Source organism: Mauremys reevesii, linkage group 23, assembly GCF_016161935.1.
Source record: "Mauremys reevesii isolate NIE-2019 linkage group 23, ASM1616193v1, whole genome shotgun sequence".
Taxonomy (NCBI): domain Eukaryota; kingdom Metazoa; phylum Chordata; order Testudines; family Geoemydidae; genus Mauremys; species Mauremys reevesii.
Window position 1 is genome coordinate 20,843,859 of NC_052645.1, and position 66,920 is coordinate 20,910,778.

At 61.4% G+C, this 66,920-nt stretch overlaps 2 protein-coding genes across 3 annotated transcripts; both read left to right on the top strand.

The window, feature by feature from the left end:
• Positions 1 to 1,709: 1,709 nt before the first annotated feature.
• LOC120389021 (angiopoietin-2-like) lies at positions 1,710 to 21,296 on the top strand. Its single transcript, XM_039511152.1, has 9 exons — positions 1,710 to 2,270; positions 8,406 to 8,561; positions 10,207 to 10,328; positions 12,257 to 12,489; positions 13,085 to 13,209; positions 13,892 to 13,993; positions 15,509 to 15,675; positions 20,088 to 20,218; positions 20,761 to 21,296. Exons 1-9 carry the CDS (start codon positions 1,974 to 1,976, stop codon positions 20,919 to 20,921), a joined length of 1,494 nt encoding a protein of 497 aa, XP_039367086.1. The 5' UTR covers positions 1,710 to 1,973; the 3' UTR covers positions 20,922 to 21,296.
• Positions 21,297 to 24,457: 3,161 nt separating this feature from the next.
• On the top strand, positions 24,458 to 35,524 carry LOC120389032 (probable beta-D-xylosidase 2). 2 transcript variants are annotated; one of them, XM_039511170.1, is made up of 15 exons: positions 24,458 to 24,740; positions 25,498 to 25,673; positions 26,147 to 26,307; positions 26,520 to 26,679; positions 27,486 to 27,656; positions 29,233 to 29,324; positions 29,926 to 30,083; positions 30,569 to 30,672; positions 30,990 to 31,214; positions 32,191 to 32,276; positions 32,620 to 32,756; positions 33,254 to 33,343; positions 33,722 to 33,930; positions 34,312 to 34,518; positions 34,827 to 35,523. In XM_039511170.1, exons 2-15 carry the CDS (start codon positions 25,527 to 25,529, stop codon positions 35,112 to 35,114), a joined length of 2,235 nt encoding a protein of 744 aa, XP_039367104.1. In that variant the 5' UTR covers positions 24,458 to 24,740; positions 25,498 to 25,526; the 3' UTR covers positions 35,115 to 35,523. The 2 variants fall into 2 exon arrangements, with proteins under 2 accessions (XP_039367104.1, XP_039367105.1); XM_039511171.1 differs by lacking the exon at positions 24,458 to 24,740 and adding an exon at positions 24,926 to 24,941 and having other exon boundaries at positions 34,827 to 35,524.
• The last annotated feature ends 31,396 nt before the right edge of the window (positions 35,525 to 66,920 follow it).

The window sequence follows — 66,920 nt, forward strand, 5'->3', positions numbered from 1 at the left end:
GGACAAAGAGATTCTTACACCTGGAAAAGTCTATATAAGGCTAATGCCTCATCTCCCTTTGGTCTTCAATCCTGCTTCATACCTCTGGAGGGACTTTGCCACAAACTGAAGCTCTGCACAAAGGGACTGACCGACCCATCCCAGCGGGGGATGTTCTCCAGAGACTTAATTTGAACCTGCAGTTTACTCCAGCACTGCTGCAAGCCTGAACTAAGAACTTTGCCATTACTGTATGTAATTGATTCCATTTAACCAATTCTACCTCTCATTTCCACCTTTTTCCCTTTGTAAATAAACCTTTAAATTTTAGATTCTAAAGGATTGGCAACAGCGTGATTTGTGGGTAAGATCCGATGTGTATATTGACCTGGGTCTGGGGCTTGGTCCTTTGCGATCGAGGGAACCTTTTTCTTTTATTGGGGTGTTGGTTTTCATAACCATTCATCCCCAGGACGAGTGCACTGGTGGTGATGCTGGGAGACTGGAGTGTCTAAGGAAATTGCTTGTGTGACTTGTGGTTAGCCAGTGGGGTGAGACCAAAGTCCTCTTTGTCTGGCTGGTTTGGTTTGCCTTAGAGGTGGAAAAACCCCAGCCTAGGGCTGTGACTGCCCTGTTTGAGCAATTGGTCCTGATTTGGCACTCTCAGTTGGGTCCCGCCAGAACCGCACCGTCACAGGGGTAAAGGCACCCGGGATAATCGCCACAAGAAACACGATTCTTTTCCAAACAATAGAATGTTATTGAGTAACAAAAACACTGCAAAACAACTCTGTGCAAGTTAAAAACAAATACATTAAACCCTTAAACGTGTGGCCCCGAGCTTAGCAGGGCAAAGAACATTCACGTCCATTTTAGCTCCACGTACAGCACCCGGGACTCTCCCAGCCGGTGTATGTGACGCTGTGGCTGTCCTGGATGTCCCCCAGTGTGGCGTGGCAGGGGGAGGGATGCGGCCCCTTGACTTGACCCTCGTTCGTTCTCAAGCCATGACATCCCCCTCGAGCCAGCTCAGCTCCTAGCCCTGGGAGCTGCATCTGGACGGAGCAGCTCCCCTCTGAACCCACCAGGCAAAGTAGTCAGACCCTGACCCTCGCTAGTCTCTCCCTGCGGGGCAGGTTTTCCAGACCTTCCTGGCACATGTGACCCCCCTGTGACAGACCTGCCACTGACAAGCTGTCTGTGCAGGAGGGGGGTTGCCAGGATTAGAAAGCGGGGTGCTGGGAAGCTCTCTTGAGGCCCAGCTAGGGTGACCAGATGTCCCGATTTTATAGGGACAGTCCCGATTTTGGGGTCTTTTTCTTATACAGGCTCCTATTACCCCCACCCCCGTCCCGATTTTTCACATTTGCCATCTGGTCACCCTAGGCCCAGCTCCCTCTGGGGGGTGAGGCCGACCATTCTCCAAGCTCTGCCAAGCAAAGTGAATCTGCAGAGAACGGCAGGAAGGAGGCGAGGCCAAGCGGCCGCCTAAGATAAACGGAAAGCCCCAGCGGCCCTGGCCTGGGCTGGGGGCTGACACATTCTTGTGGCCTAATTATCTCCTCTGAGGGAGCTGGATTCCAAGGGACAAAGCATCCTCAAAGAGGGCTGGGACTGGGACCCGTTCCAGAGCCCCGCAGGGGGCGGGAGAGGAGCTGGGGGGTGAGGGAGGGGAAAGAGGAGGGCTGAAAATAATAATAATAATAATAAAACTTCCTGCAGTTGTCAGGAGAACATGGGCCAGAGATATAGGAAGCAATCGAGGGCCTTTATCGTGGAAACACAGGCTCAGGGAGCAGGATTCCTGGCCAGCTGCGCGCCCAGCCTCGGAGCTGTCAGACGCCACATGTCAGCAGCAGCAGCAGCAGCAGCCGAGCAGGGGGAGGACTGAGTGTCCCACACCAGGCAGCACAGAAGCAGGGAAACGTGCATGCGTGCGAAGTTCAAACCGGACCCTTTCAGCTGGGTAGGAATAAGCCCCCTGGAAGGCGAGCATGGGAGCCGGGGGAGCCCTGCTGTGGTTAGCGGGGGCTGCATGGGCTGCGATGGCTCTGGGACTCGGTTCCCACCTGAAAGGGAAGGACAGACCTCAGCACCAGGTGCAGCATGGGCCCTGCAGCTACACCTTCCTGCTCCCAGAGCTTGGGGGCTGTTACCCCTCCACCGCCGAATACCAGGCCTCGAACTCGCTGCAGAGAGATGCGCCGTCCGTGCCTGAGCCCAAGTGGCCAGCCAAGCGGCTCCAACAGCTGGAGAACATCATGGAAAACAACACACAGTGGCTTCAGAAGGTAAGATCCAGTCAGGGCCCGCTTGGATCACAGTGGTTCTTGGATAGATTGCAGCAGTGCCCACAGCATGCCAGTCCCTTTCCACACACAGGGCTTGGCCTGCGGACGTGCAGCGTTGCCAACCTCCCTCTGGGATCGGAGAGTCAAACGGGGCACCTCTTGCAGCTTGCTACCTTTCTGCTGCCGATGCACGAGCCAGGCTAGGACCCAGCTCGCTCTCCCCTAGCTGTGCTGCCTCTGCAGCAGCAAAAGCTTCTTTGCGCAGTAATGTGGGTGGATGTGACTTAAGGCTGCACTGTCACTTTTCTGGCCATAACCATGTGGCGCTGGCTTCCTCGAGAGGACTTGGTCAAAGTCTGTGCCTGGGAACTGCTGTATAATTACTTTGTGAAAGGGACCAAACAGGCTTCTCGCCTTGATCCAGACAGTCGCAGCATTACTGCAGGTAAGTTACCCCTATAGATGAGGAAAACAGTACAAGGGCTTGGATCATTTAAATGGGCAACTTCTTTATTGATCCTGGGAATCTATCATCTCGCCTAATATTAAAGACCCCTTTAAAACTGTTTAAAAGGTTAGATCTCTACTAGCCCCCTCCTGAGTGTGACATGCTTTCTGTCTCTGTTATCAGACCCATGTTCTGCTCCTTGGCTGTGCCTGATGTTCTTTTACCGGCAGAGCCGGAGCGGAAAAATTCTTTTTCTGTTTTTCTTTCCAGTTATTTTAAAACCCAGGAAATCACAGTCACTTGGGTTCATGGGTCTCTCCTTCGCGAGCTGAGAGTTTGAGAGTGACTCTGGTACCGGTTACACTAGTGTAAATTGGGAATAACTCCATTTACACCAGTGAACTGACATCAAAGTAAAACGAGTTTAGAAGCAATTTCAGAATTGAGCAGCATGGGTGAAATTCTGATCCTGTTGTCACTAAGTTCTGCCACTGACTTCTCTACTGCCAGAATTTCACCCTGTGCCTGCAGGATATATCGGGCTCCTTCCTAAACCATAAATACCAATTGCTTAGCATGCAGATACCAGTCGGGCAGTAAAGGGGTTATTTCCTTCCTCTTTGTTCCCAGGCTGCTATGAGGGGCATGTGTCTAATTCAGACTATGTTACATCTCTTTCCAAAGATGACCTACGCAGGGCAGAACAAACTTCTTTACACTCTACCAAAGCAATAAGCAAATATTTGCACTAGGGGAGAATGTAATTAAAAATAAATCCCCCCAAATAAAAACCCCATTGGATCAAACTGTGCAGTGCAGGGGAAAGTGTCTGAAAGTTATTAATACCGAGCATTACAATGCCCTTGTGTTAATATATATTCCTGTCCACTCACTGGGATTGCATGTGGTGCAGCATTGAGAGCAATGCTATTTGCTGTGTAGGGATCTCTGGATGAGACTTTAGCTCCCACGGTCCTGCCAGCTCAGCATGGACTCTAAGGATTCCACGGGACGAGATTTGCCCCAGAATCCTTAGATGTGTCACTTCTGTCCTTTCCGGGGTCAGTTGTGGCTTCCTCTGGAGTTGTGGCTGAATTTTCATGGTGCTGTGTGCAGAATATACTGTGTGTCATTTGAGGACCCGTTGAAAGACAAGGGGCTGCAACAACATAACCTGTAGGATTTTTGTGATTGTGCCATATAGAGGCACAGTCTGGGAAGCCGCAGCAGCTGACCCAGACTCCAGGCAGGCAGAAAACATGTGTCTGGGATGAGGCAGCAGGGTTTTGTCTCTAGGAACTGTGGCGATTTAGTCGTCAGTGCCGCTGAACCTGCTCTGCATGGAAAAGTCCCCTTCTGTCTGCCAGCATGTTACAGGTTCCTGAGACTGCTGCCCTCCCAGAGGCTCAGGTCCTGATACTGCTTTTACAAACATGCCACACCCTGAATGCGCAGGGAGGGCAGGGTGAACAGAGCCCGGTCTGGCTGGGAGAGGGTGCTGGCCCTCCGGCACTGCAGGGGTTAAATGGAGATGCACAGATTGTTAGGAAGTGGACTGGAAAACATTCTCCTCAGCTGTTTCCTTTCCCTGGACACCCAGATGTGTGTTTATTGCCCAAGAAGCCATGAATCATGTTGTCTAGGGCGGAAGGTAAACAGTGCTGATCTGGTTCCCTGCTGAGCGGGACCCAGCGCCGCGAGCGGAGCTGGGGTGCTGCTCCGAGGCACTCGTGTTTTCAGCACTGCTGGGATCCAGCCACAGTTTCTCATGCAAACCCATCGGGGAAGCAGGATTCCTCCATGGCCACCTGGGAGCAGGGGGAGCCCAGCCAGAGGCTCTGCCACAGGTGGCTGGGAAAGGAGACACGGTGGCTGAGCGAGGGGCAATGGGAGGGAACAGCAAAGAGGGATGCCAGGGGCTAGCCGGCTGCTCCGTACCAGCCTCTCTCTGGTCGCTCGGACTCCGATCGTGCAGCTGTGGCGGTCACCTGGAGCAAGATGCCCTGGGCTGGTGGCTTCATCGCCTGCTAAAGATCCACCCTGGGGCCTCTCCTTGAGCAGGCAGGTGCTGACCTTAGGGCCTGTCTCTCCCCCGGGCGCTGAGCTGGACCAGCCAGGTCAGCTGGACACCAGAGGGAAGGCAGCAGCAAAAGCCCAGGTGTCTTGTGTGGCCCACTCAGAAGTTCCTGGGCACTGAACTGCCAGCTCTTCTGCCCTCACTCTCCCCTCCAAACGTTTGGTGCCAGGCTCATGCCCCTGGTGGTGCCACATGGGAACCGAAGCCTAGTTCTGTCAGGTGAGGTAGGACAAAGGGACGGGGGATTTTACAGCTCACGCTGACGCTGCCGGCACTGCTGTATTGTGAATGACTCCGCTTGGCCATCGCTCACTCACAAGAACGAAGGTTTTCTGGCTGACCTGGGGCCTGGTCTTAGCTCTGCCACTGACTCAGCACGTGACCTTGGCCAAGTCACTCAGCTTGTCTGTGCTGTGAAAGACGACCCTGCTGAGTTACAGTATCAAGCAGGCCTGGACAAGCCAGGTTTAACATCCTGTCGCCTGGTCCTGGCCAGCTGACCCCATCTTAACCATGACAATCTGTACCTCAGGCGTCTCCTCCATTGACGGGGATCATGACCCTGACTCAATTCATTAACATCTGCAAAGTGCTTTCAGATCCTCCAATGGACAGAGCCTGGTATTCCTGCCAGACACCCCACTTCCTGTTTATAATCTTCCTTTTGCTGAGACCCCCCGGGGCGACTCTCCCCAAACAACCCCCACCCTGTAACTCCTTCCCGCTGCGACTCAGCCACCAGCACGTCAGGAATGGAATGCGAGAGGCCGCCTTGGGCCTGCTGTTATGGGATATGGCAGGGGAAGCCCGCCAGACGCTTTCCAGCCATTGTGGCTTGGAAGTGGCCAAATCAGGGTGGTCCCCACTGGAGTTAACTCCATGCGTTGTACTGACCGGTGCCCATTTCGGGGGTCGTTATAAACCCCACCCCCTTGCCGACAATCAGCTGGAATCTAGCAGGAGGTTTTCTGATTTACGTTGCAATTTTGCAGGAAAAACCTGATCCCAATCAGCAGTTGCTGGCTGCTCAGGACCAAAGCCCAGTGAGCGTTTTGCCCTTTCAGGGTCGTCTTGGCGGGTTTGCGTAACATCAGAGAGACCCAGATTTTAAAATGAAAGGGCATTTGCTGAGTATAAGGTGACCAGACAGCAAGTGTGAAAAATCAGGACGGGGTGGGGGGTAATAGGAGCCTATATAAGAAAAAGACCGAAAAATCAGGACTGTCTCTATACAATCGGGACATCTGGTCAGCCTAGCTGAGTAATCGGCCTTGTGCCAACCCGCTGGGGGAGGGAAATGATAGTGGAGCCTCCTGGCCCATTGGCAGCTCAAGGAGCCTGGCGTTGCCTGAGCAGGCAGCCCTGCGGCGGAGCAGTCTGGGAAAGACGGGGCACGGTTAAGACACTGGCCTGGGCTTCAGGGGCTCTAGGCTCAGTTCTTGGCTCTGCCAGATGGGGGGCGTGAGCCTGGTCAGGTCAGTTCTGTGGCCTTTTCCTCCCCTTTGTCTTGTCTAGTGAGACCGTGAGCCACGCGGAGCCAGCCAGGGCCTGTCCCTTGCTACGGGCACGTGCAGTGCGCACCGCCGAGGGGGGACTTCTGGGCACAAGTAAGAGGACTGAGGATTCAGTGGGCCAAGCAGTCCCTGCAATCAGCCCCGGCGTCCTGCCTGCCCGAGGCAGATTTAATTCCCCTAGGAATTCGACTGGCTCCTACGGTCAGTATCATCCCAGTTTCCGATGGGTGTTTCTGGCCTGGTTCCTAGCCCTAGTTCTCAAGGGCTTCTAGTTCCCTAATGAAAGAGAGCACAACACTAAATACCAGCAGATGCTCTTTAAACAGCAGCAAGGGGCCGGGTCCTGCAGACATGTCCTGCTGGGAGGTGGTGGTTTACTACCATGAGCCTCGGGGCTTTGGCTATAGAGAGACCTTGCTGTTCTCTTCCGAGACATCATTAAACTGAGCTGCCCATCTCTGATAACTGCCCTGGAAGGAGGCAAGGATCTGGGGGTCTGGGCCAGCAGCCTCTCTCCAGGACGTGTGAGCCGTCGGGAGGTGCAGTGTGGCTGGTGCAATGGGTGTGCCTGTCACAGCCGCTGCATACCCAGGATCAGTCTCTTTCGGGGGTAGGAAAAGTTCCTTGAAAACTTGCTCCCATCCTGCTTTACGAAAGAGAGAGGTTGGTGTGAGGGAGGGAATCACATTCATTCCCGACCTGAGAGTGTTGGAGGCGCTCCCAGAGTCACCGGGAATCCATCAATGTTTATTAATTTACCCCCCACCTTTTTTTTAAACTTGCTTTTTAAAAATCTCTCTCCAAGTTAAAGAAGTCACTGCAAAGCTGGGCCCGTCTGCATCACTTCAGGATGGGCTCCATGACACAGTGGAGGGGTTAAATGAGTCCTGGTTTACATCTGTGTGTGTAACAGACGAAAGCAAAGCGATGCAGTGAAACGGGCCACTGGTACAGACACACCACAGCTAGATGGTCCTTTCCCCGGGGAGCTCCGAGTCCAGGGAGGAAGTCTGCGTAGTGCCGTGAAAGCAGACTGTGACCGGGTTTGAGCCCCTGCTCCGGAGCAGCGTGCCCCGTGCGCTCTCGGCTCGGGCACGCAGAGGAGCCAAGCGCAGGCGGGTGTGATGAGCTGAATTCCCTTCCTCGCTCCCCTGTTACAATGGGAGGAAGTTTGGCAAATGCCCGTGGGGACGACCATGTTTGTACATGGGCAGGGCAGGGCACGTCATCTGCATACACAGTGCGGAGAGCAATATTTATGCAGTGAGGAGGCCCTGAGAGCGAAAAGCACACGGCCCCCTTGCCACAGCCTTCAGGGGCAGGGGGTCAGTTACAAAACAATAGGCAGAAAGAAGCAAGCGGGGCTCAGTTCGCCCATTCCCAGACTCTCGTTTGTTTACCACTCGTCCCCTCCAGCACAAGGAGCACAGGGAGAGAGAACTGTCTAGTGGTTAGAGCACAACCCATTCCCAGCTCTGCCAGGCCCGGGGGGAGCATGACTGCATTCAGCCCCACTGCACGTCTCTGTACCTGTCTCCTTGGGGGGGATCAGTAACACTGCCTTGCCTTTCCGGGGTGGGGGTGGGGCAGGTGAGGTTTAACCAAAGCGTGTGAAGCAGCTCAGACATGGGAGGCTATATATGTGCTGCTGGCTGATATTATTAACGTGAGAACCTGACTATGAGGCATGTTTCCTAGAGTTCATATTGCATGTTTCACCGAAGGCAGGTGCCTAAATATCATGGATGGATGGATGGATGGACGGATGGATGGAGGTGTGTGCCGGGGGTCGGATGGATGGACGGATAGATACAGAAGTGTGATTGGGGACATGTAGAGGGGAGTGCAGGGGTGGGCTGGCTGGCTGGCTGGCTAGAGGGACATGTAGGGGGATGGAGAGATAGATGGGTAGGTAGGTAAGTAGGCAGGCAACCAAGTCAGCACATCAAGCTACAGCTACAGCATGGCCTGTATGTACCAGTGTAACATCGTCAGCTATTGTCAGCGCGCTGTGTAACCCCCCAGTTCCACGCCCACTGCTGAGGGAAGTCGTCATTTCCCACACAACCCCTTCTCTGCCTGTGTTTTGTTCCCAGCTGGAGAGCTACATCCAGGAGAATGTGAAAATGGAGCTTGCCGAGATCCAGTTCCACACGGTGCAGAACCACACAGCTGCCATACTGGAGATCGGGAGCAGCCTCCTGAGCCAGACGGCTGAGCAGACCCGCAAGCTCACCGACGTGGAGACGCAGGTAACTGCTGGCTGGGCTGTCTCCCGAGCTCTCCCCCAGGCGCTGAGCGCTGGAGTCGTTGTGTGTGACTCCACGGACTGGAACAAGATTGCATTCATATACACCAGGGCTGGATTGGGTTCCCCACTCACGGCAGAGAATGTTCCGCTGCATCTCGCTGTCTCCGTGCATTGGGATTTGTATTTTTTGCTGGAGAACTTTATAAGAAACAGAGGGGAATTCGATGCCACCTCCGGTGAAGACACCTAAATGACAAGTGCACCACTGAAGCTGCTGTGATTTCAAACAGCTTCTCCCTGATCCCCAAAGGTTTAGAAGGTTCACTCCAGCTTTCAGAGGGCTGGGGCTGGACACTTCAGAATTGCTCAGCACCTTGCATGCATGTTGCATCCTGGGCTCTTGTGAAAATCTGGCCTTTTGTTTTGGTGCCTACATGGGAGCTGAGCCCATGCAAGTCTGTGGATATCCGCATGTGGATATCCGTGGACCATATTTGCGGATTAGATGCAAATGCAAATTTTGTATCTGTGCAGGGGTCTAGAAATCCAGCCCCGACATTGTGACGCAGTAGGGAGTGGATTGACCTGGGAATGTCGTCTAGTTTTACTGGGGCTGTCTGCATGGGGGATGGGAGAGCAGGGGATGACTTTAGGTGAGGGACGGTACCTGAGCCAGGAAGGGGGGTGGGGAGAGTCAACACCTTTGCCTGGAAGCTGGATAAAGGAAGAGAGCCAGCTGGAGGGGTTTTTAGTTTCAGTTTGGGGCTGGCTGGGAAGAGGCAGGGAACCCCAAGTCTGGGGTCTAAGCTTCTTGCCCCCCAGAGGGACCTGGTTGAGGGGTCCTGGCTGTACCTACAAGCCCTGTTTGGGACTGTGTTCCTGTTGTCTAATAAACCTTCTGTGTTACTGGCTGGCTGAGAGTCCCGGTGAATCACAGGAAGTGGGGGTGCAGGCAGAGGCGGCTCTACATATTCCGCCGCCCCAAGCAGTCATGCGCGGGAGGCGCCCCGGGAGCAGTGGACCTCCCGCGGGCTTGACTGGTGAGGGTCCGCTAGTCGCGCGGCTTGGCTGGACCTCCCGCGGCTGCGGGCGGTTCGCTGGTCCGGCGGCTGCGGTTGAGCTGCCACAGGCATGCCTGCGGGAGGTCCAGCCGACCCGCGCAACCAGCGAACCGTCCGCAGTCACGCCTGCGGGAGGTCCACTGGAGCCGCGGGAGGAGCACCCCCTCCGCAGTCACGCCTGCGGCAGGTCCGGTCGTCCCGGGGCTCCGGTGGACCTCCCGCAGGCGTCACTGCAGCAGGTCCGCTGGCCCAATCTGCCGCCCCTGCCGGCAAGTGCCGCCCCACGTGCGTGCTTGTCGCGCTGGGGTCTGGAGCCGGCCCTGGGTGCAGGGCCCGGACTCCCCCACACTCCGTGACAGACGGTGGGTGCTGAGCCCTTGCAAATCTGCACCGAGGGCTCTACTGGGACAGGAAACCTAATCTCCAGAGTCTTCCTCCCCACCCAAACTTAGGCCAAAATCCATTTCCCCATGCAGGCTGCTCCTCCTGCTGCTGGGCTTCAGAGCGTGTTTCCCAAACTCACATCCCCTCAGATCCCGTCCCTTCCTGACCATCCCAGTCTGGTTTCTTTTTTTCCACCCTCAGGTTCTCAATCAGACCTCAAGGCTGGAGATCCAGCTGCTGGAGAACTCTCTGTCCACTAACAAGCTGGAGAAACAGCTGCTGCTGCAGACCCAGGAAATAAACAAGCTCCAGGAGAAGAACAGGTAAAAATCCCTTCTCTGGGTAGGGCTGTGACCATGTGGGGATCTGGCTGTCTCTACCACACAAAATAGAAACAGGAGAACCCAGCGTGGTCTGGGATTTAGCAGCGTTTCTAGGGCCAGATCTCCAGCTGGCGTAAAGCCACACCACTCCAATGACTTCACCTTCCAGGTGAGGATCTGGCCCATAGGATTGACAAAAATTGTGGGTTTCAGGGACTCTTTGGCATTTCATGGAACATTTCCCCCTTTCATTTCAAATATTTTTTATGGCAAATTCAGTAAAATCTCATTTTACGCTCCTATATGGCTAATTAACTGGCAGCCTGTGTTGTGATCATAATAAAGACCCCTGTTTGGATGAAATTCTTGCTCTGGCTTGCAGAACAACCAATAAAAATACAATCAAATACAAAAGTCAGCGCAGCTCACGGGAACTTCTGTTTTGCAAAATGGATCCCAAACTCCAGAGCTTTGGAGTTCTCTTCTTGCCCAGACCCTACATTTCCAGCAGTGGTTCTAAGCGTCTCCAGGCAAGCGCCCTGCTCCCTTTCCTGGAGTGCGGCGTAGGGAGGTGGGTGACTGTGTCTGAAACTCAGGCAGCTGCTGCCTGCGCTGACTGGAAATACACACGCAGTGCAGTTGTAGCCCTGTTGCTCCCAGGAGATTGGAGAGACTAGGTGGGCGAGGGAATGTCGTTTATTGGGCCAACTTCTGTTGGTGAAAGAGACGAGCTAATTACAACAATCTGTAACCCCCACCCCCACCCCGCCTTTGTGTCCTATGACTGCAGAGGTGTTAATGGGCACTCCACCCTGAACGCTCCCTTAGAGTACGTGCTAACAATCTGTTCCACCTGCATCTCTCCCAGTCCTCCAGAAGAGCTCGGCGTGGCTCCAAAGCTTGGCCCTCTCCCCAGTAGGAGTTGGTCCAATGAAAGATATTCCCTCCCCCATCTTGTCTTGTAAATAAATAGGTTGTTGCCCCCACGATTAGGGTGACTAACAGACGCAGAGGGGCCCGGCCGGCTTAGGGCGCCTGCTTGGAGAGGGGCAGCTCCGCACTGCACACCCCAGAACTGCGAAGGGCTTGTGTCAAAGGCCCCCAGTGCGGGTGCCGTGAATAGACTGAGCTCTGGTGAGATCCCCACTGACTGGAGGTGACCACCCGGCTTATGCTTCTGGGAATATTCTCTGTGGTAAATCCTCCCTGTAGCCGGAAGAGCCTGCCTGGGAGCCAGCCAACCAGCTCTGGCTGGGAGAGGAGCCTCTGCTAGAGCAGGGACTTGTCATTAAAGGGTTTATGGCTCTTCCTCGCCCCGGCGGCAGGCGGCCTGTGCCCAGCTCATTGCATTTGGGAAGGACGCTGGCGGGAGACGGCGCAAGCCCTGCCGGTACTGCTGAGCACTGTGCTAGGGCCGACGGCTTCAGAGAGGCACAGCTTGAAAACGCGTCCCCTAAAAGCTCAAAACACAGGAGGCCGATTAAAAAAGAGCTGGGGTGTGGAGTTTGAAAAAGACACCCTGCCTTTGGAAAGCGTGGGGCTGGCAGCACTGTGCTAGTGGGGGCCGAAAGCCAGAGCCCCAGAGCCGTGCCTCCCTGGGGACTGTAGCAGGCAGTGGGCAGAGTGTGCACGATCTGCCTGTCTGGTCCTCATCTGCCCTGTCCCGTGGTATCTGGGCTCCTTCTGGTCTCTAGTGTGTTTCTCCTCACAGCACCCCTCTGAGTAAGGCTGGGCAATTATCCCCTTGTGTAGATGAGAACAGAGGCACAGAAACTAAGTGACCCAACCAAGGTCACGCCGGGAGGCTGGCAAAGCCAGGAGGGGAAGCCAGGGCTCCCAGCCCCCAGCCCAGCACTGGCCCACCCCTCCTTGGCTCCCTCTCTGTGAGGCTCCTCTTAATCCCCCCCTTCTCGGCCCCCTGCCCCCAGCTTTCTGGAGAAGAAAGTCCTGGACGTGGAAGGCAAACACGAGGAGGAGCTGCAAGGGATCAAAGCCGAGAAGCTGGAGATGCAGAGCCTGCTGTCCAAGCAAACCCAGCTCATCCGGGAACTGGAGCAGCACCTCGCCATAGCCTCAGCCAACAACACAGTGCTGCAGAGACAGCAGGCGTCTCTCATGGACACAGTGCACCAGCTCCTGAGCCTGGTCTCTCAGTGCAACCGTCAGTACCGCGGGGCGAGGGGGGGAGGACTGGGAGTGGCTGCTCGGGAGTCGGGCCCAAGCAATGGCCCAGCTCACTTGGTGCAAGGCTGGGGAAGTGTTGGGGGAGCTGCTGCCCGACTCTCAAGCTGCCCCACCCCACTTTAATTTGAGCAGCCTAGGGGCTGCTCTAATTTGGAGGGTTGGCTCTGCTCCCTGTGGGACCCTGGGCATTGCCTTATCGCCACCAGGCCCCATCCCTTCCCAGCATGCTCCTATGCTGGGGTCGAGGGCTGGCGTAGGAGCCGCTGGGATGGGTTTACACCTGGTGAGAATTCCCTCCTCCCGTGGGTTCCCGGCAGATTCTGGGCCATTGGCTCCACTCAGGCGGCTGGAGCAGGGTCTGGTGTCAGTGTGGTTGGGACAGTGCGGCATGAGCTGCTAATCAGAGGTGCACAAGGAGCAAGGTCCCATGGCACGGCAGCAGAGCCACAGGCGGTGCAGGGCTGGGGGGGAGTCTCCGGGAGGGGGGACGGTGGGGTAAGTCCCCCCAGGCAGCGTCTGGAATTGAAGCAGCTGGGGGAAGAGCTGAGTGTCCCCTTTTCTGCTCCACCCAGAAATCTCCCCGGCCCCGCAGGAGGCGCAGAAGGTGTTCCGGGACTGCGGGGCCGCGTACAGATCGGGCCTCACTGCCAGCGGGGTCTACACGCTGCGCTTCCCCAACTCTACAGCCACCACCAGGGTAAGTCTGCAAGCCTGGCAGCCTGGCAGCTGAGCCCCACTCCCCAGCCCCCGGCAGACTGGGCCCAGGGTCCGGGATATGCGAGCACATGGCAGAGGGCGGGGAGTGGGGTAAAGCAGAGAGGGGCTGGGAGTCAGGACTCCTGGTTTCTGGTCCCATCTCTGGGGGATGGGGGGCGGCTAGTGTCTGGAGCAGGGCAATGGGATTCTGGGTCTTTCCTCAGCTCTGCCACTGCTTCGCTGTCTGGCCTTGGGCAAATCGCTTCAGCTCTGCCCTGCCGCGTATCCGTCTGCAAATGGGGTCTGCTAGTTGGCTGGCGGGGAGCGGTTAACAAGTGCAGGCAAAGCACGCCGAGCACCTGGGGGCGATGTATTGGAGATGGGCTGAGCATTAGCATTCCTGAGATGCAGACAAGTATCCCCGGCCCTGAAAGATGGCGCTTGTAAAACCAAAACAACCCCCGCCCATCACAACCACCCACCCCACTGACCCCCTCGGCCTCTCACGGATGCCACAGTGGGGATGGTTACTAGTGTGCTTAGCCACAAGGCCGCGGCCAGGCCTGGGGATCAGAGCCGAGCCCCTGCTTTGGACATGGGGCCTTCGCGCTCTGGCGTGAGCCACGCCGGCTCGTGGGCTGCGCTGTATGTGTCCAGCCATGGCCACGCTGTCCCGTTCACAGGCGTTCTGCGACATGGAGACCAGCGGGGGAGGCTGGACTGTCATCCAGCACCGGAAGGACGGCTCCGTGGACTTCCACCGCACCTGGAAGGAATACAAACACGTAAGGCTTCCCTGTCCTGTCGGCAGCCAGCACCGCCCCGGCGAGGCCGTGGTGTGGGACCCCCGGCATTTCCTCACACTGGGGCAGGAAGAGCTTCCCGTGGAGGCTAGGAATAGCCAGCCACTCCCAGGGGCGAAGGGCCCTCGCTTCCCCACCCGCAGCCCCCGGCCGCCCTACACACGTGGGAAGGAAGAAGAGGAGCAGAGGTTACTGCCCTATTGTTCAGGGCATGTGGTGAAGGGTACACGGGAGGCTGCAAACAGGAACCCAGCGATGGGGGAAGGGATGGAGAGCGGGGCCGCCCCTGCACTGCAAGCAGGGAGCTGAGGTTGCCCCCCTGCTGCAGGGTCAGGGCTCTTTTCACCGGGGTGTTCTGATGTAAAGACGGGGAGGCGCTCAGACACTGTGGTAACAGGGCACAGAAGTCCCATAGACAGAGAGAGGCCATGACCTGGAGATTCTGCGCCACCAGCGTTCCTGAATCAAAGCAGGCCAGGCCCTGCTTTCCACGGACGGCCCAGGGTCCAGGGGTGTCAAACGTAGATGCCCAAATTGCTAACTGGGCAAGGGAGGGAGGGTTTCCTCCGGATACCAGGGGGTGGCCCCTCTGCTGGGAGTTGGAACATCAGGATCCATATCCTTGGTGTTTGGAAAGACCCCAGCTGTTCCAAGGGAGCCCCGGATTGCAGGGCTTCTTCCATGTGGCGGGACAGTTTTAGAAGGTGATGTCTCAGCCAGTCCCACCAAATCCATCCCCAGGGCCTGCCCACTGAAGTCCACAGAGATGCACCATGCCTGGATTTGGCTCTGTGAGCCCCATGGGCAAGCGGCAACATGGTGAAGTGTCTGGTGCACACACACACACGCACACACACTCTCCACCATTTGCAGCGCTCCCGTGGAAAAGCTGTCTGTGCACATGCTGGCAAAAGATCTCAGATCCTGGCTGTGGTTTCAGCTCATTCACATGTGAGTCGTGTGGCTGGCCCTGGAAAGCGGTTTTGTAGCCACAGCGCTGAGAGGGGGTGTGGGTGTGGATCTGGTGTAGGGGAAATTCTGTGTCTCTTCCAAGAAATGGCCTGGTTCCATACATGGCAGGAGCAGGGGGCTCTGAAACTCCTTCCCCTCATACACTGGCTCAGCCTGTGCTTCCCTGGTTGGCCTTTTGTAGCCTGAGTCTCAGCTGTAATGTGATGCAGGGGAGCTCTCTGGGCACAGCAGGGGTAACCAAGCCCATTGACTTGTGGGCTCTCCAGAGAAGTTACTGGTCAAGGAACCATTGTCTGGATTCATTCAGAATTCCAAAGCCCAGCACAGAGCTCCCTGGACCGCGCCTGTATCAGCCACACACACTGTTGTGGGGCTGGGAGAGCGAATGACGTGCTGCAAAACCTGCTTCCTTCCGGGTTCTCTCTGGTAGCAGCCACTAAGCACAAACCCAGCTGAGCCCCAGTGCCGCCGGCTGGTTCTTGGCAGCCTCCTCCTGCTTCACTGGGTTTCTGGTCTTTCATGCAGGGCTTTGGGTCCCCATCTGGAGAATACTGGCTGGGAAATGACTTCATCCACCGGCTCACCGCTCAGGGCTCCTATTCCCTCCGAATCCAGCTCTGGGACTGGGACAGCAACGAGGCCTACTCCCTGTACGGGCATTTCCAGCTGGGCAGCGAGGAGCAGCTCTATCGGTGAGTCTCGCTCCATCCCGCCTGCTGCGTCACGATTTGGGCACGAAGGATGACCCCGCCCGGCCCACGATGGCAATCAAGCCCTTGCCAAATCCACTAGACCAACCAGCCTCTGGGTCTCCTGAAGGGGGGGTTAATCCCTGCTCACTCTTATCCCACACAGCAGAGTCCAGAGAGATTTCATGGGCACAGCACGTGGCATGGAGAATCCCCTGCCTTTCCCATGCTGCAGCAGAAGCTCCTCTGCATTGTGCATGAGCTAGCCACTGCCTCTGCACCCCCTTGTGGCCTGAGGTTGCTCTGCAGGTGCCCTGCCTCAGTTTCCCCACGTCTCAGGACTCTGTCAATCAAGCTCTTCTGTCATTCGGCACCCCTTCCCCCTGGGGGCTAGACTGATTAACATCAAATCATTCCCAGAATATAGTTCTTGAATCTGCAGCAACTCCAGACATGTAGGCTTTCCTGCTGGGGTCTCTCAGGCCTTCCCTGCCCAGAGCCTTTCCCTGAAGACGCAGCGTTCCCTGCTGGAGCCTACTCCCTCCCGCCAGCCATTCCCTGCTGTGGCAGGCCTCTGCTGAAGTCTCACTCCAGCTTCACTCTTGTTGTCTGTCCCTGAACATCCCCCTTCCTCTGCAGCTTCCTGCTGCTCTTTGGAGGAGAATCCGCTCTTCCGTGCCAGCTGGTTCTACCAATTAAACCGCACCCCGATCCCAGGTGACGTGGGGGGTGGAACAGGAGACCTCATCCCAGGTGTGGCAGGCAAGGCTAACTCTATGGGGCTGGCCAGCTCCAGGTCTCTGGACCTCAAAGGGGCAGCTCCTCCCAACCCCCCACCCCGCCCCTGGTACAGGCACTTTCTGTCCCAAGGCGCTTCCACTACACGCATTGCACCATGCGCCGGAGCCCACCAGTGATGTTTCGGCTCCGTCCCGATGCTCCTGTTCCTGGAGAAGCCAGCCCGGAGCACCCCCGGCTTGGAGCTCATTCTGCAAAGTCTTGTTGGGATTTTGTCCACACTCCCGCCCATTTTCACCCCCTTTATCTGTCAGAGCCTCTGATCAGACACTGACTCAGGAACTGGGCGGAGCAGTCGCTAGGGAGGAACGTGATCCTGCTCTCTGCTGGGCACGTTGCTGTGCTCATGAGGAGAGCCGGAATTGAGCCTAGGTTCCCCACACGGCAGAGCACACCGCGCCCTACAGGCTGTCCACACTGTCCGTCTAGCGCGGCTTTTGGGGAACAGCCTAGGACCACTCTCGAAGAGAGAACAGGCTCCTTCCATGCCAAGTGGTGCCAACAACCCCACCCATACCCACCGTCCAAGCCAGCTCAGAATCGGCTCCTTTACCAGGCAGCTGAGGCACGGCTCCTCCTAGCTGGGCTGCAGAAACCCCCGGGGTCTGCTTTGCACATGGCAGCAGCTTGGTGACATGGGAATCGGGATGCCGTGCCATACACCACCAGCGTGACCTCACAGAGAGCTACTGGCATGGCAGCTGTGCTGGCTCAGTCCTGGCCGTGATCAGCGGAAACGCGTGATTCTCTGTGCTCCATAGACTCCAGGCAGCTCCAGCATCAAAAGCACTTGCTCCGATGGCCCCACGTTAGCAATGCTGGTGGAGTCAAACACGTACAGACAGGGCCTATTGCTGGGAAGAGCTTTCCCAATGAGGTGAGTCAACACAGGACGGGCAGCCCTGGCCTGGAGTTTGGCAAAAACTCCCCCAGCTATTTCTCGTGTGAGGACACCATTCCATGAAACCTTTTCAAGAGTCTTGCGCGCCTCCTCCCAGCTCACTGAAATCATCTTAATGCAAATGTCTTTTACAGTGAGAGTCCTGCTGCCTCCAGGGTGGCCTGCACTCTGCAAACGAAAGAGGCCAAAGGAATTAAACAGCTTTTTATAGCATCCAAGCACATGCCCGTTGCTAAAACCCAGTGGAACCTTGGCCTCTGAGCTTTGAGAGCTGCTTTAAATCCCGAAGCCGGGTTTTTCCGGTGGGTTGTGTGCTTGGCAGGCTAATCCTGCTCTCCGGAGCGTCAGGTCTCCACAATGAAGGGCAGAAATCTTAGTCTGTGCCTGATCTACAGCCAGTGGAAATCAGGGGGAGTCTCTCCAGAGGCTGCACTGGGCCTGGTTCTAATTGATCCCTCCGATAAATAGAAATCATGGTTACTGGAATGGCCGTCGCAGCGCCACACCCCATTCACGAATGGGGCTCGGGGTTCCTGGCAGGAGACCGGGCTCGCTCTCCATTTGTTTGATCTAACAGCTTTCCCCCAAGTGCTGAGAATTTGGCTCTGAGTCCCCAGACCCAGTGAGACACACATGCAGCCTTTTCAGGAATTTTAGAGGCGTTTTTATCCTGGATGCCTGGGCAGCTTTGGGCTCTGCTGTGAAATTCCATCTGCAGACACCTAAGAGTCCTCACCAGCCAGTTTGTGTTTCATCGCACTGGCCTCGCAGCTTGTGTATGTGGTTTGCCCTGATGCTGCCTTTGTTTTGTGCCATGAGAAGCAGGGCTCTCGCCGAGTCCTTCTTGGCAATCGGCCCCAGCAAAACACAAGGTCATGGGTAACAACCCACATCCAACAGCTGCCCTTGCTCCATGGCAGGTCCTTCACTCGACTCCTCGCATTCCATCCAGCTCCAGACAGGCTGGCCAATGACAGCATCAAAAGCAAGGCCAGCGGGTCCCTTTCCAAGCCCAGCAGCCCAGAGTAGCCCGTTACCACCCACGCAGCTCGGCACACGCAGAGGCAGCACTGCACCGTGTGGGCTGTGGGTTCTTACCCTGTTATTCCATGAGCAAAAAGGGGTCATTGTCCATCTGAGTGCCCCATCCGTGGTCTCCAGGGCTAGACACAGCCGCACCAGCTCCTTGGCTGCAGCAGCTGGAAGTGCAGGGAGGCCTCTTTTGAAAACCCCGACCCACTGTTGCATCTTGCTTTCAGAGCCCCCAGGTGGCTGGAGCTGTGAGGTGGGGCCCTGGGTTTCTGCCTGACCTGGCCGTTGGGCCAAACACAGTTGCACCAGCAGGGGGCGCTCAGCTTCACAGCTGCAGCAAGTGACAACACCTTGATGCCTGCCGGCAATAATATCTGTGTCTGTGCATATACAGGGTGGGAAGCTGGTTCTCTTACCTATAAAACCACCAGCTCCCTCAGCTAGTCAGGACACCACGAGAACAATAGACCCTGCGGGTCCTAGTGCCAAGCTAAATAACCCCTGTCTCAGGCAGTGTGTTTTTGTGTGAGACAGAAGCAAAACAAACATTGTCTCTGTAGAGTAGGCAGGAACGGGCAGGGACTGCCCACGGCAAATTGCTGAGGGGACAATACTGGCTTTGGAAACTGCTTTGGAAACTGCAGCTCCTATTCTCACCCAGCCACACGGCTCCAGGGCCCTGGGGACATCTGGCATGACTCCAACCTCCCCTTCCCCCCACCCAGTCAGTGCCCTCCAGCAGATCCTCCACACCATCCCACTCTGGAGAGCCAGCAAAGGAGGCCAGGCACAGCTGGTGCGACAGGTACAGCCTGGGACCTGTCACACAACGTCTGTCCCTTTGCGGATTCTCCTGGGTTGGGAGGGAATGGGACCATTGCCAGCTCTGGTGCTGCTCACAAAGTCCCAACTCCTTTGGCCTGTCGCTCTCTGTGTTCAGGCAGCACCCAGCACAAGGCAGGCATAGAAAATGGGCAGTGCCATGGGGCACTCTGCCCCTTGGGGCTGTACTGTCTGGTGATGTGGCCTTTAAGGTTTCAGGTGGTTGGACACACAAGGCCTGAGGAGATATAGGGAGAGAGGAAAAGGGTCCAGGGAAGAAGTAGCAGTTAAAAGGGATCCTGTTACTGAATCTTTAAGGGCCTGGGACCCGGAGCCTTGCGAGGGGGAGGGCAGGGCTCCCTGCTCACCCAGCCAACAAGGAATGAGTTGGGAGAAGGGGCCAGTGTAAATGCTGCCTCTGCCTAGCACAAGGCAGGTGTCTGTGGACACTGGGCGGCTGGAAGGCTCCTGCAGGGCCCTGAGTTAGCAGGGAAAAGACAGCGGCAGGAGAAGGACTGTTTGGTAAAACCGCCCCACTGGCAGAGAAGCTGGTCAGAAGCCCTGCGCCTGGCCTGAACCACAGCCCAGCCCCGAGCTGGGGAAAACTCCTGCCCTAAGGAGGGACGCGGGAAGGACAGTTTGGAAGACAGCTTGGCATGTGCCAGGGAAGCTGAGGATTGGAAGGCGCTGAAGCCTCTGGGGTTCGCTCCCTTTGTGCTGCCCATTTCTAGGCCTGCCTTGTACCATGCTCACGTGGCCTCCCGCGTCCCTGATCTTCCGCGAGCCCAGGCCTGGCATGGCCGCTCTGGTGGGGACTCGCCAGCGGCGCCTCCCGGACAGCCCTGTGTCTGTGTCTCCCCAGGCTCCACGTGCGGGACTACAGCGGGACGGCCGGCAGGACGAGCAGCCTCAGCCCCCCGGGGACGGCCTTCAGCACCAAGGATGCCGACAACGACCGCTGTGGCTGCAAGTGCGCTCAGATGGCGACCGGAGGTAACTGCCCCCGGGGGGCGCTGCGGGGCCGTGGGTGGGCTGGGTGGGGCTCGTAGCCGACTCAGCCCTGAATGACCATGCTGAGGCTGGGAGGCATGTAACTGGGCCTCTGGTGTCGTGGTCCATCTAACTCTCCCTGCAGGAATCGGCTCCCGCTGGGTCCAGCCGTGTATTCTCCAGGAGCCGCAGCCCCTGGGGACGCGCTCTGTTGCTCTCCTTAGCACTGCAGTGAGATAACAAAGGCCCTTCCCTGCCTGGGCAGCACCCAGTGCTTCTCGCACCCCCAACGACTCCAGCTCTGGCAACGTCCCAGCTGCTCCTCCACCCCGGGCCATATCATGGTACCGATAAACTGCGCAGCAGGCCGGGCCGCCTGACTAGGGAGACAGGAGAGCAGGAGCTCGCTGCTGGGCTTCCCTGGGCAGCGCTGGGAAAGCGACAGCCCCACAGCGAGCCAGTCGGCCCCAGCCCCCACCCTCGCCCAGTGGCCGCTGGCTGGGGCTCTGGTGCGCCGTCCCCCTGACCCCCTCTCTGTGCCCTAGGCTGGTGGTTCGATGCCTGCGGCCCCTCCAACCTGAATGGGATTTACTACCCCGCTAGCCCCGCGACGGTCCGCTACAACGGCATGAAGTGGCACTACTGGAAGGGGCCCAGCCACAGGCTCAAGGCCACCACCCTGATGATCCGGGCTGCGGACTTCTGAGAGGCCCCAGACGGGCCGGCGCGCTGGGGCTGGGGCTGGGGCTGGGCCGTCCCTGCAGCCGAGACGGGCCGGGTGGCGGCTCCACCAAGGCTCCTGTGGCACCACGTGAACGGCCTCCGGCACGTGGGTCTGGCCCCGCAGGGCGAGCTTGCACAGCACTCTGGACACCTGCTTAGCCCTGCCTCCGTGCGGTGCCTCCTCCCCGCAGCGCCAGAGCTCGCTCCCGGGCGCCAGCCATGGAGGACGGGCCCGAGAAGAGGCGGCCCCGTCCCGCTCGTCCAAACGCAGCCTGCGTCTAGGTCTTAATCTCCTCCCGGTTCAGGAGCTGGCTCACAAACATCCTGCTGTTTCCTGGGGAGCCGGGGGCTTGTGATACTGCTGTCAAGTTGTTCAGATAAAGCATCAGTGGAGAGCGCAGCTGTGCTGGAATGAGTCCCTGGGCGTGAGCTGGGGGGCTGATCCCCAGTGGGGAGCGGGGTCTGCAGATAAAATGGGGTTTCTCTCACGGAGCCGCTGTACAGCTTAAACCCCACATCTACGGCAGACGCTGAACCTCCCCAGAGGCAGGGGGGCGCCGATCCAGGGCTGCGGGTCAGCCCAGCAGAGGCAGGGCTGCTAGAAGGCTAGTACCTGGAGCCACTGGGTCTGGCTGCAGCCCTCTGAGCCTGCCTTTTGGTCCCTCCGCCAGCACATACTCCCCCAGTCTGGCTGCCCTGGGTCCGGGCCGCTTGGCGTGCAAAGCAAATGGGCGCCCCCACCCCCCTCATGCTGCAGGGAGGGGCAGGGTCTCAGCCCGGGGTGAGGGTTTGCTCTGAGAACATGCAGCCGGCCCCTGGGCTCAGAAACCCCAGAGGGGGGCCTGCTGAGCACTCGGGCTGGGAGGTGAGACGCAGGCTGGCAGGGGTTGGCCGAGGGGCTCTGTGCCCTTGCCTGGTGAGGCTGCAGCACAAACAGGTATCCCCACCTCCCAGCCAGGGAAAGGCGGGCACCCAGCGGGCAAGGGATGTGCCGAGGTCACACAGGGAGGCAGCAGAGGAGCTGGGAAGAGAACCCAGGGGTCCTGACCACCCCAATGGCCTGTTCTAAGCTCTTTCTGCCCCTCTGTCACAGTAGAACAGCGTCTCCGCTGAGCACGGGGCCAGGCTTTGCCAGCAGGGCCCAGAGTCTGGGGCGGTTACAGCCCCATGGAGATGTCACAAAGCCACGAGGCGCTGCCTCACCTGGCTGCTGCTCACCCCAAAGGCAGGCACCAGAAACTGGGCCAGGCCCAGGCAAAGCCCAGGGCTGGGTCGTGTCAAGGCCTCTGCCCCTCAGTGAACGAGGCCCTGGGCTCAGGATTGGCACCCGCTGGGGTTGTGTGCGTGGCTGGGAGGGCAGGTGCACCACACGCAGCACACAGGGGTCCGGGGCCCAGTGAGCAGAGGGGCTGAGCCAGGTGCCCCTGGAAGGCAGGTGGTTTGGATCCTGGCACTGTGGTTTGTTCATGACTCCCAGCCGCCATCCACCCTCTCCAAAGCAGCTCTACAGAGGTGATGCTGGGAGGCCACTTCCCCCACACGCACACAAAGAGGGAACCCCAGACCGTGCAGGAGTCAGAGCTGCACTGGGGCCTGAGTGTGCTTTGGAAAGGCAAAGTTACGCTGCTGCTACCTCCTCCCTGGGTCTACACCCCCCAAACGGCCAGCGCAGCAATGACCCCGCCTTCCCAGGGAGGAGGGGCATGCTCAGGGGTTGGCGTGGGGCACCACTCTGGCTGGCACTGAAATGCTGACCCCAGAATTGCCATGTGCCATCAGTCAAAATGCCCGTGCCTCCTGGCTCTCGCTCCCCATCCCAACGAGCTCTGTGTTCGTGAGCACTGGGCTGCACACATGGGTATGTTATTGTAGGGTTGCATATGAGAATCTGAGTGCAGATGCAAATGTGAATTTCCATGCAAGCAAAGGTTGTGCGGGAAGATTTTGTGGGTGCATTTCAAAGGCCTCTTATCCACTCCAGGGGGTTAGTTTCCTTGCCTTGGCAGCTGCTCTCAGGGCAGCTTTTTAATTATCCATGTGGATGGGGCTGGCTTCTTCAAGGGCACCTCTGAACCTCCAGGGCCTTGGTCATACTCAGCAGGGAGAGGTGAGAGCTGAGCGAGGGCAGATGCTGCTGGCCAATCCAGACTATAGCGAGGCCTCTCAGCTCAGTGCCTGGGGAAGGAGCTAGGCCTGTTGGAAAAGCAGCCCCTTTACTCTCCCAGGTAAAAGCTAACCTCAAAAGAACCTAGCATTAAAATTAGCCTCTAACACTCTCTGGACTCAGCAAAAGAGGTTTTCCTATTTAAATTCCATTGCAGCATTAGCCACTTTGAAAAATGTTGCAGCCCATCTAGTTTGTTAGATTTCAGCTTGAAAATCTAATTGGCCCACTGGCAAATTCATAAAATAGCCCCACATCAACACTTATAGCTGTGGGTTATGCTTGGCATTTCTGACCTCATAGTGCGCTGTATCAGGACAGTGGCCTTTGCCTAGAATCCCACCACGTGCAGCAATTTCATCCCTATTATTATTAAGTAAATTGTAATGGGCTGCTTCTCCCCCGGCGGCTGGGCTGCAGGGGGTTGTGGCGAGGGAGAGGCTGAGCAAATGGGAAGCTGAAACAAAGTGTTGGCTGGTGGTGCTACCAGCTCCAGGGAGTTCACAGGGCACAGCCTGAGCCGGAGAGGATGCTGCTCCAGAGGCAGCGTCTGCTGTTACTATCCCGTCTACACGTGAGAAAGTTCACCCCCGTCTCCAGCCCAGCTCCCCAGCAGCTGTGAGCACTGCCGTAGTAACATCTGCCCACCAGTCAGCGCCCCGCAACCAGCTGATGTTGGATAGGGGAAGAGGGTAAATTGTAGGATAAGGGCTGTAGGGGGCTGGGGAGTTCACTGGATCCACCCCAGCTTCCACGGGCTCTGATAAAAACGGCCCCCGAGCCTGGCGCAGGGGGACATGATACGCCAAGGGGGCGAGTGAGCAAGGGAACCCCGCTCCCCATGGTGCCACCTGGGGGCTGAGTACCCAGGCATGCGCCCCGTCACACCAGCTGCTGCCAGGGGCTGATATGTAAGTGCGCCCTGCCCTCTGCTGGCCTCGCCAGGCCAGTCCGGCTGGACCCCGGTACCGAGATGCCCAAGGCACGGTGGCCGGTTCTCCTCTCCCCCGGCACAGGCAGGATGACCCCGCCGGGCTCAGGGCGCTCGCTCCAGGGTGAAAGGGGCGTGAGCCCAGAACCAGGCCGGGGCTCCCCCGTCCAGCTGGGGTTTCCGATCCAAGTGAGAAGTGCTGCCAGGACTCCTGCCTGGCCCCTGAGAGCCGGCTCCAGCGGGCCTGGCCTCCTGGCCCCCCGCAGCAGGGATGGCGGGCGCTGCACCCACAGCCCAGCCTGCTTGGGAAGGGGCGCCAGGCCTCAGTACGCACGGACACGGGGCTGGCCCCAGCCTGGCTCGGCTCGGCTCAGCCCCGGGGTCTCCTCTCAGCCCCGCCTGCAGCCAGCCCGAGGCGCCGTCCTGGGGCATGATCCCGAGGAGCTGCGGGCAGGGCTGGGCTCTGCTGGGTCACTGGAGCCCCTGCCTGGCTCCTGGCCTGGCTGAACAGCAGCCTGGGGTGACCTGGCCCCGGCATTGCGAGGGCACCGCCAGGCTCGTCCCCCCGCTGCCGAGGTGTCCCGGATCCCCTCCGCGTAACGCTCCTCCCCAGCGCCGCCTCCCTCCGCCGGGCTTCCGGGAGCCCTCGTGATCCTCGCTCCGCAGCCACCATCGGACCGCAGCGCGCAGCGAGCCCCGCTCGGCCGGTGACTGACCCCGCGGGGCGGGGCGGGGAGCTGGGCACACGCCGGGGGGCGCTGGCGGGGCCCGGAGCTGGGAGCGCCCCGTGCGCCCGGGGCGAGCGCCGGTTCGCCTGACCCCCTGCAGGGTCGGGCTCTGCCCCGCTGCACTGCGGGGAAGGGGGGCTGCCAGGCGCCCCAGGCCTTCCCCAGTCACCCCCGTTCCAGGTCTCGGGGGCTGCTTCTAGCGGGGTTCCCCGGTCCCTGGCGGGGGGTTCCCCGGTCCTGCCAAGTGTGGTTAATTGACGGAGCCTGCGGGCTCCAGTTTGGGCGTGGCAGGCAGCTGTGCCACATCTGGTGCCATGGTTCTGGGGCAGCTGTGCCACATCTGGTGCCACGGGTCTGGGGCAGCTGTGCCACATCTGGTGCCATGGCTCTGGGGCAGCTGTGCCACATCTGGTGCCATGGGTCTGGGGTTGTTATCGCAGCACCGACCTGGGACGCGCCCCAGGATCGTGGCCAGGCTGCCAGTAATTCACTCTGTTGCTGTGTGCGGGGCTGGGTGCCAGCCCTGCTGGTAAACGACATGTTTGAGGCTGGAGAGCTCCGGTGCAGCCTGTGGGAAGCCCCAGACGGATTTATGGGGATCCCTCCGAGTGAGGAACCTGGTCCGGGGGCGCTCAGCCTCGCTGGAACCAGCTGCGAGTCCAGCCCCCGCCCCAGCTGTGCCCGGGCCCTGGGCTGGTGCTGTCAGGTGCTATCGATGGATGTGTTCTCTCCTCAGCCGGTGCTCTGTGCTGGATCCTGAGCGCCATGTGCTGGCTCGGTGCTGTGGTCCTGCTGCTCTGGGCAGGGCTGGGCCTGGCCCAGGACTACCCATTCCGGGACCCCACCCTGCCCTGGGAGCAGCGGCTGGACGACCTCATCGGGCGGCTCACCCTGGGGGAGCTGGTGCTGCAGGTATGGAGAGGGTCTCTGCAGCCAGACCAGCAACCGCACTGACCGCTGCATCCCCTCTGTGGGGCGGCGACAGCCTCTGCCCTCCCCATGGGGGGTGGGTGAGACAAGGGCAGCATCCCTGGGGCCTCGGCGTCCCACTGGGGGAGTCTGGGCCTGGCAGGGCACCCTATAAAGACCCGAGGGGAGGGAGCTGGGAGGGAGCCCAGTGGGGTGGGGTTTCTGAATTGGAGCGGGTGGGTCAAGCTGGGTGCCCCTGGAATCTCCCATCCCACAGATCCCCCCAGATGGTGCCTCCCCAGCCCTGTCCATGTCTCCTGCTGGGACGGAGAAGGAGATCTGGCATGGAGGAGCCGAGCGTGCGGCTGCCCCACCTCTCTGCAGGGCCAGGCCGGGCGAACGAGGGAGCCGCTTGGCAGAGTGCCCAGCCTCATGTGTCCCTCAGTGCCCTGCTTCACCTGGTGTCTGCCCCACAGATGGCGAGAGGTGGCGCTAAGTACAACGGGCCAGCGCCCCCCATTGAGCGGCTGGGGATCAAGCCCTACAACTGGAACACCGAGTGCCTGAGGGGGGATGGGGAAGCCCCCGGCTGGGCCACGGCCTTCCCCCAAGCGCTGGGCTTGGCGGCCTCCTTCAGGTACTGTCTGAACGGGGGGGCCTCCGTGCTGCCATGTCCCCCCAGGCCGTGCTGGGGCCTAGGCCAGCGCAGGCTCTGTGCCTGGGCATGTGCCTGCCCCAGCTCTGCCCAGGGCAGGGGCAGCTGCTGTGGCACTGAGGGGGCCTGTGCCATCTCTGGGCACAGCCCCGGCTCATCCCCCGATGCTTCAACTGCTGTCCCCTCCCCCACAGCCCCGAGCTCATCCACCGCGTGGCCAATGCCACTGCCACGGAAGTGAGAGCCAAGCACAACTACTTCATGTCCACGGGCAGCTACGGCGACCACACAGGCCTCAGCTGCTTCAGCCCAGTGCTGAACATCATGAGACACCCGCTGTGGGGCAGGAACCAGGTAACAGCTGGACCGGGACTGGGGTGGGGGAGGGGGAGCCCAGGGCTGGAGAGCAGGGGACTGTGGGTCGGGACTGAGGGGCACCGGCAGAGCTGGGGTGGGAGGACGGGGAGAGCAGGGGGCTGTGGGTCGGGACTGAGGGGCACCGGCAGAGCTGGGGTGGGAGGACGGGGAGAGCAGGGGGCACTAGGTGGGACTGAGGGGCCCCGGCAGGGGGGGGGTGGGAGGCGGGGGAGAGCAGGGGGCTGTGGGTCGGGACTGAGGGGCACCAGCAGAGCTGGGGTGTGGGAGTGAGGGGCTGTGGGTCGGGACTGAGGGGCACCGGCAGAGCTGGGGTGGGAGGACGGGGAGAGCAGGGGGCACTAGGTGGGACTGAGGGGCACCGGCAGAGCTGGGGTGGGAGGACGGGGAGAGCAGGGGGCTCTAGATGGGACTGAGGGGCACCGGCAGAGCGGTGTGTGCCCTGGAATCCCCTCCCAACACACCCCGCACTTTCTCCCTGCCTGAATCCAGATGTGTTAGGGCCCCTCTGGCAGACCCTGCAAGCTCCCTCCCTCTCCTGGCACTAATGTGTCTGAGATGTGGGCCCACGAGGGACTGCAGAGCCCCCTCGCCCCCCGCGCTCTCATTTCTCCAAGTCCCCAGGCGGCGGCTGCTCCAGGACTGTTTGGAAGGGCAGGCGGGGAATTGGCAGCTGTCGCAGAGCAATGATGGGGCCGGGGGGAGCAGGGGTTGCATCCCCACAGCCAGCGCCCCAGCAGCGGGGGGGAGGGGGCGGCAGCAGCAATGTGTGTGTCTGTCCTCAGGAGACGTACGGCGAAGACCCGTTCCTGAGCGCAGAGCTGGCCGTGGCATTCGTGCAGGGGCTGCAGGGCGACCACCCCCGTTACGTCAAAGCCAGCGCCGGCTGCAAGCACTTCAGCGTGCACGGGGGCCCCGAGAACGTGCCCGTCTCCAGGCTCAGCTTTGATGCCAAGGTGAGTGCGACGCTCCCTGGCGATACGCAGGGCGGTGAGGGACCCTTAGCGCTAGAGTCTGTGCCTGCTGGGGGGCAGCTCCCCCACTCCACCGGCCACAAGCGCTGCCCCACAGGCCCCGCTGGCTTATTACACGCTAGCAATAGGCCCACCAGCCACTGGACGCGTGCAATAGTCACAGGTTTGCAGCTCCCAAAGGAGCAGGCCAGTTCCACCTCCGAGCCCTGGGCAGTGAGAACAAGGGAACGTACATTTAACACAGCCCAGAGATTGGAGTGAGCAAGCTGAGTGATGGAAACCAGCTCAGATAAACTCGTCACACACGCTAGAGCAGGCCTGGGGTGGGGGGAGTCTCCATCCCTGGTCAGTTTCACATCCACGTGGGAAGTTTGTCTGAAGATCTGCCCCAGGAACGATTGTAGGGCAGGTCTCTGTCTGGAGCCCAGTGCTCCCTTCTGGCCCTGGGATCTCTGAAGGTGTGAAGAACCCAGGCTTGTTGAACCAGCTCCTTTTCTGCCTGATAGAGCAATGCTCACCCACCATCCTTCCAGGCTTGGCTGTGATCTTCGTTCAGGAGACGAGTCACGCTGTCAGCTTGCCTGCCAGGTGAAAGTTACTGTGCGTTTCCTTGCGGTACCTGATATACCAGCCTAATCCTTTGATCTTAGTCCTAAGCAGCGCCCCCGCCACTCCTGCCTGATTGTTTTTCCTGTACGTTTTTTCTCCTGGAGATTTCACAATCCTACACCTGGTGCCTGGCTTGGCGTGCACATAGGCATCCATTGTAAGACCTACGATGCACAATACGCGTGTGACCAGACAGATAGATGAGCCTCTGTCACCCCCTGCCTGCCAGGAACCTGGCTGAGGTGTGTCACCCCCCCGGTGATCTGCCTTATCTTCAGAACATACTTTTCAGTGTAGATACAGAACGCCTGAAGTATGACCCGTACACACATTTACAACCAGTGGGAGAGACCTCACGTGCCACCCTTGGGTGCATATATCTGGCCTAGGCAGGGCCGGCTCCAGACCCCAGCGCGGCAAGCACGCGTGTGGGGCGGCCCTTTCCCGGGGGGGCGGCAGGCTGGGCCAGCCGACCTGCCGCAGTCATGCCTGCGGGAGGTCCACCGGAGCCCCGGGACGACCGGACCTGCCGCAGGCGTGACTGCGGACGGTTCGCTGGTCCCGCGGCGCGGCGGGACCGCCCGCCGGCATGACTGCGGCAGCTCAAGCGGAGCCGCCGGACCAGCGAACCGTCCGCAGCTGCGGGAGGTCCAGCCGAGCCGCGCGACCAGCGGACCCTCTGCAGTCATGCCCGCGGGAGGTCCGCTGCTCCCGCGGCTCCGGGGCGCCTCCCGCGCATGACTGCTTGGGGCGGCCAAAAAGGTAGAGCCGCCCCTGGGCCTAGGGCATCCCTGTACGATTCTGTGATGTCTCTGTGCTCTCTGCCAGTTGGCACCGAGAGATTCCTGGGTCCCGGTGAGCTCTGCCAGGGCTGATGTTGGGGGCCACGGGGTGGGGGTGGGGTCTGCGCCAGGCTCGCGTCCCTGACCGAGTGCTCTGCATCCTGCAGGTGCAAGAGCGGGACTGGAGAATGACCTTCCTGCCCCAGTTCCAGGCCTGTGTGCACGCTGGCTCCTACAGCATCATGTGCAGCTACAACAGGTACCGGACAAGGCAGGCCTGCGGCCGGACAGGCACCGAGACGGGGGCACGCGGCTGGGGGGCTGTGCATGGGGCAGGGGTCTCTGCCTGCTGCAGGCTGCTCCTTGCCTGTGCTCAGCATTAGCTTCTCCTGGGGGAGACGAGGGCTGTTCTCACACACACACCCCTCTGCCCTGAACCGCACCGCAGCTGTACAGCTTTCGAGCTGAGCAGGGTTGGCTCTGTTTGGGATTTGGGTGGAGTCCCCAAGTGGCTCAGGAGGAGGCGCTATTCCACCCACGTCTCTGTTGAGCCAGTGCCCCCGCACGCTGCTCGGGACGCTGTCCTCTAGAAGAGAAGTCAAACCTCAGTCCTCTCCATCTGTCATTGCTAGTGATCTCATGGCAGTTCCGGGGGAGTCAGGGCAGGAGCCCCGTGGCCTGGGGTTCCCAGGTGGGCAGTTACATTCTGCTGAAGTAAATCCCCCTGCAATTCCAACTGAGTGCAGCATTGTCCTTCACTTCCTGTCCCAAACTGCCAGGCACTGTTAAACAGCTGCCATGCCCCGCCCCAGAGGTGGCTGCATTCGGCATTGCAATAACTGCCAGACCCAACCCGGCAGGATCAACGGCGTGCCCGCCTGTGCCAACAAGAAGCTGCTGACAGACATCCTGCGGGCAGAGTGGGGCTTCCAGGGCTACGTGGTGAGCGACGAGGGGGCCGTGGAGCTGATCATGCTGGCCCATCGCTACACACACAGCTTCCTGGAGACGGCCATCGGTGAGCATGGATGCACACGGCCCAGGAGCCTAGCCCCGCTTGGCCGAGAGCTGCCTGGGCTGGGAGCAGGGCAGGGCCCAGCTGCTGCTGGTACTACTAGAGCAGAACTGGCATCTGAGGGCAGGGGCATAGTCAGTGGTGGGATGTCAGGGGTGGGGGAGGGAGAAGGTTGGGCACTGGTTTGATGGTCAGGACTCCTGGGTTCTATTCCCAGGTCCGCCACTGACCTGCTACGTGACCCTGGGCAAGTCACACACACGCATGTGCCTCAGTTTCCCCTCTGTACAAACCCTCCTGCTCCCCTTCCCAAGGGCCAATGAGGCCTAGTTAACAAGGGCGCTGGAGCCCCAGTTCAAGAGCTGAGCTCACTGCCTCCAGCCTGGCAGGCACAGAGGCTACTTGGTTGGGTTGTGGGGGAGGAAAGGGAGGGCAGAGGCTGAGCCCAGCGGTAACGCGCTGTTTCCTGTCTCTCCGCCATGCCGCAGCCTCGGTGAACGCTGGCTGCAACCTGGAGCTGTCCTTCAGCCTGACGGAGAACGTCTTCATGAGCATCAGCGAGGCTGTGGCCAAGGGCAACATCACGCTGGAGGTGAGAGCCTCTGGGGCAGCGTGGATGGGACGCCCCCCGCCCTTGTGGGGTGACAATACCGGAGCAGGGCAGGGGGCCGGCAAGCTCATCACTAGGGCCCCGGGCCCCAGGGCATGGACTTGCTTGGGCTGGGTCACCCTGCTGAGGCTGGGGGAGCATTGGGTGTACCTGGGACTGGCGGGAGAGTGGATATGGGGTGAGAGCTTGAGCCAGCCCCTGCGCCGGTGTGACTGGGATGTGGGGCTGCAGCGGCCCCCCCAGCTCGGAGCTCCGGCTGCCCCCTCGCCGGTGTAACGGGCTCTCGCTGCCCTTTGCAGACGGTGAGGGCCCGGGTCCGGCCACTCTTCTACACACGCCTGCGGCTGGGGGAGTTCGACCCCCCTGCCATGAACCCCTACAGCGCCCTTGACCTGAGCGCCGTGCAGAGCCCCACCCACAGGAGCCTCGCCGTGGAGGCTGCCATCAAGAGCTTTGTGCTGCTGAAGAACGAGAAGGGGACGCTGCCCCTCAGCGCCCAGGCCCTGGCCGGCAAGCGCATCGCGGTGAGTGTCCCGCTCGGGGCGGGGGTGGGGGGATCCTCTGGGGCCGTGGGGGCTGGGAGGCCGCGGGGGACCCCAGGCTGGGACTTCCTGGCTCGCATGCCCCAGGGGTGCTGACCACCCGGCAGAGCACACGGGCCCTGGCATCCTCAGTCACTGCGTGCCCTGCCCCAGACCTGCCCCAGAGAACCGCGGCCGCACTGGGGCTCCCTGCCCCACACCGGGCACCTCGGCTGGGGACTGCGTGACAGCCTGCCAGGGGACCCACAGACAAACCCCCCAGAGCAAGCTGCAGCCCCTCACCCTTCAGTACCAAAGGGTGCCCTGTGCAGACTGCGGGTCCTGGCGGGCACTGGAGCCTGGCCCATGAGAGCAAGAGGGAGCAAGGCGTGGTGGGGCCTGGGGACCGGGGGGACACTGCACGGTGGGGGGGCACTGCACGGTGGGGTTTGGGGCAGGCACTGCTTGATGGGGGGCAGTGGGCCCTGCATGGGGGGTGGACGCTGCTTGATGGGGGCAGTGGGCGCTGCATGGGGTGGATGCTGCTCGAGGGGCGGGCGCTGCTCAGTGGGGCCTGGGGGCCTGGACGGAGGCTGCACAGTGAGCGGGGGCACTGCACAGGTGCGCTTGGGGTGGGCGCTGCTCGATGCGGGGTGGGCACTGCTCAGTGGGGCCTGGGGACGGAGGGACACTGCACGGGGGGGGGCACTGCACAGGTGCGCTTGGGGTGGGCGCTGCTCGATGGGGCCCAGAGACGGCAGGCGCTGCATGGGGGGGGGGGGCAGCACGGCAGGCCCTCCCCCAGAGTGAGGCTCAAAGCTGCCAGGGGCTGCATTAGGCCAGCGCTTGACCCACACAGCTCATTCCATGGCCCCCCCGGCCCTCCTCCCCTGGCTTCTGTGCGCCACCTGGGCCCTGGGGCTGCCAGGGTGGAGCGGCGGCTCCTGTCCCACCCTTGGCTGTTTCCCCTCCTCTGCAGGTGGTTGGTCCCTTTGCCGACAACCCCAGGGTGCTGTTTGGGGACTACGCACCCATCCCGGACCCCCAGTACATCTACACCCCCAGGTAGGGCAAGAGCAACCCCCCTCCCATCGGTTACTGGGATCCCCCAACCCCGGAGCTCAGGCTGCTGCCTTGCTCCATCCGTCAGCTGGCCGGGGAGGCATTTCTCTGCGCTGCGGGCTGGGCACATGGCACCGCTTGGTTCCTGGTCCGAGCCGGGCAACCCCCAGGGCAAAGGGGCATCGGTGGGACTCCCCCATTCCCGCCTGCTGCAGAATTGCCCATTGGTTCCACTCGGCCCTGCCAGGGGGGCGGATTCTCCATCTAGAGGGGGGTGCCCGGATGCCGTGGCAACGGCCCCTGTATCAGCGACATAGCTGATGGCAGGCTGGTCCCCCCGGTGCAGGAGGGGCCTGGAGACCCTGCCGGCCAACGTCAGCTTCGCCGCAGGCTGCAGCGAGCCCAGGTGCCTGCTCTACTCGCCGCGCGAGGTGGAGGAGGCGGTCTGGGCAGCCGACGTCGTCGTGGTGTGCCTGGGCACAGGTACGGGGGGCCAGGGCAGGCCGGGGGCAGCGGCGTCCCCGGGCGGTGATGGGTGGCCTGGTCTGGATCTGAGGGAGTGGGCTCAGCCGCTCTGGCATTTGCCTTCCTGCCCTCCCCCTCCCCCCGATCCACAAGAGGCTGTGGCAGAGCCTGGCATGGGGGCAGTGCTGGGCCTGCGGAGCCAGGGCTCAGGCTGCTGGTTGTGTGACGCGCCTCCCACCAAGACAGCCCGCGAGCGCCCAAGGCGGGTAGGGCCCAGGGCCCCCTGCCGGGCTGCCTGCTCCCCAAAGGGTGCAGCATGGGCTCCTCCTCAGCATGGCAACTGCCACAATTCCACGCTCCGCCGGGAGCCCTGCCGGCCTCGTGGCGCCCTCGGCCAGGGGGTCCAGGATGCTCCCCCCACATCATGTCCCCGCCGGCTCGGGGGTGGAGATGAGGCACATGCACTGCACGGGCAGGGGCATCACAACTGACTGGCGCTGGCTCTTCCTGCTCAGGGACTGACCTGGAGACAGAGGCGAAAGACCGATGGGACCTGTCCCTGCCCGGGCGCCAGCAGGAGCTGCTGCAGGACACCGTGGCCTGGGGTGAGGTGGTTTGGGGCACACTCACACCCTGGGGCCTGCAGGGGGTGGGAATCTGGGCACCCGTGAGGAGCTGCCAGGGGGCCAGATGTGTGGGCACAGCACCCCCTGAGGCTCAGCCCAGCCCACCCTCGGGGGGGCCCCTCTCCCCATTGCCCCTGCGCGTGGATGGCCCAGAGACCACAGTGATGGGCTCCCACGGAAGAGCCCAGCGGGACAGAGAGTTGGGGTATTCGGAGCATCACCGACCTCGGTCGGCCTGGTCTAGGGATGAGACCCCAGTACGCACTGCCCCACGTGTGGGGCCCCGGGGTGCTGTCGTCCCCCAAGCTGCCATGCCAAGGGGACGGGCTCTGGACTGACCTGGCCTGTCCCTTCCAGCCATCGGGCGCCCTGTCATCCTGCTGCTGTTCAACGCGGGGCCACTGGACGTGGGCTGGGCCCAGGCCCACCACGGAGTGGGCGCCATCCTGGCGTGCTTCTTCCCAGCACAGGCCGCGGGCATCGCCATCGTCAAAGTGCTGCTGGGGGAGGAGGGGGCCAGCCCGGCGGGCAGGCTCCCGGCCACCTGGCCAGCTGGCATGGACCAGGTAAGGCCCAGGGGCACCGGTGCTGGGGGCTTGGAAATCTGGGTGCCCAGTGGGGGACGCCAGCTGCCCTGGCATGGTGACGCTCGATCCAGGAAGCACCTGACCTTTCTCCCAGCCCCATGGCACCTCCCTTGCGACTGCAGAGCCCAGCCCCCCGCACAGCCCCAGCCCCACAGGACAGGGCTGTAAGCTCTGCCTCCCACTCCCAGGGTTGGCACGGCCCTGCAGCTGTGGCCATCCCTCCATGGGCCCATAGCCTGTGTGGCCCTGGACCCCCAGCTCCCCCACCCATTCCTGAGGCCAGCTTGGCACCGTGGCCCCCTCCATGCCCGCGTGGCACCATGGCCTGTGGCTGACGTCTTTCCTCCCTTGTGGCTGCAGGTGCCAGCCATGGAGAATTACACCATGGAGGGGCGCACGTACCGGTACTATGGGCCAAGCGCCCCACTCTACCCCTTCGGCTACGGACTGTCCTACACCACCTTCCGCTACCGGGACCTGGCCTTGAGCCCCACGGCGCTGCCCCTCTGCGCCAACCTCAGCGTCTCCGTGGTGGTGGAGAACACTGGGCAGAGGGATGGTGAAGAGGTGAGAGCGCTCCCTGCCCCGGGTGCGGGGCGTGGGGGGAATGGGGTTGTCATGTGGGCCCTGTGCTCTGATGGCTCCTCCCCTGTGGGGCCGGGGCGGTCAGGAGAGGTGGCGTTCTGCTGACTCCTGTGGCATTGGGGTGAGGCAGTGCCATCGTTCTGCCCCAGACGGGGTCTCAGGTTGTCCCTGAGGGGTGACGCTGCCCAGGGAGAAGCAGCACCTGGCAGGACCCCTCGGTCCCTGCTGGCCTTGCCCTGGGTGCTTGGCTCCCCGTTGCTGTTCCTAGTCCACCGCTCCCCTCCCTGCAGGTGGTGCAGCTGTACCTGCGTTGGGCACAGCCCTCCGTGCCGGTGCCCCGCTGGCAGCTGGTTGGATTCCGCCGGGTGCCCATTGCCGCAGGCCGGGCAGCGAAGCTGCTGTTCCTGGTGACCTACGGGCAGCGCGCCGTCTGGGCCGAGCAGTGGCAGCTGGAGCCGGGCGCCTTCACGCTCTTTGTGGGCGGGCAGCAGCCGGGCCAGGAGACACGTGCCAGCTCTGAGGTCCTGCAGGCGGAATTCACTGTGACCGGCAACACCCGACCCCTGAGCCGCTGCTAGGGACAGGCATAGTTTCTGGGGCACTGGAATGGGAACTGCAGGGGGCTAGGATGGGGCCATATGCGTTGGGATTGGGATCTGGCCCAGCACCCAGCTGGCTGTACCAGGAAGCGGGGGCACATGGCTGTCTCTATCGGAGTTGGGAGGGCCGGTCCGGCACCTGGCTGGCTGTATTCGGGGGGCCGGCCCGGCACTTGGCTGGCTGTACTGGGGGGACCAGCCTGGCACTTGGCTGGCTGTATTTGGGGGGCCGTCCCGGCACCTGGCTGGCTGTACTGGGGACAATGGGAGCTCATTCACTCGATGCACAATAAACTTTGCCCAGTGTTGACTCCTATGGAAGCTGCAGCTGGAAATGGGGGTGCTGAGGGACTGGGCTCCCCCATCTTTCTCTGCCAGCCCCTGCCGGGGCCTGGCAGCGCTGTCCCCCACCTGCAGCCACGCACTGCAGGCCAGCAGGGGGCGCTGGAGCCATGGCAGGGGTTGGAGGGGGTCCTGGCGGGATTGCATGGGCCATGTGGCCACACACTCTGGTGAGCACTGAGCCCACCTGGGTGCTGGTCGAACCCCTGCTGTGTAGGAGCCTCCCCCCAGACCAGAGGGGTGCTTCTCAGACAGGCCCCTGACCCCCCAGGAACAGCACCCCCAAGGGGGCCATGTCTCCCCCACTGTGCCCAGGCGACAGGAGCGGCACAAAGCTCCTGGCACCGGGGTGGGACGTGCCCACCTGCCCTGCCCCCAGGCACCCTCCTCCCAGCTGTCATGCCCCCCTTTCTCCGCTGGGTGGCTCCCCTCTTCCTTACAGCCCAGCCAGGCTCTGGCCAAGTGCAGGGAGGGGCTGCGAACTGGGGCAGAGCAGGGCAAGTACCAGCCCTGGGCTCGCCCCTGCCGGGGCATTGCTCCGTCTGGGCCGGTCTCTCCAGCGCCCTTCCCCGTGGGCTCTGCCTGGATCGCTGAGCTCTCGCAGCACCAGTGACCCCCAGACTCCACCGCAGACAGGGCAGCCCAGGCTCAGAGAGTGACTCACGGATGGGCACACAGCCAGGCCGGAGCTGTGCCCAGCGAGCGACCCTGCTGTGTGCGCTGCCCTGGGGCAGGAGCTTGGCCGAGCAGGCAGCCCTGCCACCTCCCAGCCCAACGGCTATGGGTCGGCCAGGGCCCTGCTGCCGCAGGTGCCACCTGTCAGGAGAGACCTGGAGCCCAGCTCCCTCCTCCCCAGCCTGGCACAGGAGGGCATGATCCCAGCCCACATCCCCTCCCCGCCGGCTGGCTGCAGGGACCAAGCCATTGCCTGCTGCCTCCCCCAGGCCCTTCCCAGCAGCCAGGGCTTTTCCTGCTGAGCCCAGTCCTGCTGTGGGGCCCGTGCGTCCGCCAGGGGCAGCTTGGTTTCCAGACAGCACTTGCTCCTGGTCCAGCGGGATTCAGCAGGGCCGTCTGTGCCGTTGTGCCCGGGCCATGCTGGCTTAGGGGCGAGTGGGGCAGGAGCAGTTCCCCTGGGCAGCCCCCGCCTGTCTGGCTGAATAGAGGCGGGGGCTGGCTGGCTCAGGGACGGGGCTAGGAGCTGTTCCTGCCTGGGCAAGCCCTGCAGGCCCTGCCTGGGCAGGGGGAGCCCAGGGCAGCAGTGCCCCGTATGAAATGAGTTACCAAGCTCAGTCCGGCGCCAGGGGACAGGGATGGACACGGGAGCCGTGCTGGGGGGAGGGGGACAGTGCAGGGGAGGATGGAGGATGTGTGGGGGGAGGGGGATGACAAACCCTGCTGGCTCTCCCCCTTCCGCCTGGCAGCATGCCCTCCCCACACACACAATGGGCAGGAAGGGACCGGGAGTCCCGCAGCTGCCTGAGGTCAGCAAGCCCCAGCAGGAAGGGGCGGCCCTGGGAATAGAGCAGGCCGTGGAAAGGGCCCAGGCCGGAACGCAGTCACTGGCCACGTGCACCTCTCCAGAGCTGGGGAGCACTGGAGGCCGGGAGTGCCACACCAGGGTAGGGCTGCCCTCAGGCCCGGCAGGGATGGATGGGGCTGGTGGTGTGGTCACTAGACTGGCACGCCCGTCCCTGTGATACACACGTGTGCACCCAGGCACACACGGCCCGCCCTAGCCCTGCCCTCCGTTGATTTCTCTATGTTAGCAGGGGTGGAGCAGGGCACTGGGTGGGGAAAGACCATTTGGGGCATGGCATGGGGGGGGCAGTTTGGCCCCTGGCATGGGGGGGACAATTCTTAGCCCTGGCACCCGGTGTGGGCATTCCCCAGCCCCCCTGCCTCCGGGCTGCTCCCTCTGCGGCTCTGTAAGTTACTGAGGTGGCGTCTGAGCTGCAGCTGTGGGGAGCGGGGTCTGGGCTGAGCCATAGGGAGTCTCACGCCAGCCTCGGTCCTGTCTGCAGGGGAAGGATGGCGCAAGGCCCTGGCTGTGCCTGGGCTGCCATGGGGCTGGAGTGAGCATGGACCCAACTCCGCCTTCCACGCAGCGGGGTAACGAAAGGGACCCGGCGGGGCCTTTGCCAAGGGCTTGGGCCTGCCCGGTGTGGGCTGGCAGGGCTGGTTGGACAATGCCATGGCACAGCTCTGTGCTCCTGCATCCCAGGCGGTGCAGCCCCCTTCCTGGCAGGAGCAGCTGGGGCCAGGCGGTGGCCAGCTCCAGGGACGCCCCCTCCCCTCTGTGCCAGGCTATGTGTGGGGACAGGTCAGGCTACACCAGCCTCTGCCCCCTGCCACAGGGACTTTCCCAAGGATGGGGGCTGCAGACCCCAGTGCGTCGGGGCCTGTGGCTGATCTCCTGCCAAACAGCTCAGGGCTGGGGCTTGTGGGCAGAGAAGGGGGAGGCCGGGGCTCCTTGCTCAGCTCTCCCCAGACTCCGGGGCCGGGTCCCCACCGGGCGTACGGTGCCACGCAGGGAGCAGCGGCACTGGGGGCCACGTGGTGGAGGCAGATGCTGCGCCTGGGATGGAGCCGGCTCTCCTACGGCACTTTCCATCTGAGCAGCCTGGGGTGCTGCCCAGCTCCCTCTGGGTGCCGTGAAAGGCTGCCGCAGGATCCTTTCGCTCCCCCACGGAAGTGCAGCTGCCTCTGGGGTGTGCCATGGAAGTTGCTCAATGGCACACAGCAAATGCTGCCCAGCCGGTCAGGGCGGGGAGTGACGCTTGGTGCTGGATCCCATGGGAGGGCTCCTGGGGATTGGGTTGGCAAAGCAGAGTGAGCGGAGTGGAGTTTGGGTGAGTCACCTGGTGGGACACCTGAACCCCACTGAAAGGGCCCTGGGCCCTGCTGGCTGGACAGACGGCCCCGGGGTGATGCAGGAGGGGCATGGGGGGAGTGCTGGGGTGAAGGCTGGGGCAGTCTGGCCCTGCAGCCCAAACCTGCCCTCACTCCAGAGAAACCAGTCAGCCAAGTGGGGTTGAGCCCCGTGCTGCCAGGGCGTCTGAGTGCAGCCGGCCCCAGAGCTGCCCCTCCTCCAGGGTGATGGGAAATGGGGCGTGTGCATGGCTGTGACCAGTTGTGTGAGTAGCACTGGGTGTGTGGATGAACACATATGCACATGGGTGCACAAGGGTGTCGGAGCTTGTGCGTCTGTGTGTCAGTGCCGCCAGCATCTGATCCACCACCAAACTGAAGATAAGCCCTGGCATTTCCAGCCGCTGCCTTTGGCTCTAGGGAGTGATACAAGCTGCCTGCCTGCGGGAGTCCTTCCCCAGCCGCCCAGGTACAAGGGTGCCCCTGGGAGCCGGATGGGCACCGTGGGCCCGAGAAGCAGGTAGAGCCATAGGACAAGCAGAGTTCTGAGCTAGGGTCCTGCCACGCCAGCTGCAGAGCAGTACTCGGGTACCGCCCCCAGCACACACCCCCAGCACACACCCCCAGCACTGGGCCAGTGGCACCGGCTCTGGGTTCCCTGGCACTGGTGGCAGGGTGAGAGCCCAGCCTGAGCTGAATGTGCTGGGAATTCACGCTGGGCCATGGACTCCAGGTGGGCGAGGGCAGGGTAGAGTCACTGAGAGTGAGGGGCCGGCCCTGCTGCAGATTCCCAAGGGATGCACTGTCCTTGCTGCGTAGGGGGCGGTGGACAAGGGGTGTCAGGCAGGAGGCCAGTAACGATTGCGGGGTTTGGTGACAAGGAGTAGGGAGCGTGCCAGGCTGGATCGGGGCCAAGGAGTCGCCAGGGCCTGCTCTGGGATCCCTCCAGCCCAACTCCAGGCCCTGACGGGCAGGATCCCCTCCCCCAGCCCTAGAGAAGCCCAGGAGTGCTGTGGAGCATTTGGCTGGCAATGGCCCAGAGGGAGCGGGTGCGGGTGCCCTTCTCAGGGCAGGGGCGCTGGAGGGGAGAGAGAGCCCAGCTAAGTGGGCACAGAGGGCGAGAGCTGAGGGAGAAGCTGGTGGAGCTAATGCCGTTGCTGTAAGCTTTGCCCAACAAGGCTGGCACACTGGCTTCCCGCACAGGCCATGATGAGATCACACTGAGATGCTAATGACAGGTGCTGCCCAGCGTCATCACAGAGCTGGGTGTGTGGCCACGCCGGGGCGGGGTAGGAGCGGCCAGCTGGTCCCTTTGTCCTCCCCACACACAGTGAAACTCACACGCCAGGGGTGACTCGGCCTCCCAGCCACCCACAGCCACAGCTGGATGCTTGCCACATCCCTGGCTGAGGCTACGGCAGAGCACACCCACAGCAGCCGCCACCCCGATCCTCATCCACTCCCTCTATCGATCCCCATCCACTCCCATCTATCTATTTATCTATCTATCCCACCCACCCCCTATCTATCTATCTATCTATCTATCTGTCCCCCAGCTCAGGGATGAAAGGGACAGTGATAGCTGGGATGAATGGGCTGGGCCTTTCAGCTCTGGGATGGAGCTGTATGTGTGTCAGGGGCTCTGGGTGGCTCTGGGATGGAGCTGTGTGTGTGTTGGGCTCTGGGATGGAGCTGTATGCGTGTTGGGCTCTGGGATGGAGCTGTATGCGTGTCAGGGGCTCTGGGTGGCTCTGGGATGGAGCTGTGTGTGTGTTGGGCTCTGGGATGGAGCTGTATGCGTGTTGGGCTCTGGGATGGAGCTGTATGCCTGTCAGGGGCTCTGGGATGGAGCTGTATGCGTGTCAGGAGCTCTGGGATGGAGCTGTATGTGTGTTGGGCTCTGGGATGGAGCTTTATGTGTGCCAGGGGCTCTGGGATGGAGCTGTATGCGTGTCAGGGGCTCTGGGATGGAGCTGTATGCGTGTTGGGCTCTGGGATGGAGCTGTATGCGTGTCAGGGGCTCTGGGTGGCTCTGGGATGGAGCTGTATGCGTGTCAGGGGCTCTGGGATGGAGCTGTATGCGTGTTGGGCTCTGGGATGGAGCTGTATGCGTGTCAGGGGCTCTAGGTGGCTTTGGGATGGAGCTGTATGTGTGTCGGGCTCTGGGTGGCTCTGGGATGGAGCTGTATGCGTGTTGGGCTCTGGGATGGAGCTTTATGCGTGCCAGGGGCTCTGGGATGGAGCTGTCTGCGTGTCAGGGGCTCTGGGATGGAGCTGTGTGCGTGTCGGGCTCTCAGATGGAGCTGTATGCGTGTCAGGGGCTCTGCTGGGTGTTGGCTACAAGAGGAGAGTGACCAGCAGCCCCGGGCACTGGCAGGCAGAGGGAAAGAGCCCTAGTGAGTACTTTGCTCGATGATCTCAGCACCGCCTGATGTTTGCCCCGACCTCCTTCCTGTTTGTTTTTGGCTCAGAGCACAAGGCCGGGGACCCGTCCGGACACAGCCAACGTGCCCAGCTCATCAGCCGGCTCTAGACTTTGCTCCAACGCTGCTGATGAGACAGCGCAGCCACAGAGGCCGACTCCTGTGTATTGGCAGGGGGGTCGTTCCACTGTGAGCCGCTCACCCTGATTGCTGAGGGCTAGAGAGGGGAACGGGCCCTTTGGCCCTGCATCCCCTCCAGCCCCCTTTAGGAACCTGTGCTGTGTCCCAGGCTCGGGCCTGCCCAGCTCCGGGGGCTCAGGAGTGTATCGGCAGGAGGCGACCAGGAAAGAGCAATGCTCCGTATGAATAAAGCCCCAAACGCAGCGGCCCTCCCTGAGTGCGTCCCCTGCTCCCGCTGGCACACCCAGATTGAGTGAGCAAGGACCGCCAGGCTCGGCCCAAAGCCACAATTCACTGGCACGGGCAGGCGCAGCCTGGGCTGGCAGCTCGAGCCACCTTGCGCCTGATCTGTACCCCGAATCCATCCCAGTTTGGTGCCTCTCCCTTGCTGGCACGGCACTGGGCCAATTCACAGCAGAGACCCACAGGTCACCCCATCCGCACACGCTCTCACTGGCTGCTGGCACCCTGAGGCACTGGGCACCTAGCAACCACTAATGAACAGTAGGTGCTGAGCACCCGTGGGCACCGCAGCTCCAGCAGACTGCGGCATTCCAGGGGCCGGAGCGGGAGCAGCGATCCATGTGCAAAGCTGCCTCTGGGATCATATCCCCATCTTCCCGATCAGATCCCACTGGGAAAAGGTGGGGGGACTTTGCCTGTAACCCCCACACATACCCATGGCCAGAGACAGCCGCCTCCCAGGTCTCAAGGTCGAGCTGCCTTGTGGTTGAGCTCTGCACTCGGTGCAGAGGAGAATGAGGAACACGCTGTCTCTGCCTTGAGGACTAGGGACTCTCTGCTGGGCCAGCTTAGCACGTGCAGACACAATCATAATTAACTCATAGATTTTTCCATAAGGATTGGGAGGCTGGTTGCTCCCAGTATCCACAGGAACCAGCAAAAAGCAAGCGATACAGCAGTGACTCAATCTGCAGAGGAGCGATCAATACGTACTGAGGTTATTATACAAGCGTATTGACCGTCCCGGGGTCGCGGAGGGCTCTGCGCACTTGCTCCTCTTTGCTCTTGCTCCATCTACATTGTAGTTTTCCACTTGGGCGTTCTCAGAATGACAGTTCCCAGAGTAACCAGAATCCCACCTCTCTGGGGACTGATGCTCCAGAGACCCACTGGCCAGTGGGGCAGAGGGCGGTGCAGGAGAGGGGCAGCTTAGGGAACGTGGTTCTTTGTGTTACGTTGCTGTCCGCTCAGGAATGCTGCCTCTTCCCAGGAACAGGGCAAGAAATAACAGTTTGGTGGGTCCCAAAACACCGTCTGGCGAGGAAGGCAGGAGTGCGGGTCCTGTGGCAGATCACACACGGACTGCCAAGGCAGAGGGCCCCAGGCTGCCTCATGCACAGGGAAGGGGACCCGGCTCACCTCACATTGTCTCTGGGGAAAGGAAGAGGTGACGACTGGGGGAGCTGCGTGTATGATTTGTCGGTGAGATTCAGAACTCTCCCTGTGCTGCCAACGCCACTGGGAAGGTGGAGGGAACTAGCTGCCTTCGTTGTTGCCTCTTTACCTCCATGTTGGACTGAAATTCCAAGGGGCCTGGTAGAGGGCTGCCAACAGAGGGTTGTTAACTTGGGATGCTCCTCCATTCTAATACACACATGCCAGGCAGGAGACTGGCTCCCATCCAGGGGAACTGGTCTGCCAGGGGAGAAGGCACCTGGCAAGGAAGCCTCCTGGTCAGGGCTGGTGATCACCTGTCGACTCAGATCCAGGAGTCACTGGACCAAGGGACTGAAAGGTTATAAAAGGAAGTGATGGGGCTTAACCCCCATTACCTGCTGGGCAAAGGAAAGAACTCCAATCAGTCATGCTCCGCACCTGGGGGGCTGAGGAACTAATGTCTTCTGGCCTGAGGAGGTGGAGCTAGGCTGATAAGGAACTGGGGTGCTCAGCTGAACAGAGAGGACCTAGGAGGAAGGAAGCTCCCCCGCTCCCTGAGAAGGCTGGAGTTGGCAGGCTGAGGAAGGCGGTAGGGTCAGAACTGATCCCTGTGGTGGGCCTTGGAAAGAGGTCAGGGCAGGACTCTGGTAGGAAGAGAAGCCTCTGGGGGGCCAGGGAGGCTCCTGGGGGGAGCTCTGAGACAGGGTTTGTAAGTGGAAGCAGAAGAGAAGGTTGCAGTAGCCCAAGGGGGCAGAAGAATTATTCAGACTTGTTTGGATTGCCATTTGGTTACCCCAGAAGGGGCTTGAACATAATGTGTCTTGGCTGGAGGACACCGGTGACATTATGCCTGGCCACAAAGGGGTGCTGCAAGGGTGTGTCCTCACAAAGGACTTATGGGGGGAGGGACAGACAGCTCCCTAGGAAGCATGGGGCAGGAGACGGGGAGGCCGTGGGCTGGCTGAGGCCAGAGGAGGCGAGCTGGTGGGAGAAGGCTCCATGTCTCACAACCCAGCCACACATTGCAGCAGGAGGACCCTGAATGGCAGAGGAGCCTGACCCCAGCCCAAAGAATGCTCTGGAGTTGGGGGGGAAACTGAGGCAGGGCAACGCAGGTAGGGTTTCTGATGTTTGCATCGCTCTGTGTATTTCTTATACTACTAAGGGTAAAGAGCAGTGGTGGTTCAGAGTCTGGCGCAAAGTGTGTGCGAGGCATTGACACCTACCACCTGCCCAGCTGGAGAGGCGATGCAGCAGGCTCACAGGTGGGGCTCTGGTATAGAGCGTGTGTATCAGCTCTGGGAGGCTCCAGGGGCCTGGCAGTGGATTGCACGGCCATAGCTCTCAGGATGGGGTGCTGGACAGAAGATCTGCACCCCAGGAGTGTGCCCAGAGGCCCTCACGTAGGAACATGCTTGGACTCCGTTCAAACTGCAGAGGCTTGAAACACCCAGGATCCAGAATCTGTCTCCTCTCCTAGCAGGCCGGTGAGTGGCTAAGAAGGGGTGCTCAGCTGGAGCCATGACAGCGAAGCACCCCTACGCCCCTTCCATAGCACACTCCCTCCCCCATTGCCCAGGCTCCGTATCCCCTGGCATATGGAAGGAGTCTCCAGGGGTGGTGCATTATGGGGATGCTAAGGAAAGGGGGGCTGGCTGGGGCCCTGAATCCAGAGAGAGGAGCCGGACCAGGCCTGGGGCAGGTGGGTGTGGCAGAGTGAGGCCCTGGGTCTGCAATAGGTCGGGCAGATGATCCTGTCCTCAGGGCCGGGGGAGACAGAGGGGTGGGAGATGCCAGCTCTCCTGCCCCACTCCGACTGCACCCAGCCAGGAGCCTGCCCCCTGGGCTGGGAGCTGAGCCCCAGCTGCTTTACATCCCCCCCCACTCTCTGCCTCCATTCCTAGCAGACCCCATGTGAGAGCTGAGCCATCGTGGTTCGAATCCCCTCCCCCCATTCCTCCCAGCAACCCCCCGCCCTCCCAGAAGCTCAGTGTGTCCGAGTCAGCCTGGCCGCAGAGGAGGGGGAAGGAAGGACCCCTGCCCCAAGGCTGGCAACCCCCAGGCTGAGAGCCGCTGGAGAATCCCAGAGCACCACGGAGCGCTGCTGGGAGCAGCCCCAATCCTTGTCCTCTGATTGTGGCTGGGGGATGCAAAGCCCCATCGCAGGGGCAGGGGCAGGGGCAGGGTAGGGGGTTACTCCGGAGATGCAGGGAGGGGAGGGGTCTCCTTGCTCCCATTGTGTCCCCGAATGACCCCTCCACAGGTGCCATTGCCTCACCAAGCAAAAATGCCTTTGAGAGCTGCCTGGCTGCCTTGTCTGTGGCCGCCTGCGGGGTCTCTGCTGAGCAGCCCCGTCTGGACTCCGCTGGGGGTCCCTTGTCCTATGCCATTTGTCATGGAAATGGAAGGGTGTGGGGGGGGGGCTGCTGGAGACCCCCGGAAGGGGAGTGACAATACAGCGGCTCGCTGGGCCGCTCAGTCATGCAGAGCCAGCGGCTGCAGCCAGGGCTGGCTGGGCAAAGGCGGTAGCTACCCAGCCGTTCTGGGAGCTGCCCTGTTGGTGTATGGGGGGGGGGGGTCGTCCTCTAAAGCCAGGCTGGGCACAGGGAACAATCCTGCCCTGCTCGGCCTGGCGCTTCTCTGACCTTGTGAGCCACCGCTGGGCATTGGAAGGCAGCGTCCCCATCCTAGTGGCTGCTGTTTCCCCTCCTGAGTCCACCGTGCCCCTGCTCACCCCGGCCAGCCGGGCACTGGAGCTCTGACTGGTGGATAGGGGACCGGTCTGTAGCAGGGCCACTGGGAAATTGTCCCCTGGATATTTTGGGCCTATTTCCCCCTCCCGCTCCAAGTATCTGCAGGTTTATTCTGAGCATGATGCCAGCACGTGGTGAGGGAGGGTCCTGCCCCCTTGTGCCTCCTGCTCCTTGATGCTGAGAGCACTCCCCCTCCCCCCCAACCCACCAGCAGGGGCCTGTGTGAGCCCGTTAGCATCTGTCTCCTCCTGCCCCAGGGGCTCTGCCGGGGGGGCACAGGCTGGCTGGGAGCTGCCCCCAGGCTCTGTGCCTGAGCTCCGCACACTCCTGGCACGCAGCTGCCCCTCTGCAGGATCGGGCTGAGTGGCTCCCTTCACTCCCCCTCTGTGGTACAACATTCCTCAGTGTGGAGTCAGCCGGGAGGGCGAGGCCAGATGGGGTTTCGGGGAAACCTCGGCCCTGTGCTGAGCTGGGCGAAAAGCCCCAGGGCTGGGAATGGGATGCCAAGTGCTGGGCTCAGCCCTGGGCTAGGAGCTCAGCTTAGCAATCCTCCCCACGGCCCCACGGCTGCCTCCCTTCCACTCTCTCGCTTTCCAGTCACTCCTCAGTGTCAGTGTCTTTATTGCCCTGACGGGCGAGATCAGCCTTGCCAGCGCCAATATATCGAGGAGCTGAGCCCAGGAAGGGCCCCTGGCGAGCACAGGCTGGATGGGCTCTGTCCCACGCCAGCCTTTCCTGCAGTGCGGGCTGTGTCCGGCGCTCAGCTTCGCGGCCTCCTCTCCTTCCTTGTTGAGGCAGAGGCTGGCAGAGAGGGCTGGATCCCAGCATGCTCTGCTCTACTTGGAGTCAAGATGGATGCTGCCCAGTGGGATCTGCAGGGCCGGGCGGCTGCCCTGCATTCCATTCCTGGCACTCCGGGCGCGGCCCTCGGCTTCCTGCTCTTGCCAATCTGTCCCCGGGTTAGCCAGCCCATTGGGGCCACCAGGCTCCCCGGCCCCTGAGTCACTCCTGGCATTCCCGGAGAGGGGAGGGTTTGGGAAAACCGTTTGGCAGTGGGTCGAGACAGGCAGCCTGGCTCTGAGAGCTAGCGACAGAGATAGACGGGGCCCTGCTCTTCTGGGTGATGGCAGGGTGAGGACAGAAGATCGAATTACAGGCAAAGTTCCTTATTGCTAAATTGCTCCTCGTTCTTGCAGCCAGTTGGCTAAAGGAAGGATGCGCTTTGCTGGGCAATGGGCTGATCCCAGAGGCTAGCGGCCAGGAAGCCCGTCCGCTCCTTCCCCCGGAAGGGACTGTTCCCTCCAGTCTATTCCCCATTGCTGCTTCTGACCATGTGGGTGAGCATGTGATAATGGTGGTTGCAGCCCCTGTGTTTGCGGATCCCATAGGGGAGCGAAGCCCTGAACCCCAGAGCAGCCACCAGCTACTGAGCCCCGACTTCCCCACTGACCCCAAGCAGCAGCAGGCCAGGTCCCTGCATCCATCCGCCTTGCCCAAGCCCCCTTGGCTTCCACGCTGGATGGGCTGCTTTCCCCATCTTCTCCCAGCTCCTCCCTGCTGCCGGATTCCTGCCCGCATATCCGAGTGCTGGCACCGGAGCCCTTCCTTAAACATGCAAATAGCACCGGAATTCGCAGTCCCCAGCGAGATGCTGCTAATCCCCCCACAATGCTGCCAGTTGATAATCTGACCTCAAAGAGCCACAGGCAGTTTAGCTGAACAATGTATTGAATCTAACGATTCCCTGGGCCAGGCAAGCGGCCTATTGAGCACAGCTCTACCCCTGCAGCACAATCAATAGGCTGATCCCACTGAGCCACTGGTGGCTTCAAAACACAGATTGAAGGGGCTAGTGGGTGTTGGGTTTTTTTTAAATCTTTCACTTTATTCTGCACATTCCTGGCTGGATTCCAATGAGGGTAATTAGGTTCTGCAGGCAGAATGTAGCAGAGGTGGCTCCTTCTCCAGCTAACTGTTACACAGCGCCGCTGTGAGTGAGCGTCCACCCAGAGCAGTGTGCGTGGGGCCAGCAAACGTGAGCAGCCCTCCTGGTGCTGCAGTCAGAGACAAGCTGGGTGTGACAGGGTGTGCAGGGTGGTGCCCACTGAGTCATTCTCACTGAGCCAGAGCCTCAGCTGGTGCAAATCTGTCACCCCCTTAAAGTCAGTGATTTACACCCTACAAGTATCTGACCCCTGGGCTGCAGCAAAAAACATCCAGGAGCTGCTTCATTAGAGTTTCTCCTCCAGCCCCATACGCCCAAAGGGACCTGTATTGGTGGCATGGGACAGAGCCCAGCGAGTGAGTCTAGACTGGGGGCAAGGGGGCCAGCTGGAGAGCCCGGTGATGCTCCCTCTGCCTGTTTGAGGGGTGCTCGTGCTGGATTGAACCCTCTCCTCTCCGGTGCAGGCCTAGGCAGTGCCAAGTACAGAGCTCCAGGGAAAGTTAGGGTACCTCTGCAGGAGACGCTGCTCCTGTTTTAACGAACATGACCAGAAATGTGTCCGGGAGCATCTAGACTGGCATGCAGCATCGCGTTAGCTGCAAACTAATTAAAACAGCCAAGCACACGCTCTCATTTAGGCCCTGCATGTGTTCAGGACCCAGCCACCAGCCCCAACAAGGTGGGGGGGGGACATTGTGGGGGTCCCACTAGTAACAGGACTGAGACCCATGAGGCTCATTGCACGCAGGGCCCCCCGCCAAACAGCCATCACATGGTAACGACTTTAGGCTGCTGCTGACCTGGTGTGTACTCGGGTCAGTGATGTAGGGACAGAAAGGCTCGTTACCTCTTGTGATGCTCCTCTGAGCCAGCTATGTCCATCGGCCCCTCTTAGAGCTTTGTGGCCTCCACTGAGTGTGGGAAGCCACAATTGTGACTAGGTTGTGGTTGGAAGCAGGAGACCTGGCACGGACAAACGTCCAGGATCCAGGTGCTACCTGGAGCAGTCCCTTCCCACTTTGGGACGGGCAGGATGATTATTGGTGCAGTCAGGTTAAAGAAGTATGGGCTGGATGAATGACTATACGGTGGATAGAAAGCTGGCTAGATGGTCGGGCTCAACGGGTAGTGATCAACGGCTCCATGTTTAGTTGGCAGCTGGTTTCAAGCAGAGTGCCCCAATGGTTGGTCCTGGGGCCGGTTTTGTTCAATATCTTCATTAATGATCTGGAGAATGGTGTGGACTGCACCCTCAGCAAGTTTGCAGATGACACTAAACTGGGACGAGTGGTAGATATGCTGGAGGGTAGCAATAGGATACAGAGGGACCTAGACAAATTAGAGGATTGGGCCAAAAGAAACCTGATGAGGTTCAACAAGGACAAGTGCAGAGTCCTGCACTTAGGACGGAAGAATCCCATGCACTGCTACAGACTAGGGACCGAGTGGCTAGGCAGCAGTTCTGCAGAAAAGGACCTAGGGGTTACAGTGGATGAGAAGCTGGATATGAGTCAACAGTGTGCCCTTGTTGCCAAGAAGACTAATGGCATTTTGGACTGTACAAGTAGGGGCATTGCCAGCAGATCGAGGGATGTGATCATTCCCCTCTATTCGACGTTGGTGAGGCCTCATCTGGAGTACTGTGTCCAGTTTTGGGCCCCACACTACAAGAAGGATGTGGAAAAATTGGAAAGAGTCCAGCGGAGGGCAACAAAAAAAATTAGGGGGCTGGAGCACATGACTTTTGAGGAGAGGCTGAGGGAACTGGGATTGTTTAGTCTGTAGAAGAGAAGAATGAGGGGGGATTTGATAGCTGCTTTCAACTACCTGAAGGGGGTGTCCAAAGGGGATAGATCTAGACTGTTCTCAGTGGTACCCGATGACAGAACAAGGCGTAATGGTCTCAAGTTGCAGTGGGGGAGGTTTAGGTTGGATATTAGGAAAAACTTTTTCACTAGGAGGCTGGTGAAGCACTGGAACGGGTTACCTAGGGAGGTGGTGGAATCTCCACCCTTAGAGGTTTTTAAGGTCAGGCTTGACAAAGCCCTGGCTGGGATGATTTACTTGGGAATTGGTCCTGCTCTGAGCAGGGGGTGGACTAGGTGACCTCCTGAGGTCCCTTCCAACCCTGATAATCTGATTCTATAAGCCCCTGGGGCCCCCAGCAAGGAGCAGGCTCAGTTGGTAGCAGGACCCTGTGCTGCAGAGGGAGGCACCCCAGCCTTTGGGGGAGACACGAACCTGAGGTCCCAGCTGCTAGCCGCTGGGGGCTGCCCCAGAGGGGGCTGCATTGCAGTGGTGGGTGAGAGATACAGGCCCTGATCCCCATCACCTTCTCAGGCCAAAGGAGTTTTGCCAGACAAAAGGGCTGAGTTTAGAAGAGCGGGTGGCTGCGGAGCACCCTGGGCTCCTGGGGGTGAGCTGGAGGGGAAAGTGTAGGAGCACATTGAGCTGAGAATGAAAGGTCCCATCACCCTTCCCCTCATATAAGGGAAACACAGGGTGAGCTGAGTGCTGTTCAGAATAGGGCCGTCAGTAAGTGGCCGGTCTTCAGAGCCACGTGCAGGTGGGGAGCAACCAGGGGAGAGAAATTAGCAAGGGAGAGGCAAGAATTAAAATTGGGATTGTGATTCCTGGTCAGGAAACCAGTGTCTCTGCGGGATGATTCAAACTCCAGTCAATGCAACTAACTGGTCTGGCAGGTGCTGTGTGTGTAATGAGCCCCAGAGCCCCATTGCAGCTGGTGACAGGGACAGCCGGCAGCAGGCGGAGAGTGAAGACAGACAGGGCAGGCGTGGAGGGGAACGCACGGGCTAGGTAGGGAAACTACTTCACCCCAGCATCATCCCCAGGACTGAGGGACTCCCAGCATCCCCCAGCCTGGTACCTCCAGGACAGAGGGACCCCCTGCTCCCAGCATCCCCAGGCTGGGTACCCCAGGACAGAGGGACCCCCTGCTCCCAGCATCCCCTGGCTGGGTACCCCAGGACAGAGGGACTCCCCACTCCCAGCATCCCCCAGCCTGGTATCTCCAGGACAGAGGGACCCCCGCTCCCAGCATCCCCTGGCTGGGTACCCCAGGACTGGAGGCCCTCTCGCTCCCAGCCTCCCCCAGCCTGGGTCGCCCCCCCCGCGCCCGGCTGCTCCTGCCCCTTCTTTCCTTTCCTAAGTGAGTCACCAGCCGCGGCTCGCCCAAGAATCCAACTTTCCCTAGATAGTCTCAGCGCGCTGCCGGACACAACCAAGAGGCGGGGGGGAGGCTGATCTGCCCGGGCCCCTGCGCTCCCGCGCCGGGCACCCAGCGCGCAGGCCGGGGCGCGCCGGTCCTCGGCGCAGCGCAGAGGATTTCTGCCCCTTTCCCCCGTCCCAGAGCAGGCGCCCCCCTGCCCCGGCCTCTCCCGGGGCGAGGCGGAGCCCCCCCTCCCGGCTGGGCGTGCAGACATGGTAGGGGCCTGTCCGGGAGGCCGGGCAGGGACCGGGCTGGCTGCAGAATAGCGCCGGGGCTCGCTGCTGCCCCATCAGCTGCTGCCGCCGGCGGGGGGCGCGGGGGCCTTTGCTGGGGGAGTCTCGGTCCCCGTCCCGCCGCCCCCCGGGCTGCACCCCCCGGGGCCCCGCGTCCCTTTCCCCGCAGGCGCCTGGGTCCTGCGCCCCGGGGACTGGGAACGAGCCGGGGCTGATTCCGCCCCCCCTGGAAGGGGCTGGGTCGGATCCGGGGCGGGATGAGCCTGCGGCGGAGCCAGGCGGAGCCGTGACTGGTTCGTGTCCGATCCCGCTGCTGTGTGCGGGGGGGGCACAACAGAGCGAGCCGCGCCCTCCCCCGCACGGCATGGAGCGGCGGCCGGAGGCGCGGGAGGCCGAGGCGATGCGGCCCCGAGCCCACGGTAAATAGCTGCGCGGGGGGGGGGGGTCATGAGATACTTCGCGCCCCTCCCCCGCTGGTCGGTCTCCAGCCCCCCCGGGGGGAGGTGTTTGCAGCCCGGGAGGCGAAAGCAGCGTCCAGTCGGAGCCTCCCCCCCCCCCCCGGCTCCATTGTGCGGCGCGCCCCGGCCCCTCTCCAGCGCGGGGCTCTGCGGTTAAACCCCCCCCCCCCGCCCGAGCCCCGCAGGCTGAGCCCGGTCCCGCTCGCAGGGTGGGGAAGGAGGAAGCTCGTGGCGGTGCCTGGGGAAGGGGGTCCCCGGCCTGGCCGCCTCCCTGAGCTCCGGGAGCCGAGAGATCATCGGGTCTGAACTCGCGGGTTCCTCCCCAGCGCCGGGCCCAGGCTGGAGCATCTCTCCCCTCCCCGCGCCTCTGCTGCCTGGGACCAGCCGCCTTTGCTGGCCGGGTGGCGGGGAGGGTTGTGGGCAAACGGCCGCTGGCCTTGGGCACGGTCACTCGCCCAGGCTAGCGGGGCGGGGCGGGACGGGGACCCCCAGCCGGGCTGCAGAGTGTGGGTAACCGGGGGTGCGCCACGCTGGGGCCGGGCCCGGCTCCCCGCCGCCCAAACCTGCCCGTCGGGGGGCTTCTGCGCTGGGGGTGCCACACGGCTGCGGGAGAGGGGTGATGGGGGGCGCTCAGACCCCTTCCCTGGAGGTGGGAATTGGGGGGGGGGCACAGCCCCTCCTCCAGCTGCGTAGAAACCCCTGAATTCAGCCCTAGGCCTGGGGTTTCATGGAGTCTTCCCCCAGCAGAAGCAGGCGGCTGCTGTTTTGGAGCCAGGTCCCAGAGATCTCCTAATTTAGGCCAGGCCCAGGACGTCAGCCTCGCCCTGCAGTGTTTGCTGCCCAGACGTGACTGAACGGGGCTGGGGCACAGAGACACCGGGCTCTGCAAATCAGGAGTAACAAGGAGTCCGGTGGCACCTTACAGACTGACAGATTTATTTAGGCATAAACTTTCATGGGTAAAACACCACGTCTGGATTTTTACCCACGAAAGCGTATGCCCAAATAAATCTGTGAGTCTTTAAGGTGCCACCAGACTCCTCGTTGTTCTTGTGGGTACAGACTAACATGGCTACCTCTCTGATACAAATCGGGAGTGACTCCTGCAGGCTGGGCCCCCCAGCTGGTGTGAATGGATGCAGCTCCCATTGGAATGAACAGGCCAGATTCATTGATCTGGACGTGGGGGCTGTGGGACTGTGATGATGATTTACACCAGGAGAATTGGCGCCTGAGTAGATGGTGCCAGAGGGAACCTGATTCTGCGCTCGCCTATCCTAGCGTAAATCAGGAGTCGCTCTGGGGAAACAGACAAGTCTAAGCAGGGTTTGGGGAGAATTGGGCCCCTGGGGGTACGGGTCCCTCTGAACGACCAGCTCCTGCGGGCATCCCAGCTCTGCAGAGCTCAGGGCAGTTTGACAGGCCCCAGGCTCTCCAGAGAGGACTCCTCACCATCCAGGCGTGAATGATGGGTTCATTTTCACTGTGGGGTGATGATAGACCCAGTTGAAATGGAGGGTCCAGTGGAAGGCAGTGCCCCCTCCCTGGAGTTTTAGGGAGCAGGAGGAAAGGAGCTAACGTGGTCTCAGTAGGCCCACAGATTGCCAAGCCTGCAGCCTCTAGGAGCTAATTAGATTCACTCAAGTGGCTGCAAGATAGAAGTTGCCCTTGATGAGACCTTTCCAGACAGTAGCAGCCTCGGTCCTGCAGTGCAGAGAGGGCAGATCTTGGTGTTTCTGGGTGTGCGTGGTCCCCCACTGTGCTGCTCCTCTGCCCACTGAGCTGCAGGGGGCATTGGGGCTGCTGTGGGTCAGGCCAGTGTTCCCCCAGGACCTGCCTGCTCCTCCTTTCCCTTTGCCCGGGGGCATCACCGGCATGGGTCCCCAGCCCTGACACAGGGTAGGGGCATGGGCCAGGCCTGAGGAGGGGTGGCACTGACACGGATCAGCTGAATCTCTTCCCCCAGGTCTCATCCTCTTGCCTGCTGGCCCCCATTTCTTCAGGAGCAGAGTTGGGGTGAAGGGGGTGTTAATTTTATTCTCCCTCATCGCTGGGTTTCTCCTACTCCGCACAGGTGGCCCCTCCCCAATGCCAGCGGCTTCAGCCCCCTGGCACACAGGGTGCAGGGCACATCTGCTGGCTCATGAAATCCAGAACCGAAGCAGGCACCTGCAGGGGATTCTGTGCCCGCCCTGCCCCGTTTGTGTGCTGGCTCTGTCGCTGCTCCTTATACCCCTGCTCTGGCTGAGGGCAGAGCTGAGCCAGCCCCACTCAGAGCTTGGTTGGCATCCATGTGATTAGCTGTTGGGTCTCTGCTGAGTGCCACAGTACCCCTCTCTGCAGCTTTCCCAGACCGTCCGCAGTGTCGGGCAACCTGGGTACAACACGTCTGTCTTCTGACACTGCTCCATCTTGCTGTGGAGCTCACTGTGTCCCTGAACTGTGCTACAGCTTATCCAGACCCTGGGATTGGCTGGAGACATGGTTAAAACACTGTCAGGTCCTGTCTACACCACAGGGTGCAATGGTGTGCTAGCCCATAACCGGTCCCCCCAGCATGGTTACATGTGCAGCATAGCCGCCTCCTAGATTTAGTGAGGAAAGCAGGAGGCTGGTCTTATGAGCGGGAAGGCAAAAGGCCTTTCATGGTGGCTGCGGGGTGGGAGGACGTCGGGGGACAGATGCTGAGGATGCAACATCCACGTGTGGTGTCTCCTGCTGCATTTCTGGGCAGGTTCACGGCATTCCCAGGTGCAGCGCTGCTCTCCCCCGGCCAGGGGTTTGCCATCTCCCTGGTGGGTCACAGGAGCAGCCAGGCCTGGAGCTGCAGCTTTGCCCAGCGCTGCTGAATTCTCTTGCTCCGGGGCAGCCGGAGGGAGGGCAGCGGCTGGCTGGAGCTGAGTCTGCCGGAGCCAGGATTTGTTTTGGCTCCGAGTCGCTCTAAGGGGCCCAGCCAAATGCTCTTTGGCCCTGTCTGAGTTGGTATCTCCGGGTGCAGGCAGGGCAGCGCTGTGACTAAGCATGGCTTTGTGGCAGGCCTGTCTTTCCACTGATGGAGGAAGAGGGAAGGCCCGGCAGCCCCCTCCCCCTCCCCCTCCGTCCCTGATGCCCTGTTGCAGGAGTGGGAGGGACAGCTGCTGTGATTCATGGAGGCCTGAGTCTGCAAGGGCCTGTGGTGGCCATTCGGGGGGAGGGGAGGACAGTGTTGGCAGGGGAACCAGAGCCAGGGCCCTTCCGAGCTCGCTGCTGCTGGTCGCAGACAGGCGACCCGGCCTTAAATGCCGAGCTGCAGCCCTGGGGCCCTGCAGCGTTTGATAAATACTGTGTTTAAAAAGAAAACTGCAGACGTATTGTCTGGGCCTGGCTCTCGGCTCCTCCGATGGGCCTGGCTTTCCGTTGTTTATAGCTGAGCAGAACTGTTCTTTCCCTCCTGGTGATGATGTCCTGTGCCTGACGGCGTGTGCATGTGCTCTGGCTGGGTGGGGGCAAGTTCCCTGCCCGTCGCTGGGAATAGTGCCCTGCTGCCAGACACCCAAGGGATTTTTGTGTGTCCCACCGATATGTTGGGAAGCTAGTTTGTTGTTAATCTCCTAGCAAGAAAACAATGGGAATGGGGTGGGGGGAGGGAGGGAGAGAGATCCAGGTGCTAAGCCTCTGGAAGATGTGGTGACGGTTTTGCAGCATGCCACAGTCCTGGGGACAAGTTAGCTCTTTATTGGATGTTATCGAGTTGTGTTAGGCCCGACTTTGCAGAACGGGTCTCTCTGAAGCCTGGCACGAATATCAATGAGTTTGTATTTCTGGTGGAAAGGGGTTTGTTTAAACATTTCCCCCTTTCTGTTAATTTTGGTCAGTCCAAACTGCCTGGAGAGTGGAATCGCCCTGTCTCTGCCCATTGCTCTGGGTGCGTGAAACAGCCCTGAGCCCATGGGAATGAGGAAACATGGGGTGAAATCTGGCCCCAGCTCAACTCATTTTGCCATTGACTTCAATTAGGCTGGAATTCCACCTGGCCGAGGTGTTTACACGCCTCTGGGTGGCCTCGAGCTGGCTGGCATGCAGGGGAGGGCTGGGCATCTTCCAATTGACCTGAATAGGGCTTGGCAGAGGAACAAGAGGTGCACCGTGTCCCCTAGCAAGCCAGCCAGGGTGCTGGTGGCACAGATCTAGGACAGGGCAAGGAAGGGCGGCTCTGTGAAGCCATCAGCAGAGAGATGGTAGCTAAATGCAAGCAGCTGGGTGAGGCCGGCCAAGGGCAAGGACAGAGCGGGCGCAGGCCTGTTCTGTGTGGTCTCTTTCCTCATCCCACTGGGACTGGCGGCCCAAAATGCAGAGACCTTGGGTCACCAGCCGAGGCAGGGACTCTGGAGGAAGCCAGGTCAGGGAGAGGATGGAAGAAGGGGTGGCATGGGGTGGAGGCCTGGGCTTGGCCGAGGCCAGCCCGATTGCTTTTCTGAGCAATGCAACATGCAGAACTGCAGTGTGACGGCCCCGGAGTGCATTGTCCAAAAGACTTAGTGCAGCTTTCACCCCAGAGAGCTCTGCGGGGCGCCGACTCCGGGACGGGACAAGAGCCCAGTGCTGGGGAAATGGCCGGCCTAACCGCCGGGTGAAATCAGGCTCTGCGGGCTGGGTCCTGCTAGCGATCTAGGGGTTAATGCCAATGGCTTCATTGGGCTCCCCTGCTCCAGTTAGAGTCAAGGGGAGCGGCAGATGCTCAGCACCTCTGCAAATGAGGTTGCTAGGCCTGATTTCTGGAAGGAGCTGAGCTCCTAGTTAGGCACTGGGACAAGAGCCAGACTTTCAGAAGCGCCCAGCAGCAGCCATGTGGCACTGATGGGCAGGGTTTCTCAGAGCTCAGCACCCGACTCACCGAGGTCTGCTAGCAGTTCTGCCCATGCTGTAAGCTGCTGCTGCTGCTGCTCAGGGCATCCCCCCGGTTCTCAGGCACTTCCTCCTACCCAGCTGCTGTCACTGGCCCGATGGGTGTAAGGTCGCAGAGCGTGCCCTGGGGGTCTAGCGCTGACTCGGGGCTGGTCCAGTGCAGATATAGGCATGGAGCTTGAAAGCAGCTCAGGTTCTCTGGCCCGTTTTCCTTTATGTTTATTTTTAAATGAATTGGAAACAACCTGAGGCACCGCCCTGAGATCCTGCCTCTCTGAGTTCTCCTGTCACGCCTCGCTCCACATCCTGGACACTGCCTTGCAGCATGGCTGCTCTGCCTTGGCGCTGGGGGGCCGGGGGTCACTACTGCAGCGAAGTATTATCAGCTCCTGCGCCGCAAGCAGGCCTCCCTTGCTCCTCAAGGATTGCTCCGGTGCGCCACAAGCTGTAGGGATGCAGCAGGTTATCCACGGAGGGGACAGGGAGGTGGCTGAAGCCAATGGTCCCCAGTGCGTCCTCCTCTTAGAACAAGTTCTTTTGGGTTGGTCTGTAGAGCAACTGACCCTAAATCTCCTGGGTAGTCCCCGACCCCACACAGGCAGGCCGCTTGCTGTGGTGCGGCCTCCCTTACCCTATTGCAGGTCGATTTAGGGTTAGGAAGGTCTTTGGGGCAGTGTCTGTTTCTCCCCTAAGCTCAGTGACAGCTCAGCAGGCTTCTGTGTGCTGGGTACAACAGCCCTCCCGGATCCCCCAAATAAGGAGCAAGCGGAAATGTGATGGGCACCGTAGGAAGCAGAGAGCCCCTTAAAATGCAGGCTGACCTGGAGAGGGCATCTGGACACCCCCCTGCCAGAGTCTGGGGAGAGCTGGGAAGCTTCAGGCTTTGGTTCCAGTCTGTTTAGCTTTTGGGTTCTCATGGGCCCGGGTTAAACCCAACCCACACCCACACCCCACCCCTGCCCTGTTTGCGCTGGGAGGATGAATGAATGCTGGGGAAGGTACTGGGGGCATGGTCTGCGGATATTCAAAAACCCGGCTGCAGCTCCCCTGCCAGGCCCAGGGGGAGGTCAGGGCTTGGGTCTGAACCTGCTGCACCCCCTTCACGCCCCAGGGCAGCTGGGAGCCAGACCCCAACCGGCGCAGCCCAGTTTTCATTTCTGAGTGTTGGAAGACGGTCCTGGAGGGATGTTGGCTTCCCCTGGCCACCGACCCCAGGTGCTGTGGGACCGGGCTGCCAGCCCACGCCAATGACGGGGGAGGGTCGCAGTCTCTGTGTCGTGAGCGCCCCTTTGTGTGGCATCTGTCTGCGCTGGGCTGGCATGGAAGGGCAGGGGCTCCATTCAGCTCTTTGCCCTCAGACTTGTGGTGGGTGCCCTCTGGGTCAGCCGTGGCTTCCTGCGGTAGGGCAGGCAGGCCTGCAGCTCTGAGCTGTCGTGGGGTGGGCGTGTGAGCGGCGCTGTGGGCAGAGGAGCAGTTGTACCTGCCAGGAGTTGCGCCGGGCGCGGGCTGCTTAGTTACGCTCTCAGGTGCTGTCATCCAGGTGTGACGGATACAGTTGTTCATGCTAATCCCCCGGAAGCTGCGTGTGTGTGAGCAATTGGGCGTGTGGCTTTGCATCATGTCTGAGACACGCTCCGCTGCTCCTGATCATCCCGTGGGAAGACAGGAAGGCTGCAGAATGGAGTCCGGGGGCTTTCCCCTCTAGGGGTCCTGGCTCTGATCCGGCCCCAGGGCAGGGGCTGGCTGACTCAGAGGCAGGGAATGGGATGGGGGCTTTTCCCCTCTGAGGTGTTGGTTCCAATCTGACATCAGGTTAGTAGTGACTAGCAGTTGTTCCCACCTGATGACAGTCCGGCCTGTGTAACATGATCCAGGTTTCTGTGGGCGCCTCGGGCAATGGACCCTAGTTGGCCGTTGCAGTGAGGAGGCCAAGGACTGAATGAGCCATGGAGATTGCACCATCCCTTACCTGCTAGAGGGCTTTCTCTGAGTCATTGAGACACATGGGCCCCAGTGGGGGTAGAGGAGGTGAACCCCTGCTGGGGATGGGGAGGGGACCCCTCTCCTGGGGCAGGCAGCAGGGTGCCTTTCTCCAGCCCCGCGTGCTCCTCAACGAGGGAAGAGCCCAGGTGTGTCTGCCAGGGGCTGGACTTTGGGGTACAGGGCTGGCGTCCGGATTCAGAGGCACTTGCCGTGCCCTGGTGTGCTGAGCTGGGGTAGGAGCTGTGTGAGTGGCCTGGGCAGAAGCCGTGCTAACCCGGGAGGGAGCGACACACCAATGGCCTCATGCCCGAGGCCTCCGCCCAGAGCAGCAGAATCCCTCTGTTCAAGGGACAGGAGCTCTGCCGGGCCCAGCGAGGTGACTGCTTAGCTACCCGGGGTCTCAGCGTTGGGTTCTTTGTTTCATTCCCCCAAACAAATTCTTCCTCAAACAGCCCAACCCTGCAGCCTGTTGTCCGCGAGCAACAAGGACCCGGCAGTAATAAGCCAGCCCCAGCGGCTCGCGCATCTTCCAGGAACCAGCTGCACTGACCTGAGCATTCAGCTGAGTTCCCTATTGGCTCCTCTTCGTGCCCCACACCCAGGCCCTTGGCAGCGGTATCCAGCATGGCAGCATTCAGCTGGAAATGAGCGTTGGCAGCCGGTGGCAGACCTCTCCATCCACCCTCCATGGAAGCCTGCTCTGGGATGGGGGTCCCTCTGTGCCGCTGTATGGCCCTGGATAGGGAGCTGCCGAAGCCCACGTTGGGCTGGCTGTGGACTGCACGCTGCACAGATGGGCTCTGGAAAGCTGCATTTTAACTTCCTTTGCCTGGCTCAATGCTGGGCTGCCCACCTGCTGCCCGGTAACTGGGAACCTGCTGGCGCCGTCCCATCCCAGCCGTGCACATGCAGAGACTTGGCACCCCGCCCCGCTGGCTGCCAGAGGCTCCCCGTGAGCTGTGGATGAGCTCAGCAAGGTTAGGGGTTGCAGCGCAGGGAGCTGAGTCAGCAGCAGATTGCACAAGAAAGACCCTCCCAGGAAAGCTGCGCTGGTGCCATCAGCCCGTGCACGTGTGCGCCCCCGGGGATATCGCCTGTCCTGCAGTGTTGCTTGGGAGACCGCAGGTACCTGCAGGATGGCTGCTTTTGCACTCGGGTCCCCGGAGCCCTGCTGTGTCAGTGCTGCACAAGCAGCCAAGGGGGCTCACGGAGCTGAGGGCAGAGCCTGGGGAGCCACGGATGCTTGGGAGTTAGCTCCGCTTCGGTTTTGTTCAGCCTCTGCCCCGCCTCACTCTGGGCTGCCGGAGCATCCGGCGGAGACTTCTGGCTCTTCCCCGCTCTGGCAGGCAGTGCCGTAGGCTGGGCTTTCCACAGGCTCATGACTGGCTGCTGGGGTTGGGGTTGGCCAGGCAGTGCCCAGGCATACGTGAAACAAGACCAGAGATCGCTCTTCATTTGCACTCCGGCAGCACCCAGGAGCTGCACCCGCGGAGCCGGGGCTCGGTGCGCTGGGTGCGATACAGAGACGACAAAGCCCCACGGCGCTTCCAGTCTAAGAGGTGGGCACCGGCAGGGCTGGGGGAGCGCCAGGACCAACGAGGCAGCAGGAGAGGCAGTGGGCTCAGTGACGTGGGCAGTGGGGTGTGGGCTGGGCTCTGCGCCGTGGCTCTGAAGGGAGCCAAGGCCGAAGCTGGAGTCCTGGTGTCTCTCCCCCTCCCAAGTGCAGAGGGAGGCAGGGGCTGCGACTGGGCTGCCCTCTCTTCGGGATCAGCCTTGCTTGGGGACGAAGGGAAGCAGGCCAGTGAGATGCAGCCTCTGGCTCGGGGCCAGGCCTGGCGTCACCACCATGCCCTGCCCTTCCTGTGCTAGGTAAGGGCGTTAGCTCAGAGCTCTGCTGGGCCCAGGCGTGTGTGAAGCCTGGATCTTCCCCTGCATAAGCTGCTGACACTAGAAGAGACGCTGGCGGAAATTGGGGCTGGGTGAGGGCACAGGGTCCCCAGCGTGGCATGCTGCAGCCTGCTAGGGACAAGTGACGTCAGCCCAAAAGCCTGGGAAGGGGCAGGGCCCCAGGACTGTGGTGACGGGATACTCTGATCCTCTCTCTGTCTGGCAGCTCCCAGCAGGGCTCTTACAGAGCCAAGCACCTCCGTCCCGCTCAGCAGCCAGGCCAGGGGTGCCGCGCCCCTCCATCCTCAGGTACCCACAGGCCCCTCCTTGATCCCCAGGACAGCTCAGCCCTGAGGGGTCCCAGCGAGCATCCAGTCCATTAGCAATGTGCTTCCCAGTCTCTCTGAGCAGCTGCCCCGTGTTACCAGGCTAAGGCCCCATGCCCTGCTCAGCTGCGCATGTTCGTGCCCAAAGTGAGGCGGCATGGGCACCGCAGGCAGCCAAGGAGAGAGCAAAGTGTCCCTCCGGTTGGCTTGTTGCAATGCTTTCTCGCCTAGTATAGACGAAGCCTCGCCAACAGAGATGCCCCCAGGTGCTTGTGTGCCATGGTGATGGCAGGATTGTGAGCTGGCTGCAGGGGTGTGTGTGTCCTGCCTTGCCCCAGTGGCTTTGACAGCAGCACTTTGCCTGTCCCGAGGATCCCTCCTGCTGCCCCCGCCCCGACACCACTGAGACGGGAGCGAGCAGGTCCTGCCATTCAGTGCCATGGCCCCCCTGCACGCCAGCCGCAGGAGTTGGGGCGCTCTGGGCCCAAGGGCTCGCCACAGCAAGTGTGGAGTTGCCTGGCATGCCCTGGAATCGCCAGTGTGCACAAGGCGAATGGGAAACACCTGTGTCTGGGGGAACGGGGGGAGAGCCTGGTTCTGCGCATGCGTGGGGGGAGTTCATCCCCTCTGGAATTCCCTCCCCGCTCGCAGGACACCCACCCTGACTGCTGTCCTGGCAGACAAACAGCGTCGGGTTTCGGGGCAGCTGCTGGGACGAGACAGCGACAGCTGGCGACAGGCCGGGGCAGGGCGGGGCGAGGCTGTGCCTCAGCTGGGTCAGCTCAGGGGTCGACACAGGCGCTGCCCCAGCCGAAGAAATTCTGGCTTCTCTGGTCACCTAGTCACGGGCTGCAGGAAGGATCTTGGCCTGGCTGGTGAACGGGCCTAGATGGCCCCCGGTGGCTCGGGCCGTTGGCCCCAGCTCTGCCGTGCTGCCCCAGTGAGCGGGTGGTGTTCCCTGCCTGCCTGGTGCTAACTGGATGTGCGTTAGCCTCGCTGCACGGCAGGGAGGGGAGCTCTCTACAGTGTCAAGGGCCCAGACCTGCAACCTGCAGCCGCGGGGGGCCAGGAACCCGCCTCCAGGCCTGTTTCTGTGGCACCGTGTTCTCCGTGGGCTCTCCCAGGGGGCCGAGCTGAAAGCGAGGGAGCTGGGGTCCCTAATGGCCGCCAGCAGCCTGGTCCCCATCCTACATCTTATCTCAGGCACAGCCGACACTGCTGCATGGCCTGGCCTCATGCAGCCCTGGCGCATTGGGATCAGCGCCCCGACTGCGACCCCCCAGCCTGCTTCCCGAAGCACTGCCTGGGCGTCCCTAGGAGGGTTCCCATCTGCCCACTGGCCAAGCCTGACCCTGCCGAGCCCACGAATTCTGCAGCCCACGGCGGTTTGGCTGCAGGTCCGAGAGGCCTGAAGGGAAATCGTGTGCAGGGGGACCCTGACGAGGGTCCGGGCTCGCAGGGGGACCCTGACTGGGCTGGGCTTTGGGCAGAGTCGCCCATCCCCCGGCCTTGCCTTGGGCACGTTTGGGGATCTGGGGAAGTATTGCCATCTGTTCTGAGGCATCATCCTGGGCTTGAAGCTTTCCCTCATCTGGTGGCTGCAGGCCCCGGGTGGGGCGGGACACGGCTGCCTCTCAGAGAGTCTTTGTCTGGCTTGGCCATGGAGGGCCGTCTGGATGTGGGTGCCCGGGGAGCTGGGACCCTGGGAGGAGGAGGGGGTGATACCCTTAGCTACCCCTGGCCCGTAAATGGCCAGAGTCTCCTCGCCAGATCTGGCTCCATGTGCAGCCAAACGTGCCAGCAGCTCTGCCCTGGGGCAGCAGAGAAGGGGTGCAGTGTATGTGTGTGGCGGGGGGGATGGGACAGGCCAGGTTTGTGAACGGGCTGTCTCTGGCTCATGTCATGTCGGCCCATGCCAGGCCCCCTTGGGCTCCCTCCCCGGCCTGTGTGCACTAGGCCAGTGCTGGGGTGGCTGGTTCCGTGCTAGGTCCGAGGCGGGCAGAGCGGAGGCCGGATCGCTGCAGGTGGCACTCGGAGGGCTTGGGGCATTAGCGCAGGTCAGACTGGAGCTGCCGCTGCAGGTGGAAATGTGCGTGTGTGTCTAACCCCTTGGAGCAACCAAGCTACTGTGTAGGGCACTGCAAGCCCCAGGATGGGGGACCCTGCTGGTCCCCCTCCTGCCTGCCCCACTGGGGGGATGCTGCCGGGGGCGTTGCTGTGCAGTGGCAGGGGGAAGAGGGGCTGTGGGCAGAGCTGGTTCAGTTGATTGCAGGGTTGCACTGGGCAAACCACTGTTCAGACGCACCCAGTGCTGTGGGCAGAGGGCTGGGGCAGTTCTTACAACGCAGCAGATAGTGCCGGATCAGACCGTTATTTACAAAGCGTTACGTCAGGGTCTGTTCAGTCTGGAGTGCAAGGTCTGAACCCCCCGAGAGGCTCCACGCTGCTGTGATACTCAGGGCTCTGGCCCTGGAGCTGAGGGGGCCTCGCTTCCCCGAGCACAGCGACGACTCCCCATGCGCGTGCCCCTGTGCTCACGTGTGTCTGTCTGAATGGGCTGCTCCCCACACAAATGCTCAGCAGTCACCGCAGCGTCGCCTTTCCCTCCCATGCGCCGCAGCATCTGCGGCTTGTGGGGCCCAGGCACCAGGATCCCGTTGGGGTCTCTTGCCTGGTGCTGCCGCTGCCATGGGCTCTTGGAGGAGATTGAGGCTGATGGCTCCCTGGAGAGACCCGGCCAGGGAGCAGAACGCAGACCCTCTCCCCGAAACGGAGCAGGGCGCCAGCTCCGCATGCAGCAGCTGAATGATGCCCCGAGTTGGCTCCAACAGCTAGACTGTGCCAGCCCCTGGCATGCTCCTTGGGCCTCGGAGCCTGCTCCTGCGGCGGGCCGGGGTGGGGACAGTATTGGGCTGCAGGCAGAGCTGCTCTCAGGCCTTTGAGCCCCCCCAGTGCCTGGTTTCTGCTGGCCTGGTCCCCTTCCCCGTCTGGGGCACGCTCAGTGGGGTTCGTGGGATCCCAGCCCAGACACGGTGTGTTCCCGTGCTGGGAACACGGAGCCATAACTGACTGGGTGACCCACAAGCTTAGGAAAAATTCTCCCCGGGCAGGTGCCCTTGTGTAGACAGGGCTCCGGCAGCCCTTCGCACCAGGGATGCTGGTAGCAGGGTCTGGCCAGAGGCGGGGGTCTGGGTCACACGCTGTATTAAGGTCACATTTATAAAGGGTGAATAGATGCTAATCAGTTGTCAACTGCTTGCTTATAACTGGCATTTCCTACCGAGGGGCTTTGAACTGTTCCCATGCGAGCTACCAACGTCCGTGGCTCACTCATCCATATTGGATCCATAACCCAGGCTGAGGCCAGGAGACCCCATGGGGCAGCGGTGTCTCCACACACCCTGCTGGTGCTCTGTGCATGTGCAAGGATGGCACAGCTGCACTGCACGTCCAGTGTGCCCACACCGCATTGCACACGTGCCCTCCCACTGCGCCCGGTGGCGAGGGGATCGCCGCGGGGGCCAGGGAAGAGCTTGGCACTGGCTGGACCTTTAGGTGCAGGCAAGCGAGGTCAGGAAAAGAGGAAATGTGCCAAGGATGAGATTGGGCTGCCCTGGAGTGACCTCCCCCTGCCAGCACTTGGCCCTGGAGCTGGGCGTCTCTCCTGCCCCTCCCTGGCTGCTGCTGTAGTGGTTACTTGTGCTTCCCTGCTTGTTTTAGTCCAAGTGATTATTCAATGGCCTTGCAGTCAGCCCAGCCAGGGAATCGGCTGCTTTCCGAGGGCCAGGCCGGCCCAGTCACTGCTGCTGAACTGCCAGGCATGCGGGGTCTCGTGGTCAGTCTCTGGGTGTGAGCGCGAGTCCCTCAAACCTGGCAGGCCTGTGTCTGAATGGGGAGTTACGAAGGCAAACTCCTGTGGATGGACGGACACACACCTGTGTGCCCGCCTCTCCTGTCCCCACAACGGGCACACGCCCTTCCCGAGACTTCTCAAATACGCCGGGTTATAGTTTCCACCCTCTCCTGGTTCTGACCCAGCCTCAGCCCTGCTCCTGGGGCTGGCGAATGGGCTGGAAGTGGCATTCGTCCCTCTGGTGTGTGCCCCCCTTGCAGCATGGCCTGGCTTTTCTCTCGCACTGCCCCCTGTGCTGCTCCGTAAACGGGCAGGGGCTGCTGAGTGCTCGTGTTCTCTGAGCAGGGGCATGGAAGGACACAGTGCAGTAAATCTCGTGAGCTGTGAAAGTGTGGGCTGGGATCCCACTGCCGGCGCAGCCACCCCAGCTCCCAAACCCCTTGAGGCCAAGCCAGGCCGCCCAGGCAGGGCCCTCGCAGTTAGAGGTAGAGGTGCTGGCAGCCCTTCGAACGTGGCACATTGAAACCTAACGGCTAGAGAGCGGTGATTGGCCCCACAGCTCTGAGCAGCGGCTGGAGAACACAGTGCAGCAGAAGACCGGGGGTGCGTGGGGGGTGTTACTGACCCTCGGCCTTGGCACCACATTTTGGGAGCTGGGTCTGTGGCTCTGGATGCCCCTGTTCAGCTCACGCTGGGTGCTGGGTTCTCTGGAGATTCTGGCTCTTGGTGTCCCCGTGGGGAGCTGCTGGCTGCTAGAATTCAGCTCTCGTTTCCAAGCCTGACTGAGTGGAGCTCTCCAGGAACCCAGCCCCCAGGAGGGTGCTGAGCTCGGTGAGAAGTTGGGCCAAAGCTCTCCTGGTGCAGCTGCATGGGGGCCGTGAGTCACGGAGCTGCCTGGCTCACGCTACCTGTGCTGCAGCTTTGCTGGGAACCCGGCGCTGTGATGCCAGCGCTGACACCCGCTGCCTTGTAAACAAAATGCCCCTTTGATCTGGCGTGTAACGCGCCCACGCCGATGCAGACTGATGGGTGGGAGCAGCCTGGCAGGAGAGGCGCACGCGGGAGCAATTCCTCGCAGAGGCAGGGACGGTGTGTTCCCCTGTTGTGTCTGTGGGCGCGGGGACCGGGGCCGGGTCCTGCGACGGGGGAAATGGGTTTCTGTGTGTCAGGGACGTACCTGTTTGGGGAGGGCTCTTTGGGTGTGTTGGAGGCAATGCCAGTGAGCCAGAGCAAATCCTTACCTCCCTTCCCCCCACCTCTGCCAGTGCCCCTCAGTCCCGACCCCGCTAGCCTGTATCTGAACCGGCGCTGAGCCTGCCAGCTCTGCCGAATGGCCCGTGCGATGCCCTCCCAACACGCCCTCTTGTAGCCACGGGCAGGAGCCGGCCCCGTTCTCTGCTGACTCCCAGCAACCCCCAGGGTGTGTGTTGGGGGGTGTTCTCCCTGCTTTGTCTGGCTCCCGCTGGCCTGGGAGAGGCCTGCACATCCGTCCGGTCAGGCCCAGTCTGTCACTTCCTGTGGGAGCGGGTGGGGTGCGGGAGGCGCTGGGTGGCCCCGCGCGCGCGGGGGAGGCAGCCTTCGGTTGCTGGAGATGCGTCGGCCTCACATGGACATTCTTGCAGCATTAGTCAATTGTTGTGTGCAGGCACTTGCCGCAGGCTCTGTCTCTGCTGCCGGGACCAGAGCTGGGCTGGAGCGATGACGTCGGGGGAGCTGGGATGGCACTGTCCTGGGCTGGGAAAGGCAGCTCCCGCTCCAGCGCTGGGAAGGGATGGGGCACTGCACCCCCAGCCAGCCGGGGCAGGGGTGTTCTGCCTCCTGCTGTGCAGTGTCCAGCCCTGGGCCCTCCCCTTCCCCACTCCAGGAACCCTTCCATTATGAGCGGTGCTGTTTGGGGGCAGGCTTCGCTTTGAGCCGAGGCTCCAGGACCCTCAGCCCCCACCTGGGAGCAGGGCAGGCAGCTGCTCCCACAGGAAACAGGGTGGCTTTGTGCCCTGCTGGCTGATGGCCGGTGCTGGACAGTGCCAGGCCCTCGCCGATGGGCGCTCTGTGCATTGTGTGAGCTGGCCGGAGGGACATGCTGTGCCTGGCACGTGGGGCGTGTGGGCGACTAACTGCCGTGGGGCCCCGCCCTCCATGGGGGACACGGCTGTGTTCGGAAGGGGGCAAGGCAGGGCCTGCGGGATCTGGGCCCAGCGATGCCCTGAGTGCCCAGTGCTGTCCCTGGGGGTCACTCCGTTCCCCTCCTTGGGGATGCTAATGGCTGTGGATTGGCTGAAGGAGCCTCCGGCTTGGCCCTCCCATCTCCCTGGGACACCAGGGCCTCTGCGTCCCAGCTGGAACCTGTCCCACCCACCCAGCCGCTGCTCCAGCCCCCGCCCTGTCCCCTCCCTCCTCATGCTCTGGGTCTTCGCTGGTCCTGCCAATGCTGGGACACCGTCTGTGCAGCCCCATGGGAGCACACACCTGGTTCCTGTGCACTGGGTCCCCTTTGCTTCCTTCAGATCTCCCCCTCCCCCAGTCTGGCCTGTGGGTCCTGCCACCCCTCTCCCCCCGAGACCCACACCCTGGCTACTTGTGCTGCCCCTGCTCTTGCAGAGAGTTGGCACCTGGGGCTTTGTCTCCCATAGTCTGTAGTTCTGCTCCAGGCAACCTATGGTGCTGTGCACATCACAGGGACGGGACAGGCCACCTGGGGCGCGAGCTGCTGTGGGCTGTCCTGTGGCAGGGTCACTCCCAGGGGGCTGGGCTGGCTGGGTACCCCCAGACTCCCCACTCTGTCCCTCTGGCCAGCTCCCTGCCTGGTACGTGGCCGTTTCGTTCAGTAATCCGCCCTGGCCAAGCCAGCTGCCCACAGGGCGGTTCCGAGCCCGTCTGCCCAGGCCTGAGAGAACGAGCATTGGGTGGCCCTTGTATGAGACACATGGGGGGCCCCCAGGGGCTGCCCCATGCCTGGCAGAGGTGGAGGGGGGCTGCCGAGGGACTTGGGGGAGAGGGGTACTCGGGGAGCTGGAGGGGAG

What these genes read in the sequence shown, in the direction of transcription:
- LOC120389021 (XM_039511152.1), top strand. Translation starts at nt 1,974, where the DNA reads ATGGGAGCCGGGGGAGCCCTGCTGTGGTTAGCGGGGGCTGCATGGGCT. An exon ending in AAGCTCCAGGAGAAGAACAG is followed by an intron (nt 10,329 to 12,256) that starts GTAAAAATCCCT and finishes CCCTGCCCCCAG; the next exon opens with CTTTCTGGAGAAGAAAGTCC. An exon ending in CCTGGTCTCTCAGTGCAACC is followed by an intron (nt 12,490 to 13,084) that starts GTCAGTACCGCG and finishes TGCTCCACCCAG; the next exon opens with AAATCTCCCCGGCCCCGCAG.
- LOC120389032 (XM_039511170.1), top strand. Translation starts at nt 25,527, where the DNA reads ATGTGCTGGCTCGGTGCTGTGGTCCTGCTGCTCTGGGCAGGGCTGGGC. An exon ending in GGCTTGGCGGCCTCCTTCAG is followed by an intron (nt 26,308 to 26,519) that starts GTACTGTCTGAA and finishes CCTCCCCCACAG; the next exon opens with CCCCGAGCTCATCCACCGCG. An exon ending in TGGCCGGCAAGCGCATCGCG is followed by an intron (nt 31,215 to 32,190) that starts GTGAGTGTCCCG and finishes CCTCCTCTGCAG; the next exon opens with GTGGTTGGTCCCTTTGCCGA.